The 71,472-nt window shown below is 37.9% G+C and overlaps 3 protein-coding genes across 7 annotated transcripts in view; all 3 read left to right on the top strand.

Annotated features, from left to right (window-relative positions):
• The window catches only part of RASA2 (RAS p21 protein activator 2), a 46,089-nt gene extending 33,016 nt beyond the window's left edge, over positions 1 to 13,073 (top strand). The window contains exons 13-24 of the mRNA XM_021395027.1: positions 9 to 83; positions 1,497 to 1,620; positions 2,876 to 2,982; positions 4,204 to 4,290; positions 4,372 to 4,449; positions 4,866 to 4,939; positions 5,894 to 6,000; positions 6,776 to 6,858; positions 7,731 to 7,939; positions 8,439 to 8,542; positions 9,557 to 9,746; positions 10,679 to 13,073. Of these exons, the coding sequence (XP_021250702.1) occupies positions 9 to 83; positions 1,497 to 1,620; positions 2,876 to 2,982; positions 4,204 to 4,290; positions 4,372 to 4,449; positions 4,866 to 4,939; positions 5,894 to 6,000; positions 6,776 to 6,858; positions 7,731 to 7,939; positions 8,439 to 8,542; positions 9,557 to 9,746; positions 10,679 to 10,709 (1,269 nt within the window). The 3' untranslated portion in view covers positions 10,710 to 13,073. The remainder of the gene's footprint in view (positions 1 to 8; positions 84 to 1,496; positions 1,621 to 2,875; positions 2,983 to 4,203; positions 4,291 to 4,371; positions 4,450 to 4,865; positions 4,940 to 5,893; positions 6,001 to 6,775; positions 6,859 to 7,730; positions 7,940 to 8,438; positions 8,543 to 9,556; positions 9,747 to 10,678) is intronic.
• Positions 19,892 to 25,799, top strand: RNF7 (ring finger protein 7). 2 transcript variants are annotated; one of them, XM_021394493.1, is made up of 3 exons: positions 19,892 to 20,083; positions 23,037 to 23,084; positions 24,497 to 25,799. In XM_021394493.1, the coding sequence occupies exons 1-3, from the start codon at positions 19,906 to 19,908 to the stop codon at positions 24,613 to 24,615; spliced, it is 345 nt and encodes a 114-aa protein (XP_021250168.1). In that variant the 5' UTR covers positions 19,892 to 19,905; the 3' UTR covers positions 24,616 to 25,799. The 2 variants fall into 2 exon arrangements, with proteins under 2 accessions (XP_021250168.1, XP_021250169.1); XM_021394494.1 differs by having other exon boundaries at positions 19,892 to 20,076; positions 24,497 to 24,553.
• GRK7 (G protein-coupled receptor kinase 7) lies at positions 24,649 to 52,988 on the top strand. Of its 4 annotated transcripts, none has more exons than XM_021394490.1 (6): positions 24,652 to 24,784; positions 28,727 to 28,760; positions 32,625 to 33,173; positions 33,916 to 34,353; positions 47,524 to 47,795; positions 51,223 to 52,988. In XM_021394490.1, exons 2-6 carry the CDS (start codon positions 28,731 to 28,733, stop codon positions 51,563 to 51,565), a joined length of 1,632 nt encoding a protein of 543 aa, XP_021250165.1. In that variant the 5' UTR covers positions 24,652 to 24,784; positions 28,727 to 28,730; the 3' UTR covers positions 51,566 to 52,988. The 4 variants fall into 4 exon arrangements, with proteins under 4 accessions (XP_021250167.1, XP_021250165.1, XP_021250166.1 ...); XM_021394489.1 differs by having other exon boundaries at positions 24,677 to 24,784; positions 31,927 to 33,173; XM_021394491.1 differs by lacking the exon at positions 32,625 to 33,173.

The following is a 71,472-nucleotide window of genomic DNA, read 5'->3' on the forward strand; positions in this document are numbered from 1 at the left end:
TGTTTCAGATATGTGAGTCCCCTAAACCCTGTGAAATAGATCCCATCAAATTAAGAGAAGGTGATAATGTAGAAACTAATATGGTGAGTTTCTTAATCTGTTTTTTCTAATTTAAGGTATCTCAAAATCCAATTTAAAAAAAAATCTTAAAAAGTAGCTCTGTGTATCTGGAACTGAGTAACTTGATCTACTTTAGGTAGCAGTGTATTTCTCTGATTCTGATGTAAATGAAGGTAAAATTGTTTTCTTATCCGTGATTAAAGCAATTTCCAAATGGATCAGTGAGGAAAAGTTAGAGGATTACATGCTTCTTCAGCAATTTATTGGGTGCTTTGATTCCTAATGTTTCATACGTTCAGTTGCTGACATATGTATTAGAACAGTACTAATTAGCTTTCATTGATATTTTGCTTGATGCTTGCCTGTTACTAGAGGATAATATTAAAAGCAAGAGCAGAATCATAGAATTGCTCAGGTTGGAAAACACCTTGAAGATCATCAAGTCCAACTGCAACCTAACCATACTACCCTAACTACTACCCTACCCACCACTAAATCATGCCCCTGAGCACCACATCCAAACAGTTTTTAAACACATTCAGGGAAGGTGACTCAACCCAGGCTCCCTGATATCCAACCTAAACCTCCCCTGGTGCAACTTGAGGCCATTTACCCTTGTCCTGTCACCTGTCACCACTGAGAAGAGACCACCCCGCTCTCACTGCAATCACCTTTCAGGAATTTGAAGAGAGCAATGAGGTTTCCCCTCAGCCTCCTCTTCCCCAGACTAAACAGCCCCAGTTCCTTTAGTCGCTCCTCATAGGGCATATATTCTCCAAGCCCTCCACCAGCCTTGTTGCCCTTCTCTGGACCTGCTCCAGCACCTCCATGTCCTTTCTGTACTGAGGCACCCCAAACTGAACATAGTACTCGAGGTGAGGTCTCACCAATGCCGAGTACAGGAGCAAGATGACTTCCCTAGTCCTGCTCACCACACCATTCCTGATACAAGCCGGGATGCCACTGGCCTTCTTGGCCACCTGGGCACACTGCTGGCTCATATTCAGCCGACTGCCCATCAGCACACCAAGGTCCCTTTCCATCATGCAGCTTTCCAGCCACTCCTCCCCAAGCCTGTAGGGTTGGCTAGGGTTGTTGTGTCCAAAGTAGCTGCCACAAACTAATCTAACATTCACTAGGGATGCGTGGGAGTTACTCTGCTACGCTGTTTTATGTTGTCAAATCATGAGAATGTCTTGAGATCTGTAGTTTTATATTGCTAGATGCTGCTTATGTGTTTTGATGTATCATTAAAAAATCTGTTAACTCTAGTAATCCCATATTAATATGGGATTAAGCTTTTTAAATTTGCACAGTACTAAAATGGAATGATTGAATAGTGAAATGATGTTTGGAAAGAAGAATTGTAGAGTTCTGTTTGTGTTCAGGGAAAAGCCATAGTTGATGGAAAAATAACATTTTCTCCATAATTACAGGAAAATCTACGCTATTATGTAGACAAAGTATTCCGTGAAATTGTGCGGTCAAGTATAAGTTGCCCTACCCTAATGTGTGATGTTTTTTATTCTTTGAGGCATCTGGCTGCTAAAAGATTTCCAAGTAAGTGTTCTTTTTAAAAAAGTAATAATAAATTTGGAAATGATATTCAGAGTGAAATGCTTATTTTCTGCAGTTATCTTATGGGCATTGTTAAAATTTTTGCCTTTTCCCAAGACTTCTGAATTTCTTATCTTACCAGTCAGGTGTTTAGTTTTTGGGTCAGATTGTATGCTGTAGTAAGCTTTGTGGTCAGCCAGCAAGAACTGTGTTCTCTGATACCGTGCATATTCTCTGATACACTGCAATATGGTAGCAAAAAAAGAAGCTACCAACAAAAGCATGAAATACTTGTGCTTTTTTTTCTAGTAATGCAGGAAGTGATTTAATTGCAAGATACTTACAATTTTGAAGAGCTGATCTTCTTATGGGTCCAGTTAAAGCTTTATTACTTTACAGGTCAAGGTTTTGTGGAAGATAGATGAAATATGTATTTATAATTATGTGACATGTATTAAAAAACTTTCTTTCACAATGATTTTAATATAAGAATAACGTGTTGAGTCTGAAATAGTCAGATACTTCAGTAAATTTAAACCTAAAATGTCATATAATAGGCTATAAATTAAGAATATATTTTTATGATCTGTGTACTTCCTCTGATTCATATTTCTCTGGAACTGGGGTTGTAAATTCCTCTGGCTAGGACAATCCTTTCAAAACAAATGACTTCCCAGAGAGATCAGATTGAAGTAGTCATTAGATTAAGAATGCGTTCCCACTATATTACTCACTAAATAGAACCAAAACATTCAAGTGTTTGGAGCCTCAAAATTATATACTACCATTGTGCAACTCAGGATTGGAGTTGGAGAGGTTCATGTGTGTTGACTACGTTTGTTTTTCGGTGTTAATGTATATGAAATTATTAGTCTTAATTTTAAATAATGTCACAGGCCTTGTGGTTAAAGCTAGCTGCTACAGTATTTTCTCTTTTGGTTAAACGTGCACGCAACCTTATCTAATCAACACAGTGTATTTATAAGTGCTTGAGATGATCTCATTGTTCCTAACTGTCGTGCTGATGAGCCAGTTCTATGATAACAGAACTTGTAAGGGAAATAAATCCTCCATTATAAGTAGAATGTTTTTTCCCATGATCACATTTCTCATTTCATGCGCTTCATTGATTTTTCTGTTCTACTTTAAGATATAAATGTCTTTTCTGACGTTATCATCTTGATGAGTTTTATGTTGACTGTCTCATTATTTCCTACTGAGCTTAGTGCATGTTACATTTCATGGTTTTTCTCTGCAGATGACCCTCATGTACAGTATTCTGCAGTGAGCAGCTTTGTGTTCCTTCGTTTCTTTGCTGTAGCCGTAGTCTCACCTCATACTTTTCATTTACGACCTCACCATCCAGTAAGTTTTGTGAAACTTTGTTCTGTTTTATTCATAACCGTCAAATCTGTTTATCTGGCAAGGCAAAAGTTACTTTCACTGAGCCTGTTACTGGGGCAGTAAAATCACTGTGTGTCTGTGGGTTGATGTTTTCAGTTTTATGCCTCACTAGAGGAACTAAGATGTTTGCAGTTCTATAAACATCAAATTTCTCAGTCTTCATAAGGCATTCTCAGGTGACGTGGAAGTGCTGCTTCATTGGAACAGCAAGATGACTGAGGGTTTTTTAAGGCATATAGCCAAACTGCATTAGTTCCTGCCATCATGGAAGTTAACAGATCTCATTTTTACTTGCAAAATAATATTTTCATTTGTTGCCTTAAACAGAGGTATTGAAGTGTCTGTAATCAATCTGTATGCTTATTCAGGGCTCCAGTAGTTGCACTGAGTTGTCAAGCTTGAAATATTCAGATTGCCAAGTAGGTGCACATTTAAAAAAAAAAAAAAGCAAACAGAAAAAATCAAGGATGGCGATATAGAAATAAGAGAAATACCATTTTATTTGCACATACAAAATATGTATGAAGCCTTTTATTTCAGAGATTATCTTTATTAGGTTATATCAATTTATATCAATCTGCTTATTGTCAAATGAATGAATTTGATGTTATTCAGTTTGTTAGAGTAAAAAAGCTTATGGGAATTTATTACTTGTATTACACAACTTAAAGGCAACAGCAAGGCCCCTCACTATGGCTGCTTTTATTATCTTGAAAATTCAAGTAGAGAGGCTGTAAGTGAGGCAAAAGCCTTACAATGTTTTAAGTTCATGTTGTATTATGAGTATTTATACTGTCTGTGCAGCACTAACTTATTGTGTTTGGTTTTGAATAGCTTAGAAACATTTTTAACAGTTGGAGGATTTGAGGGATTTGAGATGTTCCATATGGGAAAATATTTTTGCGTGCACTAGTATTAAATTCTAGTGGTAACTTTAAACAGTGTGCAGTAGCTTGAAAAATGCATGTACTCTGTCAAAAATCACATTTCAAAACAGTCATTTATTATTAGAGGACAACATAGCACATGCATTCCTTTTCTTTGGGAGAAGAAAAGTAATGAAGGCATCAGATGTACTATGTTGTATAATGTAATAGTTGGTGTTGCATATTCATTTTTAAATCAATTTTATCTGGAGTTGTTTGAAAGAATATGTAACTTAATTTTGTTTCTTTATTTTAGGATGCACAGACTTCTAGAACATTAACGCTCATATCAAAAGCCATCCAGACTTTGGGGAGTTGGGGAAGTTTGACCAAAAGCAAACTTGTAAGGCTACTACATTTCCTTCTCATTTAATAGACTACATTCTGTGAAAGCTTATTCATGTCCAAATACCTTTTCTTTTAGTCAAGTTTCAAGGAGACATTTATGTGCGAGTTTTTTAAAACATTTCAAGAAGAGAAATTCACTGAATCTGTCAAAAAGGTACCTTTCAACTATATATATTTCCTTATAGTTGATGTGTTTAATCAGTCTTATTAAAGGGCTTGTTATTGTTCAATTTTTTTAATTGCATTTCAGATATTTAAAAAAAAAAAAGCATGGCAGTAGAATACACATAACAGTTGTACATCATAAGCTAATTTAATTTGGGGGGAAACATAAAAAATAAATTCAAACAAGTCCTATTAGATCTGCTGTTCTGCAAGTAATTATAGAAATTTGGTGTATTTTATGGGCATCTCTCCTTATATTGCTCTGAGTCCCTCCAATGTATCTTCAGCTAATCTGTTAAAGTAATTGGTTTGTACTGAGTGAAGCTGTATTTATGTATTTTCAAAGTAGCTTTTGGTTGTTCTGTGTAGCTGCATAGTATCAATTTCCTGTGTGTTTTCTTTAAGTTCCTAGATGATGTTTCCTCTACTGAAAGTAAAGAACCAAGTGGTCTGAGTGAGCCAGTACATCTAAAAGAAGGGTAAAGAAAAACTAAATCTATGTTGTGTGGAAAAAGAATTGACTTGATAGTTTTCATTCATGCCAACATACTAATACTCACTAAAATGTTTTATCTACTGTAGTAATTACAACATTTATTTGTCACAATTCTTTGTTAGTTTACAGCTGTTGATGGAAACCAATTCTGCAGTCTTTTCAGTCAACTTGTAAACGCTTGTGGGGGAAAAATTAGAAGCAACTTTAAAATCTTCGTCTGTCTGCATTTTTGTTAGTTTGGTTTGTGCTTTGTTGATGGTTTATTCAGAACTGTGAAAAATTGTTTTAAAATACTATAACACATAATTACTTTGCGTGATGTTTAAGCTCAGCCAGCTAGATGTTCTTCCTTTATAGTAGGGGAAAAATTACCCTGTAATTGGAATACTTAAAAGCATTTTATAATTTACTGTTATAAATGTGAAAATCATTACTTCTCAGAAGTGAACAAGCTGTCGTTTTCTGGTGTTGATCAAGAATAGCTGAAAAAATCATCAATTTATGAGCAAAAAGAACTTGTGTTCACCTGAGAAGCAGATAAATACTAAGTAAAGATTTTTGTGTGGAGAAAAAAAAGCATCTGCATTTTAAACAAACAATAAAAATATGCTTATTAAAATGGTAAATAAAAATGATCACGTAGTTGACTGCATCTTACTCCCTTCTTGAAAAATTAGAGTTTGGGATCTGAGTAAGTGAGTATCCATGCCCCATATTCAGTGGTGTTTTTTACACTCCTAACCTGTAAATGGAACCCTTTACACGATCAACATACTGGGAGGTAATCTTGAGGACCCATTTTGAGCAAATAGATGTTTAATTACAATGTAATAGACTGTGTTACTGCATGATGAGTAATGATGTGCTCTCAAATAAATGGTTTTGAAAGCTCTCTGGAAGATTAATGTTGCATTTTCATTTGATTCTGTTGTTACAGAGAAATGTACAAAAGAGCTCAGGGAAGGACTCGCATTGGTAAAAAGAATTTCAAGAAGCGGTGGTTCTGTCTGACAAGTAGAGAATTCACCTACCACAAACAGCAAGGTTAATTATGCTTCTTTTACAGTTAGAAAATATTGAGAAAATAAAACTATCTGTTTGTATCTGATCTTGACTTCTTAAAATTCATACTTTTTCCTAAAGGACTTGATGATCTATTTCAGTTACCTTTGCTCTGTTTACCGTGTGCTCCTCAACTGAGTTGTAGAATCATGTTCGTCTTGTAGAAAGCCTCTACAGCACAGATCACGGAACTGAATTGTACACAGTTTAGATTTGAAGACCAAAATAAGTGGACAGTTCCAGTATCTTGAACCTTCAAAGGCCTATACTATGGTAGTGAGATTCTTAGCTTCTTAGGAGAGCTTGAGACCATCTGGGCAGGAAGTACTGTCAGCTCTCAATCCTTAGTTACAGCCACCCGTGATCCTGGGAATTTCCAGTTTAGTGCAGCAGTATTTATTCCTGTTCTTGCAGTAAGGAATTTATTAAACATGAATGCTGGTAACTGATAAAATGTGAGGTTAGGCATGATTTTTGTTGATTTTTTTTGTTTTGTCAGTTCCCCACCTTAGGGTTGCATATAAACTTAAGCAGATGCATCAGTGATAAATGGCAGGTATATTTTCTAATCCTTTTTGTGTCTTGCTGGGACTAAGTGAGTCTTTAAGTTCTTGCATCTTTAGAGAATAATCAATAATTCACATACTTTTTCTCAAAAGTAAAAAAAAACCATTTTGAGAACTTAATAGAATCAGTGCGCTGAGTTTACAAAATATTTTTCGTTTCACTCTTGTTATTTACTTACAAAATTTTACAGACAAGGAACCAATTTTCACTATTCCAATCAAAAACATTCTTGCAGTGGAGAAGCTTGATGAGAGCTCCTTCAACAAGAAAAATGTGAGTCAGAAGATAATTTATCTGTAATTCTTGATGTGTTCTTAAAATAACAGGTTCTAATTAGCATTATAAACTCCTAAACATTCCAGCAAAATATCTTTGTATTATAGGGGGGGGAAAAAGACTGTATTCAGCCTTTTGACTCTTCTGAATACAGAACTTAGCCTGGGGATTCAGATTTCTGTGCCAACTTTTCTGAATGATTTTATGACTTGCCCCCCTTTCTGAGTACCTAGAATGCAGGTTAAAACTACTGTGACCTTATAACAAAGCACTTATGTGTAAGGTAGTAGTAGTATGTACTGCATTATGTTCTGATGTAATAAAATGTAATATTACATAACTTGTATTTATTCCTTTTGATGAGAAATTCTACAATAATAATCTGAGACAGTTGTTCCTACAGCTTTATTCAGGACCTGTAGCACATTCTGTCCTTACATCATTCCAAAATTCTGAGGCAGTGATGAAGTACAGCTGTTACTTAGGGTGAGCATGACTAAAGGAGAGACCTCTGGGAATCTCCTGTTATTCTTAGGATATAAAGTACGAAATCTGAGGTCACATCTAAGGAGACTTGAATGAAGAGGACATTGTTGTCTTACTATTTAAGACTGTTTTGGATGAAGAAGTGGAACACAGCTGGTTTTGTGTTGGGTTCTTTGTTGTTTTTTTTTTTTAGGATTCATATATATAAAATGAGAGAGGTAGAATTCCTTTTCCCTCTCCCTTATCTCCCTTATCTCACTTATAGTCTTAATTTGGCTTTGAATTGTATGAGATTTGAAACTTATTTTGGATGTATTCAAAATAGATCAATAATTGGATTTTATTTACAGAGCAGAATTAGATTTATTGCATTCCTTCTGCAGATGTTTCAAGTACTGCATGGAGAAAAGCCACTCTATATCCAAGCGAATAACTGTGTAGAAGCTAGTGAGTGGATAGAAGCTCTCTGCCGAGTAACAAGGTGCAACCAGAAGAGACTTAGTTTTTACCACCCTTCGGCTTTTTTGAATGGGAACTGGCTTTGCTGCAAGGCTACAGTAGAGAACACAGTGGGCTGTGCGCGTTGCACTGCGTAAGTTGCTTCTCAAATGAAAATGTGTATATTTAGTAAGACCAATCACATATGACTCACCGTACAACTTGAGAATCTGTAGGCAGGGCTTTCTGTCTGCTTTAGCAAGTTACTAAGAACATGCCTTTTAGTAGCACCTGAAGTACTAGATTTACTAAAATCTATTTCATCCAGCAACCTGTGTAATGTTAAAGGCAGCCAGTTCAGCACGTAGACCAGAAGTACTGAATGATTTATTTTTCTATGCAGAATAATGTATTTTATAGCTAATTAAACTTCTGTTGACAGTTGGGTTGCCTCATGTGCTTGTACCACATTGGTCACCCTTAGAAGTTATGGTAGTGAATAGTTTTGGTACTGTGTAGTGTAGAGATCAGGGAGAAGCTGTCAGAGTGATAGGCATATTAAAAAGCCGATTGAAATTGAATCAGTTTTTATTTGCTTTCAAACCTTTAGAGAATTATTTGGATTACTCATTATCTGTTTTTTCACCTTTTAGAGATGTTCCTGCTGATACTCAAATTGAGATTGATGGAGACAGAGAGACAGAAAGAATTTACTCGCTTTTCACCGTCAACATGTCTAAACTTCAGAAGCTGGAAGGTACTCAAGTAGTAATTCAGGAGAATTATACTAATATTTTTCAACTCTAGTTCTTTAGGTCTCTAACATCTACTTGATGTCTTAAGTTTACTTGAAAATAACAGACTGGAGACAGAATATATGTAGGTAATGCCTCCTATTTATTGCCATGAAAACTACATAAGATATAAAGAGCATGATAACAATATTTAATTGAGCAAATTCTCAGCTACAAAACACTATTTTTCATCTTAGCCACTGCTGAAATGTACCACCCACCATCTCACTGTACGGACATCCACTGTTTGATCCCCATAAATGTTCAGCAAGCGCCGCTGAATGTCCGTGGATGCAGTTTTTTCTGCCTGGAGGAGAATTCAGTGACACACCTTTGCTTCATACTCGCCTCCATGTCAGATGCCATTTTGTCAGGCTGCCCCTCTGCTGCCATCTGTCACATGGCAACAAAATGTAATGGAATACTGGTGGGAAAGTTCAACTTCTACTGCCATTTCACTGTCTGCCTCTGATGTCATGGGCCAACATAATAAAGTAGGAGGCATTATTTTCAGAGCAGTTCTCATATTTTGTGAGTCTTTAGTACTGTAGTAACAGAGATTGTTCAGTCATTTCTTAGCAATAGGCATCAGATGTGCACATCATTCTAACTGAATTTGCATATTAAAAATTCTTAAGTAATCTAAACAAAGATAGCAAGTATAGTTGTTTGCTCTTCTGTCTCTGTTCTTGTTTTCCTGGCTATGAAATGAATTATATGCCACATAACTGAGTTACTAGAAAGCAATGACTTTTCTGTTAGGAGGGAGCTGGGTAATCAAGATGCAGAACCAGTGGAGAACAAGCAACAGAACCACAAATACATACAGTTGATACTGTTTTCTGTCTCAATCTGTTACATGCATAAGCTAGAGTAACACTACTTTTCAGAATTTCAGAATCCTCATTTGCATGGTAGAGTCAAATCTGTTTATTCCTAACCAAAATCTAATTGGGATTTTGTGATCATTTTTGTAGAGGCTTGTGGAAGCATAGCTGTCTATCAGGGTCCACGGAAAGAACCAGACGACTATTCTAATTTCACAATTGAAGATTCTGTGGCAACTTTTCATACGCTTAAACAGATAATAGATACAGTAGAAAAGCTGAAAGAATCACACGAAAAATACCAAAAGAAGAAATCATCCAGTGCTAAATATGGTAGTGAGTAAGTATTTTAAAGAATTTATATTAATAAAAATACTAAAATTAATAATAATAAAAAAAAGTTCAAGTAGCAATAACTAAACCGAAGTTAGTTTTATACAACCCAAAGACAAGGAGGAAAATAAGGGATGTCATTTCCTTTATTTGTAATAGTGCAGCTCTTTACCAGTTGCTAGATGGTATTTGTGCGAGAAGAATATCTTCTTTCATCTGTGTTAGTGCTGAGATTCCCATAAGCAATGAGTCTGTCACTTTCTTGCAGTTTAAAGTTTGTGTGCACTTCACATGTTAACCTGAACTGTCTGCCAACCTTCTAGTGTTCCTTAAAATGTTAAATCATCTTAGCAAATTTCAGTTAAGGAATTAAATTGTCTGACTACCTACTAGTGTTTTTTTAACATTAACTGACGCTTGATAAAAAGAATTAAGAGTTAAATTATCGGGTTCTACGCAACTAAAAATTATACTGAAAACATGTATTTCATGTATACTTTGTGTTTTAAAATCTCTTGTCATACTCACTGATAAATATGGTTTTTTAATTGAATTTCAAAAAAAATCTGTTAAATTTCATTATTGCTCCAGAGGTGATTTTTCGATTCTCCTTGATCTGAGCTTTTGTCCACAGAACTACACTGGTCAAATTTTGTGTTTTCTTCGTTGCGTCAGTAATGTTTAAATTAGCAGAAGTAAGAATGTACAGCAGTCTCATTCCCCTAGTTTAATATTGGGCTCAGGTTGTTCAGAAGAATTGACAATTGATTTACAATGCACAATCCACATACAAGTACATAAGACTTTCTGCAAATCACAAAATTCCAGAAATTATGCGAAAAATAGTTTTTCTTAATGAGTAAAAACTATATGAAAGAATTAAAAAGCAAATGTTAACCATTAAAAATATTTACGTGTAATGTTTTCTTTTTTTTCCAGAGAAAATCCAATTATTGGAAAAGTTTCTTAACCAAAACCAACAATGGCACACTTGGATAAAAAAGAAACTGGAAACATTCCCATGTTTTGTTCTTTTGTTTCATTTTGTAATTCATTATGTGCATTTTCACAAAGTATTTAAAAATGAACATAGATGCTAGTTGTGTTGACAATCTATTTAATATTTAATAGAAAGCTAGCTACTTGGAAATCTGGTCTTTAAAGTTTATTCTCATTTTGCTGAAGAACTTGAAGTTCCAGGTTCTGAAAGTAACAAATGTGAATAAATCTAAGAGTTGTTTGCTGTTTTATTGGAAATAATTTTCTAAACAAATAAGCTTTTTAATGGAAGAAAATCAACATGACGTTTGTTGGTTGTATTGCATCTCTTAATGCATGTACTGCAAACTTGTATGAGTTTACCATGAGCGCCTGCCCTGCTGATAATGATCTTTAAATAGAAATCCCAAGATACTCTGTCATGGAAAAGATCTCAAGTTTCACACTCATTTGACGTTTCTTTTTTTTTTCTTATATTAGGTGTTGTCAGGACTTGGTTTAACTACAGCTGAAGTCTTACAAAATCATGCAGTATGTTGCAAATAATCTGGACAGCAGACACCAGTGTTTAGGTTTGTTGTTGTTTTTTAAGTACTAAAGAAGAAATCAGGGAACTTTCATTTTGCCTCTTGTTTACATTTGGAGTGAGTAGAATATGGGATGACATGAGACCACTATCAATTATCCTCTAGGGTACTATTTTAAGGTACATATTTTCAGATTAAGAAAAATAAATGCAGGGTAGCAATGTTTTCATAAATAAGTTTGCCTACAAATTAAAAAAAAAAAAAACTCAAATGTGACCTGATTATGGTTAAGTACCAATCAATTTACATCATCCCATGTATGATTTTATTTTTTGATTAAAAAAAAAAGCTAGGTTCAGCTCATCATTTGACTACAAATCTAGTAAATAATCTCTATTATAATCACTCAAAGCACTTTAGATATCTGGACTATCCCAGATTATTTTTAGATACTTTGTAGTATCTGCTTGTTACGATCAGTTCAATGATCAACATTGTTTTTCTTTAAACAATGCTTCAGTGAATATTTTTATATCTTTAGTTATATGAATTCTTATTTGCCAATTAACACAATTTTTAAACTGTTATTCTTGACTCTAGGAAGATTAATTTTTGCTCATTTCATCTGAGAAGTTGGGTTTCTGCTGAAAGAATTTATATGTATATAAGCAGGAAGAAGCAAAGATGGCAACTTTGCTTCGTCAGTATTAAATACAAAAATAGTATTCCAAGGAGTACCATTAATAATAACTATGTGTGGTACTTTTTATTTTTGGAGCATTTGCTGTGGGATCTTCTGTTTATTTGTTGGTGTGTTTTGTTTTACAATAATGATTTTGGCCAAATTAATTAGAAATGTGACTTACAAATAGAGTAGAAATCCACAGTGCTTGAAAACTGAAAGCTGTTTGAATTACTATATGTTTGTAATACTGTTGTAGGGAGGCCTTCTGTAATAGAAGCATGTTGGCAAGACAAGACTGAAATTTTTTTTTTTTGAATGAATGTAACTATTGTTAGAATAACTATTTGTTTTAAAACCATACAAACCATTATACAATGTCTGGGAATCAGTACTAGTATCTGCAATGCCACAATCATTCAGTCACCTCCACTGTTTTTGCCTTTTCTTAAACAATTTTGATGTATTTTAAGGGAATTTCATTTGCCAACGGTTGAAATTGAAGTAGTGGGAATCATATTAATGCCAAGAAATGTGTTTTGCCAAGGTAAATAGGGTCTATATAATTGCCATTTTAAAAGTTGCCATTAAACAAAAATTAAGTGCTTTTGTCTGTCAAAAGTTAGTTTGTGCTGTACATTGATTAACACTGTGGCAAAGTGTCTCTTCCTTGGGACCATTTTTTAAAGTTTTCAGAACCCAAATTACGGAATAATACTTGGAACTTTAAAAAAAAAATGTTTAATAATAAAGGAAATGCACTTTTTTCTTTGATGGTACTGGAATATTTAGGAAAAAGAACAAAGGCCATTGAATATTTCTGACCAGTAGGATTTAATTTCTCATTTTTATAATGTTTCAAAACACAGTAGATGTTCTAGAATTTAATTAGGTACAAGTAGGATGATTAATAATAAAAGTTGCCTTCATTTTGATTAGTCTAGAAACATGATGTTATTCAGTAATTAGTTCTGTTTGGACTGTAAATTATCATTAGTTTTAAATTGTATTATGCTGATGTATTGTTGAATGTATTTTTATTTAAATTTTATTTTCTTATCAAGACATTAAAATGTTTTGTAACATTGCTTGAGAATAACTCATAAATAAATTACAACAAACTTGAGATATACTTTGTACTTACTGTGAGGCCTGGCTTTTGAAAATGTTGACTTGAAGACTGACTAAATAGGAGTTTCCATACAAGAGTTGGTTATAACAAAATAAATATCTAGTACACAGAAGGGAAAAAAAAAACACCAAAAACTTGAGGTACCTTGCATGGTCATCTACAGGATTGCTGCATTCTAACTTAAGGTTATGGCTGGAGAGAGAAGTGCTGGTTAATAGCATAACAGTGTACATCAGAAGCTTCAGAAATGTGACAGTTCTAAAATGTTTACAACACCTAGTCTGATGTATTAAAGGATATCTAACTCTGGTGTTAGATAATAAATTTTCTTCTTCATTCCTCTTTTATTACATATCTAGTATACCAGTGTTATATATGCATCAGAACTATTCTATTTTAAATAGATTGCATATGGAAAAAAAGGCTTTTTTTTGGTCACCTACTGTTCTTCCTATGTGTATAGGCATTTTTAAAAGATAACTTTGTTGTACCATGTCTTACTGGTACATCTTGATGTTTTATTTCCTTGTACAGAGAGCTGACCTGTTGTCCTTCATTGCTGGTATGGAAGTTCTTATTAGGAGTTAGAGTACAAACTTTAAAGACATTTTGGAATATTTTTTTTTTTATTTTAAGGTAAGCTGTATTAAAGCCCAATCTTAATGGCCACTGCAATCATTTGCAGAGTTTCAGGAAGTAGAGGAAGTTACAGGTGAAGGAAATCTAGGAAGAATTTTTCCATGAACGCTCCAAACAATTTTGTAAAGATTGTGACAATTTTAACAGTGCTCTGTTCTGTTCACAGCTGATGTGAACATGACATGACATGAATTTATGCTTATTTGAGTGTAATTTAAAGAACTAAGTTTTATGGGTTTACATATGACAGACTCATTCAGCGTGTTTTTAATTCCATATACATGCTCTTTTTTTAAAGATCAGACCAGTAAGCAAAAGATCCCAGTAACAAACAAGCATAACTTCTAGCAGAATGGGGAAATCATGCAGTTTAATTAAGGAACTCATGAGCAGTTTCAAAAAGCTATTTAAGGTTTGTATGATTTATTCAGATTAGTGTTCAGTCTTAATGAAACTACTGCTGGAATGCTTTGTCAGTTACTGAGGTTCTGTAATAAAAGTTACTCTGACAGAAGATTTTTATGTACCTGCATCAAGGACTGGAACTTGATAATCAACTGCTCTACAATATCAGAATAAGGTTTAGTGAGTTTTTGCAGTATTTTGGTTTTTTTGTATTGAGGAAATGCACAAGCTCTGTAAGAATGTTTTTCTGATACTGAATTTTTTACACAATCTTCTTGAACTGCTTTTTAAATATCCTTTACATTGATTTATGTAGACGCTTTGTAATCTTGCTAGATATGATGTTCCATTTGGTTGTAATGACGAAGCTTTTAATGGTTTGAGGTCATAATTACTTTAGCTTATTTAGTATTCCAAATGCTGTGGCAGTTATGTATTTGTAGTGTAGCAAGTTTCACCAAAACAAAGACAGAAATCTTTATAAAAGCATTTTAGAAACATTATATTCCTTTTTTAATCCCATCAGACAAATTAGTTTCCTCTAAAGGTCTGTCTTTTGTTCTCTCTCATCCTCTATTTTTAGTTATTCCTCTTATGCAGGATAAAAAGACAATCATAGAACAACTCAGTTTACTGTGACTTGAATTCAGTATTCAAAGGTAAAAATTTCTTACCTGGTCCCTCTGAGATAGCACTGCAGAAGAATTTGGTTTCTCAAAAAGTGCAAGATATCCCCTGCTTTACTCCAGACTGGTGTTTGAGTGGAAAAAATGCAGTGTCAGGGAGCAAAGAGTGATGAAAAGCAGAAGGCTTCAAAGCCAGACAGAGTTGTTGATGGAGTGTTTTCCTCCTAGATGTGTGTGAGAACACTGTACTTACAGAAGGGTTACCTCAGGAGCCAGCTCTGCCCTAGACCCTGTGACATTGCTGCTAGGTGACAGAGAAAGAAGCCTTCATCAGATAAGAAGTAGTCTGCAGAGTGTAGAACTAGCGAAAGGGAAACTCCCCTACAAAAATCAAGGCATCTACAATCATACTCAGATCTGATGTTTATGCTACAATTTTTTCCGTAGACCTATGAAGTAATTTACCAAGGAAGGGTAAGTAGATACAGTTTAGTCTCTTTCCATGTTGGTGACAGCAAGGTTCTACATGTTGTATAGAAATGCAAATTAAGGAGTCCCTCTTCATAACTTCACAAGATAACATGGTTCAGAATGCAGTTCTGTTCACAAACGGCTAACTTCAATTAAAATATGTATAATTTTGTCTTCATGGTTAATTTGTTAAAATGTTAGTAAGTGGAATATGAGTTGAGATTTGAGTTTGAAAATTCACATTATACAGAGGGAATAGCAATAACTGAGCTTTACAGCAGGATAAAATAATTAGCAAACAAGGTTCTGGTGTAGAATTTGTTGGAATTTGAGTCATATGGGGCCTTTGTGTTGTTGGCCTTGAGACTCAGATTCAGCAGTTGTGGATGAGCTTAAGTGTTATATGAAGAAAGGAGATGTCTCAAGGGTTTAGACCTAATTAAGTAGTGCAGTGAAGCCAGGAGCTGTTCAGTCTTGATTTCCAGAGAGGTTCCCACACAAAGTCATCAACTATTTTTGTAAAACTTCTTAAAGATTTCCCTTCTGAATACTAGGTATTGATCCATTTCACTGAATATGAATAATATGAAGCGCTTAAGAATCTGAATTTCTGGTACTTCTTAATCTTTGAACTCTTCCTCAGACATGTGTAAAATTCATGCTTAAGCACGTATGAATGCTGCAGCATAGTTAGAAAGGCCAGAATGTTCTGTGTGTTTTTTTTTTTTAAATTCAGTTTGCTACTCTCAGTAGCAGTATTTCTGTGACTTCTTCACTCTGGTTTTCTGCCCAGTGAGACCTTCCCACTGTGAAAGTGGTATTCAATCTATTCCATGAATGCAGTATGTTTCCCAAATTCCTGTTTTTGTATCTGGATGCCTGCTTCATACTTGTGTCACAAAAACTACATATTATCATTCAAGTATGTCTTCCATTTTGGCAATTGCTTCAGGCAGCTTCAGTAAAACCTTAAGGTGGTTTTGTCACAGGTGCTCTCTTCCTATATGGCAGCCCCACTGCGTGCACTTAGTGAGGTCTTGTTTATAACCACAATAGTATAATCAGTACTGGCATTAGTGGCACTGTTGAGCATGCTGCTATTGATAGAAGGCCACAGAGAGACACAGATGATCTAGAGTTTAAGGAACAATTCTGGCAGAGAGCTATGCTTGAATTCTTTTCTTTGGCAGATGAATTAATTTGACACAGTACTTAAGAGTTCTGATATACATTATTCTATTGACAGAGCAAACAGCAAGTGTGCTAATACAGTTCAGCCTGCGAAGTAGTTGGCCAAGATACACACGTACTTACATAACTGTTCTTTGCATTATCATAAAACTGACATTTCCATAACAATTTTGTTATTAGTAAAAATAACCTCAGATTCTATGTTTCAGAGTAAGCAAGCTGCAGGGGGGGAAAAGAACTTCAAAAATGTTGTATGAGGAAAGAAGAAAGGAAAAAAACAACACAAGTCATTTTCAAACACTTCCGTTCTCAAAAGTCATAAAATCTATGAAAGACATAATTGTACTTTCTTCCAAAACAGTCTGTGCAATAATTAGAGTTTAAAAAGGTGCACAGGAGATGAAGGTGATCTTACTAGGAGAAGATAAGTATGTATGTTCAGTTGAAATGGGATTAGGACAATAAGAAGAAAGCTGTTAGGGCAGTTGTGCAAGTTTTCTCTGTTTTGACGTTGGGCATCAAACACTTGGAGCTTTCAGTGAGTGTTCTTTGACTTAGAGACGATCAGAATCTAGCACAAATGATGAATTATGCCATACCCCCACTGTAAAATTCTTACAGAAATATAATTGATTACAAACTGCATAATATAAAACACGAGTCCAAATTTTTATACCTACTTTTATGTACAACCCTATTCACAGTTGGCAAACAAGTTGTTTTTCACAATTTTATAGCTTGCTATTGTCTGTGCAGCTATAATTCTACCTGAACAATCATTCAATGAGCAAAAATGAGCATATTTAATACAACAATTTGAACTAAGCTATTTAGAACATTTTCATCAAAGTCTGAATGAAATGAAACAATGCAGTCCTCCCTGCCCTATGTGAAATAATTAAGTGTTATTTGCAGGTAAAAATGGGGCTACTTTCCTATGTGCTACCTTCGTAATGTTATCTATATGGAACAGATGAGTTCCAGAGTGTCAGGACAGTATTTCTCCAAAACTTCTTGGAATCTTGATTCCGTAAACTCTTCAGATGTTAAAATAACCAAGAAATTAATTACTAGATAGGAAACTTGTTTGCTTTCTATGAAGCAAAATCTATACAGGTACTTATATCATAATTGCTCTACAACTTGCACTGCTCAGTACAAGTACGTGTTCTTTTATTTGTAACAGTAGACAAGACAAAGTGAGTCAGGGTACAAGATGAGAAGTTACCTCCTTTCTGTTTTGGAAAAGCTACTTTTTCAAAACATTTTTCATCCTGATATTGAAAGCAGTGTGTCACCTTGGCAGTTTTGCTTGTACAAAAAGGCATCTCAGTCTTTCACAGTCTTTCTGACCAAACTCAGAGCTGTATTTCAGTTCAACTGCTACGCTTAGCAGCAAAGCTGGTTATGAGTGATGGCCTCTTGTATCAAGAAGAAAGGCAGAGAGACAAGAGAAGGGGTTTGTAATCATATTACTGACCGCGCTGGATATTCTGCTGAGCTCAGGCTGTTTTTCTATTGATACACTGACAATGCCAGAGCAGTTCCTCTGCACTTGAGCCACTCGTTTTCCTGCTTCACTCAACACCAGTTGTGCAGGAAAACCTGCTTATAGCATCATAAAATGAGAAAGTGCTGGGAATGGTTACAGGTTAATACTAGCATTGCCAAATTATTTAAATTGTTGCTGTTTTTACATTTGCCAAATATATGACCAATGTGCTACGTTCTGATGGCACCCAAATGTAATTGCATTCAGCTTCATAGTTTGCTCTTATGAGTTCTTCAAACTAAAGAGAATTACAACCAGTTTCCTTCCCATTCCTGCCAAGAAAAATTAGATGGCCAGACAGATTGTGTTAAATTAGAGGAAGGGAGAGACTACGTCAGGTTAATATTTTCCTTTTTTTTTTTTTTTTTTAAATTATTTTCAGAAACAGGTAACATTTTACATAGGAGAAATAAAATGTGCTTTGATTTCAGATGCTTCTACTTTAGGAAGATATCTTTTTGCATGGATGTTTATATATTAAATATATAAAAATGCAATGTATTATCAAAATAGAATTATGTAAATAAGAGAAGAAAATGTATATGAAAAGCACGTTAAACTTTCTGGATTGCATCTGTTCTCACTAATTTATGTTCAGGAGTGCCACGATTCTTTATATATATATACATGATGAGATACAGATAACTGAATTAAAGTTAATGATAAGTAACTACTTTCTAGACAAACTTCTACAGAGAAAAAAAGATCTTAATCTGCTTTTTAATGGTGTTTTCAGTTAAGAGATGCATCCATCCTGACTTTGAATTGATAAGCATAGAAAGAGATTTTTAAAATGAACATAACTGAGGTGATTGGAATATTTATGCCTTTATTACCCAAAGCCACATCTTTGTGGACAAGAAGTACCACATGCAAGTCTGCCAAAGCGTACCGCTCCATCTGTTAGCAGCCTTGGCCAACAGGTCACAAGATGGAACTCCAGAAGGATTTGGTGGTCATCTCCCTTTTGTGAAGGCAATCCAGTCCATTCCGGTGACAATTGGGCTTACTCAAAATTGCTTTTCATCAAATACTTTTTAATGTTTTTATTAATTTTGTACACATTATTTTTATTGCCATATAGGAGCTGAATAACAGATAAATTATTTGTTACAAGGAAAACTACATTTCTTGATGAAATATCTTGAATTGTGAAAGGGAGTTTAGAATCTGTGCCCCTCCTTGAAGATATCTAATTTTTTGACTCTACAGTCTTAATGTATACCAAATTTTATACATCGTTATTCTTGTGCCTGTATAATTAGATGTAACCCAGCTGTGACAATTGACAGCAATTGCTTTTGAAGGAAAGGTGGCATAACCAAAAAGTTAGTGTTTTGCAACTTCAAATTTGGCAGCATTTCTGCTCTGCGCAGATTTTTTTTTTAATTTAAATTGGCAATGAGAAACATTTCTCAAGTTACGAAGCAGAAATCCAGCCTAACTTTTTAAAGCTTAGCACCACAATCTGATGTAGATCCTGAAATGGACCACTACTTGTACAGAACAGTGAAGAAAAGGTCTTCTATTGGTGCTTTTCCACCAAGGTGGGGCTGTCCCTGGTCACTGCTGCGGCGTTGGACTAGATGGCCTTTAAGGGTCCCTTCCAACTCCAAGGAATCTATGATTCTATTCTATGATTTAGCTTTCAGGCACTGGACACTTGAGATCTCTGATCATAAGGCACTCATGGTATCTTCCAGGAGGAACGGTCACAGTGTGTGCAGTGAAAATACTGAGGAAGGATCTTCCTGTGGTGGTAGGGGCACGGTGCAGCCTCGGGGAAGGCTGTGCCTGGGTGTGGGAGCAGCACCATCATTCCGTCCCCTGAGCCGCGGCCTGCGGGCCCTTCCCGGGGCACTCCGCCAGGGGCTCCGGCGGCCGCCAGGTGGCGCTGTAGCCCCGCTGCCACGCGCCGCGGCCGCGTCCCCGCCCCTCCGCCATGGCCGATGTGGAGGACGGGGACGAGCCCGGCGCCCCCCACTCGCACGCGGGATCCTCGGCTTCTAAGGCGGGCGGCCCCGACAAGATGTTCTCGCTGAAGAAGTGGAACGCGGTGGCCATGTGGAGCTGGGATGTGGAGTGCGACACCTGCGCCATTTGCCGGGTGCAGGTCATGGGTAAGCGCCAGCCGGCAGGGCAGGGCCCGGCCCGCCATGGCCGCCGTCACCGCCGCGGGGCAGAGTGCCCGCCCGCGCTACCGGCGCTGCCCCGCGGCTGCCCTCCGTCGGGCGACGCGGTTTCCGGCCCAGACTGGCCGTGCCCCTCCTTCACCCTTCCTCCTCCGCGCCGGCGGCGAGAGCCGTTCCCGCTTCCCGAGGCGCCCTTCGCGCTGAGGGCCCCGGACGAGCTCGGGCCGCGGTGCGCGCTCACCTCAGGGAGGCCTCTCCCGCCCGGCGGGCCGCGCCGCTGTGTGCCGGGGCCGTCAGCCGGGGCGCGGCCCGCCCTGCGCGGTGCCGCCTGCGCGGGCTGTGTGTGGGCGGCGGGCGCGGCGCGGCTGGCGGGCGTGCCGGGGCTGCAGTACTGCCGCCTGCGCTTGCTTTGAAGCAGCGCTGTGGGCGTATAGAGAAGTGCGTTTTTGCTTATCTTAATACGACGGCTTTGGCGCTTTTCCCAAGCTCCCTAGTTTCTACCGCAGTTCAGCTCACGTGAATATACTGAGAGGTTTATTTGGAAAAATAAGGGCTTGGTTTACCTGGTTTTAAAGTAGTTTTGGAGAGCAGCCTAGTCAGTGACCGGCATTAGTATTTTGTGATGTGTTTTGCTAGTATGGTATTTATTTGCGGTATTTGAAAATTCTTGAAGTTCTTCTGTTATACCTGCAGCCGTTTTTATTGCTCTTTTTTTTTTTTTTTTTTTTTTCTTCTGTTGTGCTGCTCTCTGAGGCACAGCTGCCTTGGAAGCCCCCAGCCTTCTGCAGGGCCCACGAGCATGGTTCTGCACAGCCACTCTGCTTCAGGTTCCCCGAGAAGGAGGCAGAATGTGCAGCGTAGTCATGTTCTGTATGTGTTTCTACTGAGAATGTTCAGGAGAACAGAGATGCGGACTGAAGTAAGAGGTCACGCTTTTGTGTTTGTACAGTGAGCAGAGACCGCTGTGGAAATAGGCTTAATCTTCTGTGAGTAAGCAATAATTTTAAGAATGCGTTAAGAACTGTGGCATAGTTTAAAAAAAAAAAAGTCAAACTGTTACCCAGACGTTTTGTTTAAAAATATATATATATATATATATATATATTTAATTTTTTGTTATTAGGCCACGGGACTGTTTCTCATCTGAACATAGGAGAAAAATCTGGTAACTGTTTCTGGGAACAAACCCACTGCCAGAACGTGAAACTTGATCGTTACTGACTCGGGTTCAGCAGTTCCGCACTGACCCTGCCAGAGCTGGCCTGGCTCCTGCAGAGCTGCTGCGGCACTGCCCCCTTTGGCTGCAGGCAGTGCCAGGCCTATGCTGGCTCTGCGTGTTTGAAGTCAGCGTTTTTTGATTGTGGAAGGGAGGGAAGTATTAGCTGGCCTCATTTGCTGCTGGTTTAACTCTTTGAACTGATGTGAGTGAGATTCAGTGGTCACAGAAAAGAAAGAAACAAGACTTAATGGCAGATCTTAGCTGGAACAGGCAGGATTGCGGCAGTAGTGAGTTACACTGGCTAAATTTTCTTAAGCTGACACGTTTAGAATTGCAGTGCCGGGTTGGGGACAGCTTATACTGACGTGGTTGCTGTGGTTCATGTCTTGTCCATTTGAAAGTGCAGAGCTAGGGCTGGGATAGGAAAGCTGCCTTCTGAGTGGCTGCCAGTCCACCCCAGCTGACTGTCCAGCATACTGGGTGACTCCAGATCAGTTTGCTTCTATGTACTATGGAATAGCATCTGAATATTCCCTGTAACTTGGCACCTAGTACTGTGGAAATAAAAATTAAGGGAACAGATATCAGGAAGCTTTGTTTGCCACCTTACCTTCATCTAAGTGAGGAAAGGGCAGCTGCTTCAGAGTTTCTATGCTCTTTGTTCTGTATTAGCTGAGAAAATGAGGACAGAGCAGGTGAATCTAAAATAGAGCAGCTGGCGATATCTGGGAGAAATATTCAAATTAAAATTCCTGTAGCATGCTATGTTTTTGTCTTCTAGGGAAACATGATCCAGCTGGTGACCTGCAGGTCAAGTCCAACCTGCGGGGCATTTGTTAACTGTTACCTTCTCATTGGAGGAAACCAAGATGGGTTTCAACTGCGTATGCTGCCATAGTAACTGAATGGTTTCTGTTGTGCGTAGTACGTGCCCGCATGTCTGAGGCAGTCTGTGTCAGTGCAGAAGAGAAACAAAGCTGTTCTTCTGCTCTGTATGTGTGCCACAGTACTAAGCCTGGATGATGTGACTTCTTTCTCCGTGATTGCTGAATCTGTCATCCAACCCTGTAGCCATGGACCGGAGCATATAAAGTAGATAAATATTTTTAATTAGGTGGTTTTCCACATTTGTCTCTTGAGTTATAGTATCAAATTGACCAGTGTTTAAAAACGCGTTTGTATGCATTTGTGACTCTGTGAAAATTACGTGCAAGTTTCCATTAAGTAAAGATATTGTATAAAAGGATGGTAGCAGGAGGTGGGGGTTGTGGTGAGAGATGTAGAGGCCAAAGAAATGAAAATTGTGAATGTTTTCCTTAAAAGGAGATAAAGGAGATGCTGACATCTGAAAAACAAAGTCCTGTAATTAGGGTTTGGCTGTGTGCTTGCTCTGCTCTTAATGTGCCTGAGTGCCTTGGCACAGACCTGCTGGTTGTTGTATCTGCAGAATGGAGAAGGCTTTTTTTCAGCAGAAGTTGAGAAAATACACAGCAATGGAAAATAAAATTTGTTGGGCGGTTTAGGGTTGTTCTGATCTCTTTCAGATAGATATTCCATCATCTCATGCACTGTTTGAAATTTGGGGTGGGGCTGAAGTGGACAACAAAAGAGATTTTTACCTTTTAAAGTTGGTTTTAAAGTTTAATTTTTTTCGTCAGTCAAGCATATTCTTAAGATGGAATCTTGAGCATCAGATTGAGTCTTGTTCTTGTTTACTTTTAGATGCCTGCCTTAGATGTCAAGCTGAAAACAAACAAGAAGATTGTGTTGGTATGTAGTGATTTCATTCGCTTGTTTTTCAGTTAAAGCTTCTCTCAGTAGGGTGCGTTTCCAAGTTTGAAGGGATTACTGATTTTATTAATGATCAGAATCAAACTGCTGTTTTGTTATACAGTGTGTCGTCTCTTTACATTAGTAATACTTTGCACTTTATTTTTTGAGTGCTACTAGAATTAGCGTTAAGGTCGGGCGTGCTGTAGAACAGGACGCTTTCACGTCTGCGGTGTCAACATCCACACAGCGGTGATGTTTGAGTTCTCATCCTGACTGTAACTCAGCAGAGGGTAACGCCTGCCTTTGAAGCGGGCTAAGAAATGGCTCCTCTTTCCTTCTGGGGTGCATGCCAGAAAGTGTGATGCTAGTACCCACGGAAGCATTCTATTCTCAAATAAATTTTTGACTGTATTAAAAGTGATGTTTTTCCCAGTGTTGATTCAGGCACAGTGGAGGCAATTGCTTGGTTTTTTTTTTTCAGTTTTCATTTGAAAAAGTGTAATCACTTGTTTGCTATAATGCTGTTTAATTATGAACATACTTTAAACTGCTTGCCAACATATGCAGAAGCAAATTGTGTCTCAGTTCCGATATATTTAAATTGGAAACAGTAAAAATTCTCATATTGTTTGCTTTAAACCTTTAAGTCAACTCTTAAGCTAGTGGTAAGGCCTTCCACACCCTTGTTCTTTCTGCTTTGAAGTATATTGTCTCAAAGTTAACCCGCTGTTGTTTCTGATCATTGTTTTAACCAGAACAGGAATTTCCTGTTTCAGATGCCTTAGTTGGCTTGCTAAGTGTCCTGTTTAAAATAGGAAAAAAAAACAACACATAAATTACAGCACTCCTTTGGTTGGTACTCTTATATTTCAGTAAGGAAAATGTGAGCTAATAGGGAAAAAAACAAAGCAACTAATATTTATGAGTACATGGGCAGTATGCAACCATGGGCAATTGTAGCCCATGAACAGCTTCTGATTTATTTTGCTAGAATAGCTATTTTGAGGCTATATACTGTGTCAAATGTTCTTCCTTGATTTCACACAATTTAAATGCAGCATTGCAGGTGAGAATTTGGTAATATTCTGTTGTACGATATTAAGTCAGTAGTGCACTGGTGATGTTTTGGAACGTGAAAGTCAAAATGAAGCACATACCCAGGGCAGAACTGATATTCACAGATCTGTTTCACGTGTGAGAGGATGTGTGACAGTGAACTGAGAAGTATCATCAGAATGACCACAGTCATCCAGACTCAGTGGATAAGTCAGTGATGACACATTTTGTCTTTTAAAGGTTTTGTAAGTTTATGGTGGTCTTAAACATCTGAGAAGGATAACTTGGACCTTGCAGGAAGTGTTGATCAGACGCCTGAGCATGACTGGAACATGTTCTTTCTTCTCTTTCAGTGGTTTGGGGAGAATGCAATCATTCCTTCCACAATTGCTGCATGTCCTTGTGGGTGAAACAGAATAATCGTTGTCCCCTCTGCCAGCAGGACTGGGTAGTCCAGAGAATAGGCAAATAAAGACACTGGAAGTTGTTTCTGTTGGACTTGTTGGAGTTGAGTATGTCTTATGCCATACACTCATACAGAAGAGTGGAAGCTCTCGATCGTGGCATGATGTATTCAGTTTATCTGCAACACGGAACAGTGTGGTTTTGCTGTGTGCTCTTTGCTGTACTGGGAGGCAATGGTGAGTCTTATTGCAGGTATTTCCACAACTGAAGAAAGAAAGGCACTGCATTAATGAATGTGTCTGTTATGATTTGGCTGTTAACTATATCAAGAGCTTAGAAATGTGATGGTGCGGATTGTTTGTACACCAAATACAGCTCATTTAATGTTTCTACTTAGAGCAATGAATTAATTTGAAAAGGAGACCTTAATATTAAATCTGATATGCTGTATAGTTTACTGTCTGATAAATTAATTTGGTTTTGGATAAATACATCATTTTCTAAATAATACTGTATACAAAAACACGATCAGTAAGTTTTTTAGCAAGTATTTTGTTTTTTTAATCTGAGTAGTGTGTGAACACTAGCATTCTCATGTAGGTTTTCTTTATGGCTGAAGAAAATTTGTTGCATCTCTGAAATCTACTGCTGTGTAATATTCTACATATTTTCTGCAATTGTAGTTACTCAAATTTAACCACATCTGTAGTTCTGTATTTATATTCCTTTTAAACTTCATGGACACAATTACTTTAAATCCAGAAATTTTTGATACAAGGACATGTATTGGATCTCAGTTAACTAGTGGTGTAAACCGTGTTGTTGGTTAGCTGTCTAGTATAGAAAACAAACATAAGCAGTCACTTTAATGTCCCAAGGAAAGCAGGTACCAATTAGATCTAGGAATATAATGTTAAACTTTGCTGTTATCAGAATTCATTTATAGAAATTTCTTCATTGTTACTTTATTGGATTACACGTTTGTTTTGGGATGTAAGAGAAAGCATTGTTCCACTTCTGTGGAAATCCTCAATATATCATCTTTTTGATATGATCAGACCTGTGATTTTTCCTGCACATATTTAAGTGCTTTACCCTAAGTATCTGAGGTAACTACTATTAATCTGAACATATGTTCTGTTGTTTTTTTTAAATATATGTATGTAACGGAGTTATTGAATTACTGTTTTAAGTCTGTAAGAAATTCAGACTTAATAAAATGGTTAATAAACTTGGGTGGAATTGAAGTAATATTATATGCTTATTCTTTTTACATCAAATTGAGATTAATAACATTTAAGATCAATACATTTCTTAGCAGATATGTTTCTATTTAGTGCTGTTTATTTTAAGTATATTTAAAGAGAATGATCTCCATTGTATAGATTAGTTCCAATGACAGTCTTTGATTTTTGTCATTACATTTCCATGCAGAGTTTACTGGGGTTTTGTTTAGTAGTTGTAATCTTGTTTTTAAAATGTTTTGTATGTTTTAAATACAGCTTTTGTGTCACTGTCAGTGTATCACGCTAGTTGTTACCATCTCAGATGATGTCTTTCTTAGCATTTAGATAACAGTAGTAATGAAGTGTATATAGCATTTGGGTGGTTGTGGAGTATTTTGTCTTCATCCTTTCTATTTCTGTGAAGACATTCTTCCTAAAATAATATCTTTTTAGATGTGAAAATAATTTACTACCTATTTTTGTCTGCCAGAATTTGGTCACAGGTTACGTCCCCTAAAAATCTCTTACTTTCATCTTGTCCCCCCGGAGAACTTTTTCCTTCATTTTACTTGGATTTATGGGACCATATGGATATGGACAGTAGCAAAGTAATTTTCACCTTGCTTTCTGTTCACATGTCACATACACGGTACTAATAGCTGAGAATCGTAATTGAAGAACAATCTTCCTATGTGCTGGCTCAGACAGGTGTTAACACAAATGAGATATTAGGAAAGTTACTGTTGAGATTGAAGCAGCTGCTATTTGTGGATTTTTTCCTCTAACTGGGCAAATTTAGAGAAATTTTGAGAAGTTGAAAAAGAAATAAACCCATAACTGGTACACTTGAAATGTTTGAAACGGTTTGGAATCATTGTAAAGTGTAGGTTAAAATGAACTCAGACTGCCTGGTTTCATCTTCTGCTGAAAACTGGCGCTTAGGCCTGGCTGTCCTGGGCACTCAAGATTTGAGTCTTCTTTTTTTCTCAGTTTCTTGGGGAACTCTTCCCATGTTTAATTGCTCTCATAGTGAAAAATCATCTTATATCCAGATGAATAAATACATCGCTGGTGCGGCTTCTTCCCCTTGCCTGTCATGCTGCCACAGAGCATTCTGCTGAATAGAGAACCTCCATCTTGTCTTGTTCTACTTTTTAGTAGTTAGTATTTGTTTAACGTTGGAAGTCTGAGGTTGGAGTCCTTATCCACTTCTTCCCCAGCTTTTGCTGCACGAACAAGCTGATTTGCTTCATGCTGACTGCATGCCGTCGAGTTCTTTAGCCTTTAAATCACGTTGGTGGCCTTTGCTGGACTCCCATGAGTTTTTCGTTGTCTCTCACGAATTCAAGGAACAAAAACTGGGCGGTGTTCCAGGTAGGCCATAACTTAGGTGGAAAAAGGAAGTGTATGGCCACTGGAAACGAGGGTGGGCAACGTAGGAAGACTACAGAGATGCTGTTTGCCATTGTAGGGAGAAAATTTGTGCATCCAAAGCTCAGTTAGAGTTGAAGCTGTGGGGGACAATAAGCAGAATTTTTTTAAAATACATTAACAGCAGAAGGACAAGCAGAGATAACATTGGTTCGTTACTTGATGAGAATGGTCATCTTAGAGAGATAGACAAAGCAAAGATGTTTAATGCCTTCTTTGCCTCTGTCTTCAACACAGTTCATGGGCTGTGGGACCTCAAGTGCCATGAGTTGGAGGACCATGACTGCAGCAACGATCAATTCTTAGCCAGGCCTGGACTTGTGTGGGATTTACTGTTCCACTTAGATGCATCTAAGTCTGTGGGATCCAATGGGATTCATCCCTGGGTTCTCAGAGAGCTGGCCAATGTCATCACAAGAACTCTCTGAAATATTTTTCAGCAGTCTTGGGAATTTGGAGAGGTCCCAGTTGACTGGAAGGTGGCAAATGTTTCAATTTTCAGTAAGGGCAAAGAAGAAGACCCTGGCAATTACAGACTTGTCAGTCTTACTTCAGTGCCTGGTAAAATTCTGGAGAAAATAATGCTAGAAGTTACTGAAAAACACTTGAAGGATAATGCAGTCTTTGATCACAACCAACACAGGTTCACAAGGGGTTTGTCCTGTTTAGCTGACTTAATTTCCTTTTATGACAAGATCACCCCTGTCATTGACCATGGGAAGCCAGCTGATGTTATCTTCAGTAAAGCTTTCAGTACCGTTTCTCACAGTATCCTTCTGAACAAGATGTCCAGCATAAGCCTGGACAAAAACATAGTGCTGTGGGTGAGCAATTGATGGCCTACAGATTGCACACCGTGGGGAGCGGAGGGGCAGGTGCTGGTCTCCTCCCTCTGGTGACCAGGAATAGAACCTGAGCAAACAGCAGGAAGCTGTGAAGGGGAGGTTCGGGTTGGATGTCCGGAAAAGGTTCTTCACTGAGAGGGTGTTCAGGCAGTGTAACGGGCTCCCCAGGGAAGTGGTCATGGCACTGAGCTTCCTAGAGATCAGGAAGTGTCTGGGCAACACTCATTCATATGGTCTGATCTTTGAGTGGCGCTGTGTGGAGCCAGGAGTTGGACTTAATAATCCTTATGGCTCCTTTCCAACTTGGGTACTCAATGGTTTTGATGTTGAGTAGAGATTCTGTCTTCGTCCTCCAAAACATTTTAACATAGGGAAAAGGTGTTGTTTTTCTGTTTTTCTTTGTCTTGACTCTATTATCTTCTATTGGAATGATCAAATATTCTCTGTGTATATGGTATAATGGATATTTTCCATGCAAATGGCTACTTTTACAGTATAAAAAACAGGATAGCAACAGACATTAAAAGCAGACAACTTTATGCTACTGCAGACATATCTTTTAATATATAGACCTTCTGATATCTGTGAAATTTTAGTTTTCAAAACATTACTGGTTTAAATAAGGTGCTTCATGGAGGAGTACAGGTCAGTAATTCTGTGATGTATTGCTTTTCAGTTTAATGCAGATGAATATAAACTGTCTTATTAAGGTAAGTTAACATAGATCATTGCTTAATGGGGCATTAGAATGCTCATCGTTATTATGCAGTTCAGGTGTTGTCATCCTGTTTCCTGCTGCTGCATAAATTGACTTACAATCAGTGCACAAGATTTTTTAAAATTTACTAGTCTTAAAGAGAATAATTGTAAACACTGGAATTCACTGAGTTGTTACTACTGTAGAGAACATGGGGAATGGCAACTTCATTTTCTTTGGGGCTACCAGTATTTGAATTACCTCATTGTGTACTGTTAATGTGGTGAATACATTATGTCTGTAGGTTCAGTTTTATTGTAATGTTATTTTAATTTCTAAGTAAATTTTGTCTAAACTCTTCAAGACTAACAGAGGTTGCTAAAACTTCGAAGAACTGCTGTGAAGAATACTTCAATTTTGCTGCCTTCTTCCATATCCATTGAGCAGATAATCTTACTTTATTTTGTATGACAGATATTTCAGTTTGGGGAAATAATATTTACATGCAGTTTGAGGAATTTGGATCTGTGCCTTATCCGAACTGGATACCCTAACCATTAAATAACAGATTCAGTATCTCTGGCTTCATTGATCTGTTACTATCTGTGTACAAGGCAAGAAGTTCAGCTCAGAGAGAACATATGAGAAATAAATTATAGAGTATCCTGTTGACAAGTAATTAGAGATTCACATGGAATATAGGGGAATTAATCTCTAGTCTTTGCACATTTTCTTTGCCATTTAGAGATTAGCTTAAGTCCCAGTTTTGCTGTGAGCTTTGCGCCAGATGAATCTCTGCCTGTGCAAGAAGAATTCTCTTTTGCTCCAAATCATAGCCCTGCCTGGTGCTCCCTCAGCACAGTTCTTAATAAGTACCCCTTCTTAGTCCTGATTTTATTTGCCTTGTATACATGCAGAATATGTTTTGCTTCTCACCCAAACATGCAGTTATAGGAGTTAGGTGACACTAACTTAAATAGCTATTATCAGCTAATAAATTGATACTAACATACTGTTCTCCTCTGTTTAATAAATGCTGGGTTGATTTGGACAATTTCAGCAAATCTAGCTGGAGTCTTCTCAGAAGTGACTGGAGTAACGAATATATGTACAAAGATGATATTGTTTCACTCAGATTTTTTTTGGAAGTGACCTTGTTTTACAGAAACATTGTACATTACAGTGTATATTCTATAGAAATCAAATAAGATTATAACCAGTAGAGCAGAATTATTTTTGAAGCTATAAATGTGCCTTTCTTGTGCAGATAGCATAAACATTGCGTGTTCTTGATTCACTTAGATGTGATCAGCTGCTGGTGTAGGCTGAAGTCCACCCCAGTTACTAGCCAGTCAAAATACTTGTCTAAGTTTGGACTATGGTGGCTTTTTGCTAAAAGACCCTGCTGAAGTTTAGGACCCGAAATTAAGGAGTTTTTTTTTTGTTTTTTTTTTTACCTCCTTCCTTTTTGGTTTTGAGGGTATCATAGAAATATGTTGCTGCGGACACCATTTTCAGGAGAACCACTCACTGAATTTGACATTATTTCGTTTGAGTTTTTTTCTGTCTTCCTTGCTCTGTTGCATTATTGAGCCGTTTATGTAACCTGCTCCTGCCCCATGCACACAGCAATGTGCCCAGGTGGCCAAGAAGGCGAATGGCATCCTGGTTTGTATCAGGAATGGTGTGGTGAGCAGGACTAGGGAAGTCATCCTGCCCCTGTACTCAGCATTGGTGAGGCCTCACCTCGAGTACTGTGTTCAGATTTGGGCGCCCCAGTACAGAAAGGACACTGAGGTGCTGGAGCAGGTCCAGAGAAGGGCAACAAGGCTGGGGAAGGGCTTGGAGAATATATGCCCTATGAGGAGCGACTAAAGGAACTGGGGCTGTTTAGTCTGGGGAAGAGGAGGCTGAGGGGAGACCTCATTGCTCTCTTCAAATTCCTGAAAGGTGATTGCAGTGAGAGCAGGGTGGTCTCTTCTCAGTGGTGACAGGTGACAGGACAAGGGGAAATGGCCTCAAGTTGCACCAGGGGAGGTTTAGGTTGGATATCAGGAAAAACTAATTTACGGCAAGGGTTGTCAAGCACAGGAACAGGCTCCCCAGGGAGGTGGTTGAGTCACCATCTCTGAATGTGTTTAAAAACCGTTTGGATGTGGTGCTCAGGGGCATGATTTAGTGGTGGGTAGGGTAGTAGTTAGGGTAGTGTGGTTAGGTTGCGACTGGACTTGATCTTGAAGGTGTTTTCCAACCTGAGCAATTCTGTGATTCAGTTGGCAGAATTAGACATGCTAAGCAAGCAAAGGTGTCAAATACTCTGCTTTGGAGTACACAGCTTTCTTGTACACATAGTTTGTGATGGGTGATTCTCTCAATCACAGATAGAAAAATGTATCTGTAATGTCGTTTTGTAGAGAGTAAGCATTAGTTACATGTCAAATGGATTCAGCACAGACAGAATTAAGTAGATAAAAGGAAATTTATACTTCTTCTTGCACTACTATGTGGTAGTAGAGTGACTAAAAGCAGCCAAGAAGGGCTTACCACTTTTTGTAAGGATTCTGAGAAGTGCTTGTTGTTACTCTGATGTTAAGCATCTGTGATTCAACCCTTCAACTTGCTCCAATTATGAAAGTAGAAAAAAAAAAAGAAGAGGAAACTCTCTTTGAGTAGTTTCTACCCAGTGCTACTGGAAAAATTATGGAATGGCTTCACGTGTTCCTGTAATACTTGTTTTTTGGAGGCCAAATCACAAGACTCCACAGCAGAAGAGGGCCTAACAAGTGCTATACATAATTTTTTTCTTTTGGATAAAGATGGGGCACAGACTTCCTGGTAGGCAGCCCAGTCAGTGAAGTCAGGTGGATTTTGGCTTCACTTGGTTATAATCAGCTTTGTGCCTTTGTTGATGCTGCCTCAGCCATACATTATTGCCACCTTGTCACCTTGTCATCCTGCCACTTGTCATAAGACAAGCTCAGCAGGAAAGTAAAGAGAGGCCACAGTGTCATATGGAATGTCTTGGCAAGATTTGGCCAGTCGTTTGAAGTGTGCTTTTCTTTTTTCTGTGGGTAGGAAATGAGCTCAGAACTCCATGCTGCTTCATATGTAGGGATCATTATTTTTAGAGCAGCAGCAGATCTGAGCCTCTGCATGTAATCCGCTTTCTGTTCCTTCAGATGGAGTGGCATGAGGCATCAAGGTCTGCAGGAATATCTGTGGAGCTCAGAGTTGCTGCTGTTGAGTGTAACTTGAGTTTGGAAGTGGGGGAGCTCAAAGCACTGAATGGTATGAAAATTAGAAGCTCAGAGGCTCGCAGTATTCAGTTTGTCAAGAGCAAGGGAAGCAAGAGGCTTCCCTTAACTGTGACCGGTGTGCCAATAGTTTTGGAGTGTGCTGTTTGTGTTACAAGCAGCAATCATTGCATGTTCTCAGCAGCCAGCATCTGCGTACAGAGGGGATCTTGGTACGTCTAAAGGTTATCAGGGTCCATTCTGAGAAACAGCATCTGAACTGTGTCTATTTGGTGCTGCCAGTGAGAAGGTTTGTGTAGGGTGTCATCCTTCAGCTATAGATAGCAAACGCAAGCTCCTTACAGAGAAACCTCTTACCAGTCACTTTCCACAAATGGTACGTGTACCTAAAGGTACTTAATGAAAATCCTTGAGAGGTATTTAATGCAAAAGCAGTTAGTCTCTCCAGTGCATTTCAGAAACACGCACGCACCGCTGGCAGGAAGGAGTGCAGTGCAGCCGCAGCTCGGCTCTTGGGCCAGTTACTGGTTTTGTCTAGCCAGGCTCTGCCACCCCAAGAGCTTGCCAAGATGTGTGACATGGGGGGGCTCGACAACCTGATTGCCAACACAGCCTATCTGCAGGCCAGGAAGAGTGGAGATGGAGACACCAAGGAGATGCAGAAGAGACGTAAGAGCCTCTCACTGCCGAAGATTGATCAGTGTGGAGAGGTTAGGCAGTCCATAGCTGCTGACTACGAGAGCATCTGTGAACAGCAGCCCATTGGCAAGAGATTCTTCAGAGACTTCTTAGGGACAGTTCCAGAAAATTTGGTAGCTAGGGACTTCCTGGATGAGGTGTCAAACTGGGAGTTGGCAGAGGACAACATCAAGGGCAGTACCATGGAGAATATTATCACCAACTTTCTTAAGACAGGCTCCAAAAATTATCTGTCTTTCATGAGCTCAGACTTGGTCAGTAAATGCCAGGCAGCCACTGAGAAAGACTACGAAAATGTTGTGCAGCTGGCTAGAGAGGAAACCAAACTCTTCCTTCGAGGCAAGCCCTTCCAGGACTTCCAGACTAGCCCCTTCTATGACAAATTCCTCCAGTGGAAAGTTTTTGAGAAGCAGCCAGTGACTGATAAATATTTCTATGAGTTCCGAGTGCTGGGCAAAGGTGGCTTCGGAGAGGTAAGAGCTGTACCTTTACAAAAGTGTGTCATCTCTCCTCTTTTGAGATCAGCAGGTGGGTCTGAAAGATGAACTTGGTAATGAATTTAAACGCATTCTAAAGTTTTGCAAAACTTTAGCCTCCAGGTTGTCCGTTTCTCAGAAATTAGACTTTATCTGTGCTATCATATTGACTCCAGAAGCCTGTTAATGAAGAGCTGTCCTAAAAATTTTATATTCTGCATCTGTATTAGTAAAGATGCAGGCTTCTATACAAAAGCTTATGTGACTGTCTGTACAGTTAATTATTAGTCTGTTCTTTGGCACTATTTTGGCCCGTGCTAACTGGCATAGTTCCAGATCATTCTTAGGTGCAGTTTAAGGAATATCGCAGGTCAAGTTCTGTTTCCAAAAAAATATGAATGAGATTACCTTTTCTGAGAAGGAAGAGAGATGCAAACTGTATTTACTGCTTACTATGATGATCAGAGAATGGATCCTTCTTTACTTCATTGAATCATACAGTTCTACTGTTGGAGTCCTCAGGATCTTTCCACAACTGTATACTAGTCCTGAGTAGAACAGATTGTGTGCTTGCTTTTTCCTTACTTTCTCTGCTAATACACCCTGCCATGCAAATTACCATCAGCAGCTACTAATAGGCCTCTGTGATTCCTGGGTTACTGCCTATTACTGCTCTTGATATTCTAGTCTGTATGTGTAACATTGCTTCCTTACTTTGCCATGCCCATTTTGCTTCTAGGTTTGTGCCATTCAGGTGAAAAATACTGGCAAGATGTATGCCTGCAAAAAACTAGATAAGAAAAGGTTGAAAAAGAAAAGCGGAGAGAAGATGGCACTACTGGAGAAAGAAATCCTGGAGAAGGTCAACAGCCCTTTCATAGTCACGTTAGCTTATGCCTATGAGAGCAAAACCCATCTGTGTCTTGTCATGAGCCTCATGAATGGAGGTGATCTGAAATACCACATCTACAATGTAGGACAAAGGGGTTTAGAATTGAACAGGGTCATTTTTTACTCAGCTCAGATCACCTGTGGGATTCTGCATCTTCATTCCATCAAGATCATTTACCGGGACATGAAACCGGAAAACGTCCTCCTGGATGATAACGGGAACTGCAGACTGTCTGATCTTGGATTGGCAGTGCAAGTCAAAGAGGGAAAATCCATCACTCAGAGGGTGAGTAGAAATTCATTGAACATGGGCAGTGGGAAAGGAAGCTGTTCTATTTCTAATGCGTTGAGTCCAAGACTTAATTCCCCAGGATTTGTTCCTTGTTAAGGACCTTACGTGGTCATTTCATTCTAAGAGACAGGTGGTAAGAAGATTTGGTTAATTATGTCTCTGGACGCTATATGTAGTAAAGCAACTTCTCTTACACAAAAACAGAAGAATCGAGTTCATCTGTTGTTTCTCTTAAGATAAACTCTTGAACCAATCATTTTAGAGATGCTAACGCAGCTTAAGTAATAGTGTGTAGTCTGGGATTTAACCGATGAATTGTTTGCATAGTGAACATCAGTTAAAGAGATGAATTCCGTTCTCAGTCTTTGTTCCTAAAAGATTCTAAGATCTTTCAGATTTCTTGTGAGTGGTGGTACTGATTGTATTGTGGGTGTTCGTGGTGCTGCACAATAAACAATTGTGAATCCTCCCCCTACAAATTCATTCCTGAAAAAATCAGCAGACTCAATGAGAGCTTGAAAATGTGCATGCCTGTGTGTATGTGTAGGAAGACAGAGAAAGATAACCAACTGGTTTCTACTGTGTGAATTTCTGTGCGGTACCTCAGCTGTGCCTGTGGTCACCCCAGTCCCGATGTATAGTGGTATCACAGGGTTTACACAGGAAATGAAATGAAAAAATGGTTTTTATCCTAAGGTGTCTTGAACTTAAAGATGTGTATAACGAGTGACTGTGGCTGAAGTACACTAAGAATATGGAGAAACTGAAGCAATATTATGAACTGCAGTAATTATACTTCCCAAGTGTTTAAAGTGCTGTAAAAATTCAGTAGCAGTGAGAGGACCTGCTTGTAAACTTTTCCATCACATTTGAGGTACGCACGTCTTTTCATGTTGTCACTTCATGCAGTAATTTGTACTTGGAAGGATAGATTTTCTTTTGACAATTAAAATAATGTTATAATTGTTTTTAGTTCTCAGTAAAAGATAATACAGTAACTGATGTTTTAAATAGGAGATTTTAAAATGAGGCTGCATAGTTTTAGGTATGAAAATGCAGTTTCAGTGATAGCTAGGACAGATTTCCAAGTACAGATTATGTGCAGTGGTAATGTTTTATTTATGAAGATGGCATTTTGATCAGGGAGCCCAAAGTACACTTGATCTATAAACCTTAGTATACTTTGTGAATTATAGATGCATACATTTATTATGATCAAAATATAATTTTGTCCAAGGGCAGTGTTTACTGCTTGCAAATGTGTGGGCTTTGGTAAAAGAAGAAGGAAAAAAAGTGTATTTAGAAATGTAGAACCACTTGTATTTGTTACAGCACAATCTCAAAAGCAGTAGTGGGAGAAGTAGTTGTTCCTCCTTGCTTTCCATGATGAAGTCATCAGGTTGTCCTGTTCCTGGTCGCTGGTTTTAGTAGCAGTATTCACTATTGTATGGACACTAAATTAGAGTATGAACTGCAGTGAATATACTCTGTGATTGGAAGGAATTTCTGTTAAAGGCAGCTTTGTTTTCTTTTTATTGGGAGCTTGAAATATGAGAGAGAATATGATGATTTTTTTTCATTTTGTGTTCTAATTAGGAGGACGTTAAAGTTACTACTACAAAATATGAGCTGGTTATTACTAATGTTTATAGCAGTGTTGAACACAGGAAGCTCTAGAAACATCTTTACAAAATTGAATGTATGTAACAAAATAAAAATGGTGCTGTTAATTTCTATTTATTAATTGCAGTTACGTTCTCACCCAAATAGAGGGAATTTTTATCTCCTAGCAAGCTTTTTGAGTATGGCTACCAAATCATCACTTCTTTTAAACCTTTAAGAGAATATATTTTTATGAGCACCTTAGGTTCCAAGGCAGATTTATTAATATAACAAGTTGCACCATTTTGTGGACACAATTTTATAGGGGCATATAAAGCAGACTCTGCCTGTTCCTCCCGGCCGAATCTGTGTTTTGCCAGGTTCCAGTTGAAGTGCCAAACATCGGAAGGCTGATTGCATATTTGGAGTGACACTTTGACCTGATGGGGCTAATAGCTTTCAACCACTAATCATAAGGAAAACACTACTGATCAATAACTTTTTTTTTATTTCAATTTATTCGTTTGCAAAGAATCCTTCTGTTTTGATGGGGATGTTGTAATAGCCTGGACTTCATTCATACCTCTGGCATTTAAAAGCAGTTCTGACTTTAATGCCTTGTGACCATCTTTTATGAGGTGGTTCTTCAATATACTGAAAGTACTGTTCTATTGCACGATGAGAATAAAATCTAACTCTGCCTTAACCATATTCATCAATCAATCTACTGCCTCAAAGTAGTCAGTGAATAGCACTAGTATGGTACAAAACCATGGTTTAGCACTCCAGTACAGCTGATGGTCAGGTTATTTCATCTGTTCAGATAAATTTTACTTAGCCAGCCTTACACATCTTAATGAAGAATTGTGATTATTTGTTGTAAAGAAGGGAGATTTTTTTCTTCAAAAAGTGTCTGTTGTGGTCTTCCTGTAAGATGATGCATTCAAAAACAAGTTGGTGTCTACTTCTGTCTAATGAAATTTTGAAAACTTGTTTGATCTTTTTTTTTTTTCATCACAGAAGTTTCAGTAGCATCAACATGTTTTGCTGAAAGGTTGTTTCAGGGGAAAAAATGTAATGTGCTTTCTGGGTCGTATTTTAATAGTTCACGACTGCAGAACAGTTTTCCACAGCGCAATATCTCATTACTCAGTAAAGCTGCTTTTATTATGAGACTGTATTCGTTCTGAGTATGGATATCCTATTTTAGTCTCTTAGCCTTAAAAGAAGAGACAGAATGGTGACTTTTTTTTTAAGAGCACTTTCCTCCAGATTGCTTTCTGTAGGCAAGAGCTAAAAACATGCTCAAAGTGAAGTAACTCATTTTTTTTTTTCCAACAGCCAAAAACCTTTCTCCCCCAGTGACTCAGGCTTTTCTTCCTAGGTGCTCATCTTTTCCTAACATCTCTAGTTCTTCAGTTGTTCGGTGACTCTTCCTTGTGAAAAGTAAAACTTTTACTTTTTTCCTTGTAAGCAAAGTAAAACAGAAGACTTCCATACCTTCTGTATATCATCAGGAGCCAAGTAAATGTTTATTTGATTTAATTTTCTTCTTGATTACTCTGAAAATGGGCTAGTGACCTATATTCTTTCTATATTGCCTGTAGTATTTTTGTAATAAAATTCTCCAAATGATACACTAACCAGGCGCATTTACTTGAGTAAAAACCTTGTGTGCTTTTTTTTTTATAATTTGTTTGAAGATAAAAATGAGAAAACAAAGCGAGTTTTTAGTAACTACATTTGCCTATAGCTTCCTTCCTGAATAGTCTTCTCTTCTACAAAATTGAGTTTGGAAAAAATAAATGCCAGGTCTTTTTAATACTTTTCTAAATTGAATCAGCAAAATTGGGAGATTTTGTCCGTATGTTTCTGTGTACTTGAAGAAGTCAACTGGGATTTTACAAAGATTTCAGCATCTGTCCTCTATTCAGTCTGCTGCAGTTAAGTACCTGGAGAAATTCTTTAGAAATCTTTAAGGCATACATTTAGAAGAATCCTGTTCTTAAGCCTTCTCCAGGTGTCTCATAAGCTTCCTACTGTCAGATATCTCATAAAATTAGTATACAGTTAATCAGCTGATTTCCTGAAACTGGGACTCAACCAATCCAAGTTAATATTGTAGCGGCAGCACACTATAATTCTTCACAAATTATTTGATGCAAGATGGATAAGATCAAGTGTATTTGCTTGCAGCTGACTAGATTTTCTAGGAGGCCTTGCAGAACACCCTGAAACACATTGATTGCCTAGTTTTAAATCAGATCATTTATTTAGCTGTGTACATTCGGGAGTAGACATCTGACCTAAGACACCTGCTTGATAAACATTCATCTCCATGTGTTTAACTGTAACTCAGCTGTTATGAAAATACTTAATACATCATAAATAGTGAAACAAAGCAGCGGTTTTCTGCTGTCTCTGCCTTTTTTTCATTGTTATTTGCTACATATTATGAAGTAGAATGATGTGAATAATTTCATTGTTCCTTATACACGATTGAGTAGTGTATAATATATGAATTTATTTGAGCATTTTCTTTATTCCATTCAAGATCTAAAAAAAATAAAGTATTTCCATGCTTTCTGAAAAGTCAGTATACTTCTCGTTAGTGTACAGGCCATTAAAAGGTAAATTTGCTACACATTCAAATTATCAAAAAATTCCTAGTGTCTCGTGTATAAATACATACCATCCATATATCAGCTGGAGGATCCATAAATCCCCTTTGTAAATCTTGTTAGGTGATTAGATTATCACGGGGCGCCAGTGGTAGGCTTGTTAATGAGTTGCTGTTTTAGACATTTTCAATTTTTCAGTGAAAATTTCAGTGAAACTGTAATGTTTCTGCGTTGTTTACCAGCCAAAGGTTATATTCTTTGTGCATGGAAAGGTTCCCTGAATTTTAGGTCAAGTCTTCTTATAGTTTAATGTATGACTATACTACAGAAAAACTATTTTACAGATCATTATTTAAAACTTAACGCAATTGAAGAAGTAGCGCTGGTATCCTTTAAGTATTGTCACAAAATGTACTCCATTTGGGAAATACCTGTACAGAATGCCTGTAACTATAATAAATAAAATTACCCTACTTTCAGAAGCAAAAGTTTTTAAAGAGTTTATTGGATACCCAGCCTTAGTTTTTTCCCCTCTCCTCTCAGGTATGTGCACGTACCTGTGCTGTCTACCTAGAAATGTTTATATTCACACTTACTCAGGCAAAGTTATTACTGACAGCTCTGGAAACAGGAATTCTTTGCCAGCATTAATAAAATTATTCAGGACATAAGGAAATATCATCATGACTTTTCATACAAGTGTGTCTACAATATCTATTCTAACATGTTGGTCATATAATGTATAAAGCTGGATTGTGTGATAAAATTACTCCCTTTTTATATGTTGACATTCTTTTTCTTACGTTGAAGTAGGCAACAAAGAGAAACTGAGGGCCTTTGAAGTTGGCTTTTACATAGGCGGGATGTTTAGTCTAGCTGTGTACTCGTTTGACTGCCGTACACAGGTCATCGGTGCAAATGCACTTACTCAAGGTTTTCTTGAGTCTGATCTGAGAAACAGTAATGTACATAGAGTGGATATTAAGGTGTGATTTTTTTCCATTTTGAGCAAGAACATTTCTTCAAGAGCTTGCTAAATGCTTATGACTGATTTGGAACTAGTTCTTTTTCCATAAGATGACAGCGAGGAGCCTGCATCCCTTACGCCAAGTTTCTCTGCTTGAACAGTTTGACCGAGCATGCTTTTTCTAGAGGCCTGTACAACTTTTTATCATTATACAACTTGAAATTCACTTGTGTGAGAGTCAAATGCTCCTGCCCTTACTGAAAGGATTAGCAGTATTTAATTTCCTGAGAATGTCTGTGTGAAAAATGAGCGTTTTCTTCTGCCCTCATATCTTCACTATATCCAGCTGTGGGGGGCTCGCTTCCATTTTTTTCCAGAAGTTGGTGCTTATTTGCTATTCATTTTGGAAGAGACTTTTTGCCCTTACTGGGCATGGATTTTGTACAAAGCAACTGTTGCGTGTAAGTTATGAGTACTTTGGTGCAGGTGTGTGTGAGCCAGGGAGGCTGAATACAGGAAAAAGAAATCCATATAAAATAAAACGATAAAAATATTTTTGTAGTATTCATAAAAATGCATTTATATCTTTAGAGGTTTCAGGCGTCTTCATGGTCTTCCTGTGCTATGTTTTATATATTTGAAGGACATCATAATATTTTTATAGTAAAAACATGTTTTGGTTAAAATCTTACTCAAAATGTCCTTTTGCCCTCCTGTATGTTTGTTTATTATAAGATTCTATTTCTTAGGAAAACAAAAGGAAATCTATTTAGATGTTCCTGAAACTTGCAGCTTATTTTCAGGACAGTTGAGAAATGGAGAGGAGGGTTCAGAGGTGCAAGATGAAAAATAACGAAGCGTTTCTGCAGCTGGCCTCTGATCATTATCACATTGCATTCTTATTGGATAAAGTTCTGTAAAAATTTCTTTCTTTGCACTTTGAAAAAATGGCAGCTCTCATTTGTTCAGAATTAATGACTGTTGCTATTATCTTACAGTTTCAAATCCACCATACAGCTGATGTAATTTTAAGTATCACAAATACAACTGATTATATTTATCTAGAGGGTCTTTGTTATTAAAAATTTTGATAATCACGGTTGTTATGAAGTGCATTATACTTTTTTTTTTTTCTCTGAAACATACACTTTACAGAATGGAATCTTACCGCTGTGGATACCATTGTCACCTAACAGTGAAGGGAGCAACAATGATTTTGTGAGAACTTTCTGCATCCTGCAGTTTTGGGGATGGCAGAAAGCATATTGTAGTCATCTAAAATGACAAGAATGCGGTGTGTCCCAAGCAGATAATTTTCCTGCACAAGGTGTGCCACCTGCCAGACATATCTTTCTCTCTGGGAAAAGCTATCAGGGTCTTTTTAAGACACAGCATCCAGGCACTTTGGATGACTCTTAACCTTTTTCTTCGTTCAGTTTCATCTGATGGTTAATAAATACTACAGTATGTTCCATGAAAAAGCAAGAGATAAGAATCCTTATGAAGTTTCTAAAGCTGGTAGAAAGCTTAATTAAACTCTTTGAAGATGAGAATGCTATGTAAGTGCTAAATACTACTGTTTAATTTTAGCCAATTCTTTCTAGAATGATCCAGAATCATCTAATGGTGATTTGTTTTTGTCAATAATGTGCATTTTGTTGGGTAAGAAATGCAACATTTGGCTGGTGATGTGTATCGTTAAGCTGTTCATTTGATAGCTTTGAGCAGAAGCAGTATATGAGGAACTGTAAGCTGTCGGTTGCTGAGGTGTAATGCTTCTACTCATCCTGGGCCACACGTACGATTCCACGTACTGCGAGGAGTGTTCCAGTTAACAAACATGTAATGAGATGACACCGTATTCTTGCACCGACTTGGCTATATGGGCCAAGTCTTCCTGGACTCATCATAGAGGAATTGTACCTCCGACATTAGTCTTAATCCAGAAATACTAGGTGGCTGAAATCCTGTGGATTTCAGTAACATCAGCCATTCAGGCTTTGCTGTCATTTGCGTTGCTTAATCTACAGAGGCTGTGCCAACAGTGGGAGGCTGCTACCTGGGCCTTGCAGTCACGTTCCTTTTGTCGTGCAGGCACTGAACATAACATTTCTCTTTGGTGCCCTCTCTTTGAGAAAGCCACCTACACCTTGTGCTCTATGAGCACTAATTAGAAAGAGCTTCTTAAAGTATACGGAGCTAAGTGGATGGAATTTTTCTCTCTCATTTTTAATATTGCTTATATAATATTCAACAATCATTAAAAAATAAAACCATACCCATCTCTGAAATGCAGTATTATTTCCACATTATAGATGGGGAACGATCACAAGAAATTGAAAGAGAAACAGAGCATTGCACAAAATTAGAAGGAAAATTGTGTCACAGGAATAGTAAAGAGCCCTGGTAATGGTTGTATACTAATTGTTTAGTTAGGGGGTCGGTATGAAATATTTTGCCTGTCCCGTAAGCTCAATTCCTGTGACAAATGACTGCTTCACCATCTATAAAAGCGTGTGTTTTCTGATGGCCGTTCACAAGAGAGGGATGTTAATGGGTTTGGCAGTGGTGATCTGAGGTGACGATCGTGATGTGCGTGTGGTCACACAGGGAGCCAGAGGGGAGACGCTCTTGATTCCAGAGTTACAGTGAGTGGGCTGTCCTTCCTCAAGCCATTATCCCTTTCGTTTAAATACAGCATGAAGCTGAACTGAACATGCTGTAATTGCGTCTACTTTCTCCTGCTGTGTTTGAGCACAGAGGCAGCCTCATCCTATCACAAGACTTTCTCTAACGATTTTGCAACTTACGATGAAGACTTTAATGATCACTGATGTACAAGCTTAAATTAGTAAAAAAAAAAAAAAAAAAAGTGGACTTTTTTTTTTTTACGATTTCAGGTTTTGTCCCATTTTGCTTGTAACTGTATGGTTTTTGTTAAGACAGACAAGCTTTCCCTGCTAAAATTATGTCCCTCTGTGAAAATGAAAGAAAAAACTTTGATGTTGAATTTCATGTGAATCTGTGGGATTCAAGGACTTCTAAGTTCCCATGCAGTCTTTGTCATTTGAGGGGTCTAGAGCGCAAGTCTTAGGAGGAGCGGCTGAGGGAGCTGGGATTGTTTAGTCTAGAGAAGAGGAGGCTCAGGGGAGACCTCATCGTGCTCTACAACTTCCTGAAGGGAGGTTGGGATGAGGAGGGGGTCGGCCTCTTCTCGCATACAACAAATAGGACCTGAGGAAATGGCCACAAGTTGTGCCAGGGAAGATTTAGGTTAGATAGAAGGAAAAACTTTTTCTCTCAAAGAGTGGTCAGGCACTGGAATGGCCTGCCCAGGGAGGTGATGGAGTCACTGCCCCGGCGGTGTTCAAGAGGTGTCTGGATGAGGTGCTACTATATATGATTTAGTCGATCAGTGGGTAGTAATGGCGATAGGAGGATGGTTGGACTAGATGATCTTGTAGGTCCTTTCCAACCTTGTGATTTTATGATTCTATGATTATCTTCTCCTGGTACTCTGAACATTTTTCTTTGTGTTCTTCTGAACCAGCCGCCCATCAATTATCTGAAAGTCAATGGGGTCTTTCCCTTTGCTAAGCATTAAGAATATGCTGAGGTCTTGCTCAGTGAGACTTTTCAGAGGTGCAGTTTGTGCTAATTAGATTAGATCTAATTTTCTTTTAAAAGATAGTTGCCAACTCATTTGGTCCACTGGCTTGTTACTGCATCAACATGTAGTAAGATGGGATAGAGGAACTCTCTGTGCCTAATTCTCCTCACAGTGGCTCTTGGGAGATAACTGAACACTGCAAAGTGAATGGCAGAGGAATATCAGTTATTCTCTGCATCTCTGGCCCATTAAGTTGAGGGCAGAGAAGAGTTTTCTGTGATCTGTCACTCCATTCCTGCAGGGTGTGTTCAGGCAGTGCCGAAGGAACGGAGGAACAGCTGGAGGAGAGAACAAAGCCATCAGTGGCACCCCTTGGAGGAAGGATGGACTGAGCCCCAGGAAACAGCTGATAGAGCTAAACTCAGCTTGTTTTTTTTCCCTCTGTTCAACAGTTCTTGTGCCATGGCAAACAAAGGACAGACATTCTGATTTGCTATACTGTTGGCTTTGTGATATCAATTGAGTTTGTTTTGCAGAGATCTGTGGGAAAAGCTAGAGGGATCTAAATCCCATTTCTCCCCATTTGCCTGTTTCTGTGATAATGAAAACTCCAGACAGCTCTGTTTCTTTCTTCGCTGTATTTTTAAGAAGCTGGGATAGTGATGTTGTGCAGAACACTTTTCCTTCTCGGAACAGTAACCGGAACAGGATGGAGGGGCAGGAGCTGCATTGTGCACCACGTTCTGCTGGCAGCCCAAGTACCCTCAGCTGTACTGGGAACCCAGTGCACTTAGTGCTTCTCAGGATCACATCTTGTATTGTTAAAAGATCATAATTATTTGGCCTCTTAAAAATTTATACAGAATCACATTTCACTGAAGAAACATAGTATCCTTTCAGATGACTCATTTCTGCTGTGTCTTGTCAAACCGCGCTGAAAGCAACAATTCCGCCTAACAAAATTTCTTTGCTAATGTATCCAACGACAGAACCTGGTCGTTACATTTTAGATAATTATTGAAAACTTGCCTTTTGGGTTGTTCTCGGGGTAATTGAGAGAAGTAGATCGTTTAATCCTTGTCAAAAACAAGTAAATTGAAATTTATTTAACAGAAAAATAATATTTTTGCATTTCAAACAGTATGTGCAAATAAAGCATTCTGCTCACCATAATAAAAGGCAATGTTAGATGGAGAGCAAGCAAAAAATGGCCGGTGTTACACTGACTGGTCTTGGAAAAGCTGTGTGCCTTTGCAATGGCAAATGATTCTGCCTTCTGTGGGATATTATAACATCCTTTGGCTCCTAGTGAGAGTTGTAAAGATTTACAACTCCATTCACTAGGCTGAGGTCATGCTTCCTTCATACCTGCCTAAATAAACCTTTCCTGAGTCATTGAGGCTGTCCTTCATGCTGCCACAGGATCTCTTTTCCTTGTAGGATGATAAGAGTTTTGGCATCTTGTTCCTAGTAATGATCAGTGCTGGGATTTGAGGTTGTAGCTTCCTTCCAATGCTATCTACTCTTCAAAGATACAACTAAGTCTTCGTTTAAAAGATTTATTTTCTTTCAGTTCCAGGAGTTGAATAATTTCTGTATTCCCCGTTCTGCATTTAAATACTTAGGAGTTTATCAACTTTCTCCCGAAATGAAATATTTTGCCAATGCTCTGCATTTTGGAGTAGTTGCCAAGGACTAGAATTTTAAGTTCTTTTCTTCCTTTTTTTTTTTTTTTTTTAAGTAATATGAAAAGAGTTGAGATGTGTTTCTTCCCACTTAAAGATCACTGTTCAATACTTGTGAAATGTATCTGTTTCTAGTGGGTTTTCTTTATTTTATTTTTTTGAGTTTTAGGGGTCATGAGATTATACTAGATTGCTATTTCTCAACCTGTTCTTTCGCTATTAATCCTAGGATTAATAATAATCTTCAGGATGGAGAGAGATTTATTTTAAGTTTAGGTTCGAGTTCTGATGAATGTTCATGAGAAAAACAGCTCACCTGGAATATTTTTACATACCAGAGGGACAACATTTATTTCTAGATTTCTCTTAGACTGAGTTGGATCAGCTCAATAACAGCTCAGAAGATTTCAGTGATACCAAATTTAGAATGTTGAAGTTTAATTTTTACTCACAGTCTAACCCATCCAGCATCCTGAAGGAAAGCTTCTACTAATCCATCTCTGTTTTCTATTAAATTGTTCTCATGCAGTGTTTTAGTCTGTATGCTCTTGCTTTCTCTGTTTCTAAGGATCATGTCAAATCAGTGTTCTGCATAGTGTGACTTGCTGAAGGCTGTATGTGGAAGACGCATATGGAAGAGAGTGATCTTACTTGGCACCTGTTTCTTCTGAAAAGCCAACTGGGAAAGAAAGGAGAGGCAGTGTGGGAGGGAGCTTCCCTGAGACACCTTGCTGATCACAGGGTGACATGCTGACTTTTGACTGACGGATTTATCCAGTTCCCATATGATGATGCTAACTTACAGCAAAGAGTGTCTTGTCAGAAAGTGCTGTCAGGGCACATTTTAATGATGCTGTGATTCGTCGCTTGTTCAAGGCATTAGTGCCCTAAAACCAGCTCCATCTCTGTAAAACTAAGAATGTTTATTGCTTCCCAGGAAAAGAAGCAAAAATGTTCCAGAAGCATAATCAGCATCTGTGTTTTCTAATGCACAATGAGCTGTCTCCATCCTTTTGTACCAACATTTCTCTACTGTTCTCAACCCCTCCACTCCCTTCCAAGTTTCTTGATGTTCTCTGACCAGATGGGCCAGAGTTCTGCAGGCCATATTAGAGCACTTCTCCTTTCTGTATGGCAAAGTAATGGCACATAAAAATTGAATGCTGTCAGAATATCTCTTAGTATTAACTTAGATTAATCCAATGCAAACAGTATAAATTATGTGAGGAATGATTTTGGCTGCTGTAATGGCTCAGTTGAACTTCTGTGGTTTTACTGAGGGAGGTAACAGTTCACTTTTAACCCCTTCTTTTGCTTTCAACCTGGCTGATATTTTTGTTTCCTCATCTCACTTCTATACATCAATCAAACAAAGGACTTTGCTTTATATCTCCAAAAAATGTTACTTCCTGCAGACATTATTTACTGTAGACTATATGCCATAATATGAACTGGCATGAGCTAAAGTTTATAGTGAAACATGCCTCATAAACTAAAATTCATCTGTTGAGCTATTATTCTTTTTACAAAGGTAGTTTGCCCAGTTGAGCTCTAGTTTTAGTTACACCTTTCTTTATTTTGCTTCAAAGCGAATCTCTGTCACTAACTGTGTTCTGGTGGCAGTAATGATGACCATCTTCAGTACACCTAGGGGGATTTTACACACGCATAGTATTTTAGTTTCAAATGGTAATGCTACTGAAGTTCAAATAGCTTCTGACGTAGTTATCACCATTAGCTGAATCTGGTAAATACATGAAATAAGGGATAGAATTAGATATGGCAGAGTCAGCTGAGAGAATGCTTTAACTGAAATTTCATGTCCTGAGTGATGTAACAGTGCAGCAGAGACCGTCTAGAGAGGCTCACCTCCCCTTCCATCCCAGGTAGATCAGCTTACTAAAGAGGCAGCAGGAGCTGTTTTGAATACTGGGAACTCTGTCCCCCAGCTGGGAATGTGCCAGGCCTGTGCTTAGGAGAAGGCAAACAAATTCCCCTCTCAAAGAGTGGTCACCACTTCTTTTGGAGGCTTGATTAGTCCTATTCTTTAATCAGAGAGCTTTTTCCAGTCAAGCAATATGAACTAGGTTTTTCACTTAAATGTAAGTAATTTACTAATTACAGTTATCTTCAGTTTACTTTCATACAATGGTTTTAAGAGTTTTTCTTGGCCCTTGATGGTCGTAGTTCCTTGCAGAAGACAGCAGGGAATGTGGCTTCCACCCACAGCTCAGCTGCAGGCTCCAGGAGAATGTTCTCACTGGCAACAGCCCCCTTGTTGGAGCAGAGTTGTAACCACTGAACAGAGAGGGGGCACAAAATTGTCTGATTTTTGTCCTTTTTTTTTCAAAATGATTACTAGTTGTATTTACAAGACAAAGCTAGCAACGTTCTTCAGCAGGAAAAATGTTAAGATGAAAGAAGACAGATAAAGATTAATTTTAAAAGAAACCACTTCTATGCAGAAATTGCGTAGACATATCACCTTTGAAGAATGCATTTAAAAGTTTTTCCATAGGCTGAGGTGTTTAAAGGTGTTTAAGTAGTCCATGTGCTAAAACATAGTTCCTCAGTTTCTAGATACAAACTCTTTTTTTTTTAATTATAGACTAGTCTGTTTAATTCAATGTATTTAATTCTTTACATTGTGTAATAAATCTATCTGTATGTTTGCTGTAGGCTGGGACAAATGGTTATATGGCTCCAGAAATCCTGAATGAAGAAAGTTACGGCTATCCTGTGGACTGGTTTGCTATGGGATGTAGTATTTATGAGATGATTGCTGGGCGAACGCCATTCAAGGATTTCAAAGAGAAGGTCGGAAAGGATGAGGTTAAACGAAGAACTCTGGAAGATGAGGTGAAATTTGAACATGCCAACTTCACAGAGGAAACGAAAGATATTTGCCGACTGTTTTTGGCTAAGAAACCAGAGAATCGTTTAGGAAGCAGGTATGCCTTATTTCTGAAATTTAGAAAAAAGCTATATTAATGCCACAAATAATAATATTTTACACAAAATTAGGTTAGATCTACCCTTTCTACAGAGTACTGAATTTTCTCCTTCATTTCCAGGAGGAGAGGTGTAAGTTTTTGAGGATAATATGGAAATAAGGAGTGTTGTTGCAGTACTGTAATTGTCCATCTCCACCCCAGACAACTCACAGGAGTTCTTTTCTTAGTATTTTGGGGGGTTACCCTCTGTGCAGTTCTGGGAGATGGGAGCAGCCCATCTTCTGTCCTAAAGGTAGAGGGTATTTAAGTAGATAGCTGCATCTATGCTAATCTAGAGTAAATGCGGAGTCTCTTGCAGTATCACTTACAGGAATGATGTGGGCAGAAATCCAGATCTGCAGTACAGATTTTCTGCCCTGCAGATGCCTAACTTGCAAGGCTGTGCCATTGGCTTCTTACTGAAGAGACTATTGTCTTTACTTAGTTGCTTTTAAAATATCTTGTAGAGGTTCCTGGTTTTTCTGACTCATTTCAGGAACAAATGAGAGCAAAAGAATATTGGGCACACATTTGTATGAAACAAAGTGGTTTTGGGGACTTCAGTGATGGCTTTGAGTTGATGAATAGTGATGGATTTGTCCCTGACTTAGCAATTTGGCCAAGTTAATTCAACAAGTCTGAAGCAAAATCAGCAACAAATTATTCACTTGAAGTAACCGCATTCCCTTAGCCAAACCACAGTTGTTCTCTCTGCTTAACTGTTGCATTAATTCTGAGAGTGTGAGAAATGTACAGGGATAAATAATTGCACAGGTTGTTTTTAATGTTCTGCCTTTTAAAATATTGTTACTGAGATGTGTTGTAAAAATGATTGGATATATACCATGTCTGGTCATGACAGAATAAAAGCGTTTATATACGTCTTAAATAGGGAGATACTATTCAGGACAGCTCATCCTTATGTAAAGATTAGCACTGTAATTCTAATAAGGACAATAAGACCTTGGGTTATCTACATAAGTGCCTGTTGCATAATTTAAAGCTGCTCAAGGACAGCTTTAATTTGTACACCTGACCTTTTAAAATACCTCACTTTTTTATTGAAGACTCAATGCCATTGGTAACTGAGGAGATAAAGTAACCCTTTTTCTGCACTCCAGTTCTTTGGGATTTACATCTCTGTAGCCCACGTCTTCTCACATGTACAGTGAATTTCTCTTGTTGTGGAGGAATACAAAACTGTCAGAGTTTAGATGAGCTCATTTGTTCTTTCTTCGAAGTTATATAAACATGCAGTTCACAAAGGAAGAGCTCAAATGCATCTGCTGCTAGTTGGAAGATGCCTCAGTTGGTTCCAGTAGATGGCGTTCCTGTAGCTTTATGTTTTTAAGCTTTTTATGTTTCTAGTGGTGACAGAAAATACATCAGGAAGAAAAACACCACAGCAATGCATTCTGGAGCCTTCCCCAACATCTAATACTTTTTGGTTTATGTTACAGTAGCAAAATAAAGTGAAATTTTTGTGAGTACATCTGTCTAATAGGATTGTCGGCACTGTTAGCTCTCTAGTGTCACAGGGCACTGATTAATCTGAGCAGCGGCTCTAATGCCCTACAGGCTAACAGCAAATGTAAATAAATCATATCAGGCTCGAGAGCTGCACAAATACGTGGTATTATCACTAGCTAGTTAAGCTAGAAGATGATTTTATGAGATTATGCATATGCAGAGGCCGTTATCTCTGCTGGCTTAATCCACACTTTAATAATTGTCTTCATATAGCTCGTTTGGGTTGAAAATGTCATTACGTCACTGGGCTGTGTACCAGGATGGCAGCATCTGTCGTTCTTCAAGCTGTGCCTTAGCATTTTCGTCATGGTGGTGTACAGTTCTTAGTGGCTGGTGGTGACTTTCTCAGAGGAACCAGGCAGCAGAAGCACAGAGTTATGGTTTCCTAAGGGAGCTGAAAAAGACAGCTGGCAGTTTCATCTCAGCTGTGCCTCATTATAACCAGGGCAGGCCAGAAGCACGGCAGGGAGGCCTATTAGGAAATGGCAGTAGTGTTGAGCCAGAGAAGCTGTTCTGTGATCATAGTATAAGGTCTTAAAGATTTTCTATGGTCCTGCAGATCTACTACTTCTATATGGTGCTTCTATACATTTCCAGTGATAAAAAGACTAATATTTGCATTACATTCTGTTCATAGAACATTCTTTAGAAATACATGAGGGCTTAAACTTTGCTAAGTATTTGTTTCTGTAAGGAAATGGAGAAGGACAACGGGAACAATAGCAACTATCATTTGATGAAATGAGGAAAAAATGTTTGTTTATGTTATCATTTTCAAGACCCATGAATAAAAAGCAAACAAAAACAACAAAAACAAAACAATAACATAGGTGTGAAAAACGTACAGTGATCTTCCCTGTTCCTCTTTTAACTGCAATTCTAAGTACACACTTTGTATGATTTGGTATTACATTATGGGCAAGATGCAATTCTAAAGCTGTGGGCATTGATCACACTTTGACCATACATTTGAGGCTCAGATTATTCTTAGACTTACAGGCAGGCTTGTAGGATATTCTGCAGTGAAAGAATTCACTGTGTCTGTTACAGCAAAAGTCATCCCTGAGGTCTGCAGTTACTCTTTTTAAAGTGTACCTGAATACATGTATTTACAGTGTCTGGATTTTATTCTTGGGTTCTGACGATACTTCTAAAAAAATTGTTTGTGACGGAGGTGCACATACTTTTGCTGATGCCTTAATTTATGAATCCCTTCGCTCATTTATAAGAGTAGTTCATTTCAATTAACTGGCTCACTAAAGCTACTTAACTGGGCTTTGCAGAATAATTTTTTTCATGTAAATGCATAGTTGCTTTAAATTAAGATAAGAGAACAAATATAATTTGTCAGTTTCCTGTTCAGGCTGTTTTTCATCAGTCAGTCCCTAGATGTATTAAACCAGACTACCCGGGTCTGGAATTTACTGGATATTCTTATCCTTTTAAGTCCAGAGACAACCACTGGACTTTCGTTGTTGAACAGTTAATCCAATACTTCCTCTCCTCGTCCTGCAATCTCTTCAATTCTGGTTAAAGTGTATCTTTGGATGTGGGTATCTCAGTGCACTGCCAGAAGCAGCACTGCAGTTCTTGCATGGCACCTTGCCCAGACTAATTTACCTTGAGAGGTAGAGGAATGAATAATGGAATGGGGGTGTTTTTGACTGCTTAGCTGTGCTTTCCCTGTTCAACGCAACATTGTTTGAATATGCCTGAGCTGAGTGTGATTGCATTGCATTGTGTATATATAATATATCCTTAATTTAAGATGCTTTCATGTATACAACACAGAGACTGCTGTATCTACCGGAGAGCAAAATACTGCAATAATTAACAATCTTTTGCTTTATTGCAGAAATGAAGATGATGACCCAAGAAAACATAGTTTCTTCAAAACAATAAATTTCCACAGGCTAGAGGCAAACCTTATTGACCCTCCATTTGTGCCAGATCCATCAGTTGTCTATGCCAAAGATGTTGCAGACATTGCTGATTTCTCTGAAGTACGAGGAATTGAGTTTGATGACAAAGACAAGAAGTTCTTCAAAAAATTTGCGACGGGTGCTGTCCCTATACCCTGGCAGGAAGAAATTATTGAAACTGGACTGTTTGAAGAACTGAATGATCCTAACAGAGTAGATTCTGGCGGATATGCAAATGGAGGCGAAGCTAAGTCAGGAGTTTGTTTGTTGTTGTAAATATCAGATCGTCACCAAAAAGATTAGAAAGAACCTCAGAACTTTCCATATTCTGACTCTGTTTCAGAAATTCAGTGCATCTGTTTAAGAAGAACTAATCGGTGTAATTCGACATTGACAGGCTATGTAGACCACAAGCTGTAATGACCATATTATTTTCCTTTGTCCAAGCAAAGGAGATAATACTTCTGTTTTACTGGAGACTTAATCAAGATGGAGGACCATATTTCTCTAAGGAACTTAGGATGATAGAAATTCTGAAATACAAAAAGCAATAATAGAGTGAAGAGGCATCTCCTCTGGAAAGTTACTGACTCTACCATTTTGAATACAATAATTTATTGGCTTTCTGTTTGTTTTGTTATTTCTACTAATGTTTCTTCTTTGTTCTACAGTTCTCAAGACAGACTTTTTAATTTTCAGGTAATATTAGACAGTGGAGCTCAAATCTTGTGTCAAACTTGGATGCTTATTGGTTAGCCAGTCTGTCTGTTGTTTTCTTAATTTCTGTTAGATTTTTGGTTGGTTTGATTGTCAATAAATGTAAAGGAAGGCTCTACAGGTGGCTACAAAATAGGACCATCAGGATCAAATTATTTCAAAACTGATTTTAACAGAATAAAGAGAAGAATGCACCAATTTAATTGAATAAAGCATTATTATTAAGCATATTATTTTAAGTGGTAATATCGTATACAAAGAAAATGTATTTATAAGTGAACGTCCATTCTTTTTGACAATCAATTTCAACCTTTTATTTGGTCTCCTGATAATATTTCTGTATTTTGGTGATAAATTAAACTACAAATTAACTAAACCAATTTGTAGCTGGCTCTTTACAAGAAATATATTTCAGTATAATACAAATATTAATTCAGTCACTGATTAGAATGCATATATGCAAGTTGACACCTTCATCTTCAGCAGTTCATTGATTCTTACGCAAATTTTGAGGCATCTGTTTGATTTTTAATTTTATGACAATCTACACAGAATTAATTGGAAGCATTTAAGTGAATACTTGCTAGTGTTAAAGTCTATTACTTGTGAATCACATCTTACTGTTTTCTCTGGTAAGAAGAAAATAGGTGGTAGTTTTTTCCTAACAACTTCTAAAATTGATTATGTATGTTGTTTGCTGTCATCTGTCTAGCTATAATTTCCATTAACTACAGTGAAATTGGAAACTGCTCCATTTGTTTGAGTCCCGGAGGCTGCTAATACTTTTTTCTTTGTAGAGCAAACATCCTCCTCAGCTCAACTTTATTTTATGTAGACACTGTGGCTGTTCAGGAAGAGGAGCATCAATAGATAAGCTGTCTTCTGTAATTATATCTGTTGTGCAAACATAGCTTTAATGATTATTAATAATCTAATACCTCATTCCAAATGGTGCAATAATAAAAAATTCTTTAGTATTAAATATTTTAAGTGCTTTAGTCACAGCTAAATAGTATGTTGGAAATGTGTTGTTCTTCATTTTCTGTAGAGAGGATTAAGCTGAAGAAGAATCGTTCCTTTCTTTCCTTTTAAATTTGCTTTTCCAGTGTTTTATATTTTTATTTTTCAAGTGAAAAAAATCATGCAAAAGTGTTGTTTAGCATTAGTGGATAATTCTGTTTACAGATTGTTATGAATCTCTAATTGTCTGCCTCTGGAAGGGAGACTTTCTGTCAAATAGTTTAAAACAATGTAAGCTGAATTCTGACTTGGGGTTTTAATTGAGAGGGATGATCCTGAAAGATTGTGAAAATCATAGGAGGTTGGGAGGAAAGATAGCCCCTGTGGATCTATCAGGGATTTAGCACAGTGGTTTCCAGTGATTTTCTCTTTGTTTCTGTCAATCGAAGGCTCTTACAGAGTGGTATTAAGCTAAAATACTTACTAGTTTAAGAAACTCAGGCAGAAAATTTGATTATATATATATTTTAACAACCACGGTGTTATTACAGCTGGGAGAGGCCTAATAGTGCTAGTGGCATAAAGGATCAAGCTTTTGTCCTGAACTCCTTTACTTCTCACAGCCATACAGGTGCCACTTCACATCTCTAAGGCCATAAACCAGCACTCTGAGTTGGCTGTAGTTTTTCAAGCACATAAATAACTTTTTCAATATACAGATGTTCCCATATGGAAGGAAGTTACGTATAGACAGAACCAGAATTTAATGTGATGTTAGTCATAAATCCCTTGTGATACCAGATGTTGCAGGTCTGTGGTTTTCAAAATATATTGCAGCACTGAGGTTTGTGAATTTAGGATATCATCTGGGCATAACATTTTGTTACTTAGTTTTAGAACTGTTGTAGTGTCAATAAATCCCAATAACGTGTTTATCAGTGAGATGGTGTAATGTTAAGTGTTCCATGAATCATTGGAAGAAGCACATCGGTAGTCTGATAATGCACCATTTGGCATGGTATTCCAGAGAAGAAAATGAGGTAGTTTGACATTATTGGTTTTCATTTTCTACGGTTCTCTATTTCAGAACATGGACAATTTGTATTTGCACTGTGAAGAGGTAGAACAGAACAAATGTTACAAATGTATTTCTGTTATCATTTTCAGTGCATCTTTTAAAAATTAATTTCAGCTTCTTTTAAGAACTCTGTGAAATGCATGATTCCTGTTACTGTAAAATTCTTTGTTACAGTTTCAGGAACGCAGTTACTTTTAACATCTTATTTCACCTTAGCAAACCAAAGGCAGCAATTCTGAAAGGTTTTCGCCTATGATGAACTGTCTTAGTGAAGCCAATGATAACTACTCGTGTGAGTAAATGTCAGTGTTTGTGCAATTGTGCAGGATCAGGACCTAAGTCAAAAGTATTGACCGAGTCATTTTATAATGGAAGGGTAGAGGGATGTTTACAATGGAAAATGGGGGATGAAGTTGTGGGAGGAGAATAATCTCGAGATTGTGAAATACTTCTTGTGGCAAAAGTAAATTATGTAATTTGAAATTACTTTTTTCTTCAGGCTGTCTCTTTTCTCCTTTGCCAGCTTATGGCACCACGCTCGTCTACCTCTTTTCCAGGCATATAAAATGCATTTCAAGTGTTACTCTAATCTGAAAAACTAAATCGTGAACTCTGTTAGATTAAATGCCATCCCTCAAAGACTACTGAGTACCTTAGTCACTCTGTAGTGATTGGCCTTACAGTGCTTTATAAGACAAATGGTGCTGTCTTTCCTGCCCTGTTTTACATACTACTGCTATTAGAAGTACTTCATAATTTTAACTGAAGTAGTCTGAAATGGGAGGTTCATAATAGCTTGAAATCTATTCTTATGAGAACATCTTGTACATTACCCTGAAGAAAGGCCACTAGCAAAGAAAGGATATAAAAGGAAAAGCTTTCCACCGTATCTCAAGTCCAGACTTTCTTTGCTGCCCTCCCACCAGTCTCGCTGAGTCCAAAGAGACAAAAATGAGTTTCAGTATTAACCTAATGAAGTCATTGTTCACTGAAGGACAATGAAGCTGGTGAAGGGTCTAATGCACAAGTCTTATGGGGTGTGGCTGAGGGGACTGGTTTTGTTCAATCTGGAGAAGAGGAAGCTCAAGGGAGACCTTATCGCTCTCTATATAACTCCCTGAAAGGAGGCTGTGGCGAGGTAGCCTTCTCTCAGGTAACAGCAACAGGACAAGAGGTAATGGCCTTCACTTGTGCCAGGGGAGGTTCAGGTTGGGTACAGGGGAGAAATTTTTTCTCAGAGGGAGCTGTGAGGCACTGACACAGGCTGCCCAGGGAGGTGGTGGAGTCACCGCCCCTGCAGTTGCTCAAGAACAGTGGAGATGTGGCACTGAGGGGCATGGCTCAGTGGGCATGGTGGGGGTGGGTTGATGGTTGGACTAGTTGATCTTAGTGGTCTTTTCCAACCTTACTGATTCTGTGATTCTATTCTATAAATATTATTTATCAGTGGCAGTAAAGCTCTAGCTGTGTACTCTGGCTCTGTACTTTTGGCTGTATCATCACAAAGGCTCAACTAGTCAATAAGCTCCTTGTGTTGCAGCAAGTAGTTCACTTTTCTATTCCAGTGTGAAATGGATTTAGTAACTGGAACCCGTGTGTAATTTCCAGACAATCTAGTAGTATCAGGTAAAGCAACTTTACATAAAGTATATCAATGCTACTTTGTAGAAATAAAGTGCTTCTAGTACTGTCTTGAGAACACTGTTGCTTTCATAACTTTTAGTGTTATATGTAACATTTTTCTCATCTGAATATCCAGATTTGTGATTAAGATAAGGACGCTCATCTCATTTACCTAAATGCATTACTACTTTTATTCTATAATAATCATTTATCTTTTTGTCATTAGATTTTTAGTATCAGAAGATTTAAATTTCTTTATTTATGTAATTATCAGTTGTAAAATTTTATTTTAGTTATATACGGTGTTTTTTTCTTTCTAATAGGATTTAAATTAAGATTTAAGATCTCAGCAACTATAGCTCATGGCGTGACAGAACTGCTGAAGGTCCTACCACTTCGGTTTGTTTTTGTGGAGTTTTTTTTTTTTTAGCTAAAAGAAAATCAAAGAAAGTCCAATTTTTTTCATGTGACAAATCATCAATTCTGAAATCTATAGATAAAAGAAATAACTGGCATTTTATGTTAGGAGACCTGTAACTTGTTATGGGTAAAGGTCATCCATGATCATTTCATTGTAGAGAGCACATTTTGAATGTTGCATTATGATAGCCTTAGGGAGCTTCATTAGGCATATTAAAGAATGCATGGAGAGAAATTGAAAGCAAATTCAATTATGCGTCTGATTATTTTTTTATAATTAGGCATCGCATTGTTACAGGAAATAATTTCAAGCCTAGTATCTCGTTTAAAAAATAGACAACATTATTGTTGCTTTGGGAAATTTTCTTGTTTCTCTTTTACTTTCTTAACGATCTGAACCTGAGCAAAGCTAGCGTAAGTTTCTCATCTGTTCGCCCTTTTCAGTTGCAGAAGTCTGAATAAATACTCAATGTTCACAAGGGAGGGGAAGTCTTTTAGGCATCTCTTGCTGTAAAAGGAGGAGCAAGAACACAGGGTTTCACTGCAAGTACCTGGATCCATGGTAGATGGTCAGATAAATGGTGACATCTGTATGCTGCACCATTCACATGAGTTTGTTTCCTTTACATGACACGTTATATTGTTCTTAAATTTATCACCACATCTGTGAGAAGCCACTAAATTTCAGGGAAAGTTACTTCCCAAGCTTAAATGGACAAAATGTGCCATAAAACATGGCTGTCAACAGCCTTTCAGTCTGCTCCAACAGGTGAAAGACTTTGGGGGACAAAAAGCATGGGAAAAAGAAATGAGTCTCCCTGAAAGAGCTTCTGGGTATATTAGGTTTATTCCTTTGCCTCTGACATCTTTGGAGCAGCTAAAGTGGTTAATTCCTCCCTTTGCTGTTGACCATGTGCTCGCACAATTGGTTCTAGTAGTTGTTCTAGCCTGTTTGTGGTCTTTGTGTATGCTTTTCAATGCCTGAGCTTTGTTAGTAGGCCAACTCCTTTCAAGTGTTTTGGTTTCTGATTAAAGTACGTAAACAGGGTGCTATTACAACATTTAGTACAATGGCTTATGAGGAATGAAAATTTTCATTTTTCTTCAGTGCACGAACATTGCTTGAAGCTAAACATAACTAATTAATTTTGACATGTTTTACCAGAGTTGTTCTTTGCCAAGCCTACATGTTGGCCTATATTATTCATTCAAGTTGTTCTGACAGTTATATTGTACAGAATGGAAAGATACAGCACGGCTGAACTCACACTGTACGCATATCCTAATGATGGGAGTTCCTCATGGTGAATGTTCCGGTGATTCATGTTTTTATAAAGAATGCCAAAGGGATGACTGTGGATATATCAGTTGTCATAACTTGTAGTTCAGTTAACAATAGTGGAGTAACTGTTTAAAAAAGCAGCTATTGTACAGGAACGTTTAGCTAGGTTTGCTTTGCAAGTCTTCATGCAAGCATGGCATAGGATGTGCTAGACATGTCTTGTGACTTTTGAATTGCTGGGGTAAAAGTTCCATTGCAAGTAAGAACAGATTTGTTGAAGGGTCCTGCCAGCACACATTCACACAGAAATACACACTGTTCTGACTGGAAGTTCACACATGCTGTTCTGACTGGATGCCTTTTGAACAATTATGAAAGCCAATTATGAAGGCTTTTTTGTAACTGCGCTGCTAGCCTTCAGTACTCAGTTACGCGTCCCTCTGTGGAAATACCTTGATAGAACTGCAATAAGCTAAATTGTTCCAGTCTCCTGGACTTCACAAGAAGACTCAAAGCAGAGCGTAGTCATCATAGTGGTTGTTTCTGAGGGCTTAGCCTGCTTCTCATGCCATCACTGTGCAAGTCAGATGTAATATGCAAGGATATGAAGGTGGAGAAAAATAAGATGGAAAAAAATGCCTGCTGCATTGGGTCAGTTCAGTCAAACTGTTAGGAATACCTCTCTGTATCAAATGCTTGTGTAGCTGGTATTTTTGTGATTAGAATAGAACCAGTGAGATAATGTGTGTGATAATACCAAATGAGGAGGTCCTAGAGCATTCCAGTTTGTGTACTTCTTTGTGTGAAGGAATTAAGTTCATAGTAAGAAGTCTGGGTAATTTTTGTCATTATCAGTAACAGTTACATGACATTCATCAAGAAGAATCGGCAGCTCCCATTATCAGTTTAGCTGGTTCTTCTCTCTTAAACTGGAGACATATGCCTGATTTGTAAACAAGCCCAAAAGAGTTTTGCTTCTGTTCCCAAAACATAATACCAACAGGATATTACGAACAAGAGGAAACTTTCGATTGAGCTTATACAGAAAGACATTTGACAGAACAGTTATGCGGTGAGTGGTGAGTAGGTCTGTTTTCTTCTACACTCACTATGCAAGAACTGTGAAGCTTGATTTGAAGGTTTGAAACTAGTCTTCTAGCAACGAAGTTTATATTGAGTAATACAGGGAATTTTTCTTCTGGTTGTTTCAAAGGCATCTGTTTCCTTCCTCTTCTAGAGTGATTTCTATACTATTCCCCATTAACACTGATATGTTAATGCATTTCTGGAGACAGATAAGATACTACTGTTGACCACAAAACAGTGTTGAATTTGCTTTAAAAGAATAAAAAAGAGACATTGAAAATTTAATGAGGGATCAACAATTGACTCATAGGACTGGTATCCATCCTAATATTAAGTAAAGTTTGAGAAGACCAATGTAAATAGCTTTCTACGTAGAATAACTGCAAAGATTTAAGTTTGGATGTTGGATGAAGACAGGTTTGCTGTGCTGCCAGCACCCCAGACGAGGTGTCAGCTTTGGATTTCCCATGCTAGCATACTGAAACTGAAAAATGATGGTGCTGAAATCTGGAACCCCGCATCAAACTAGTAAACTGTCAGAGCACACTTGCAAAAAGAATTGAAGTTTAAGGTATAGCATTAAAAAGTACAAACTCTCTGAGAAGCCATGAAAAGTTTGCATGATGACTAGTAATTTATACATCTAATGATACTTAGATCTGATTCTGTTTAATAAACACAACAGCAATATCATCTCTCATTTTTATTAATTCTATGTTCCTAAGTCCTGATATTTAGGAAAAATAATGCAACTTAAATGTGGGCAGCTGTTTTCCATAGCAGTACTGTTCAACTGTATCTTTTCATCCTATATGGAATAAGAAATTAGAAAATGTGCTTTGTACTAAGTGCTGCTCATGTGCTACTCAGATAACGTGATAATGATCCATTGTCTGACTCAGCCTAAGAACCAGTAGTTCATCATGCTTTTCTCTTAATATATGAGAATAATAAGGATTCTCTGTTCAATCAAGCAACAGGTAAGTATTTGATAACCAGCTTTCCTGAATTTCCTCCAGATCATTTTTCTCATTTTTGCAGCTCTATGGTGGACACATTTTTGCTTTTTCCCCATCTTTGTGTGTCAGTTCTGAATCAAAACTTTGATTCAGGTTTGAAATTATTTTGTTTTTGTTGTGACTGAAAACGTAGTGTCATCTGCCAGACAAAAAGGCCTCTTAATTCATGAACCTGTGCTAATCCAGAATCTGCTGCCCATGAGAACTAAAAATGAGGAAGTACTCTTATATTCAGCCTTACTTCAGACTCCTGTTACACCCATTCTAGACAGGGAAAGGGATAAAGAAATGGATAATCTCTTCACAAATCCATATTCTTTGTATGGAGAATAGTGGATAAAGTGTTTAAAACAAAGAAAGGAAGGAAACTTTGATTTCTTGCCAAACCTCCCAGTTGCTTACCAGGCTGGTTTGTTTTGCTGCCAACAAGCAGTTTCCTCACCTTAAGCAGCTCCTTTTCATCTGTGAAATGAACAGCAGTGAGAGAAGCAGAATGGCACCACTGTAGAGACTTGCTCTAGTTGACATAAGGACCGATTCCCTTCTGAATTTAAATACAGACCAGTGGGCACACCGCACTGCAGGTGTGGGCTATTCTCAGATGGTTCATTACCATCGTTACTTTTTTCCTCCAACTAAGTAGTTGTTTGTTTTGTGAATGTCGATCTCCCACCACACAGAAGTTACTTAATTGCTTTTGCAGTTATTTTTGAGGGGGAGGAAATTGTAATTAGTGAGTTTTATTAACAGATAACTTCCAGTTTTTGTCTGCTCTGTCCCTGAATCTCAGGTAGCTCATCTGTGGCCCTTGTTTTTACTGGATGGACCCAGGGAGAATTTGCTATTCAGAGTCCCAAGGAACAGCTGCTGCTCCAGACTATAAGCTGTTATTCCAGATTGACCATGATCTTGACATTATGTGGGAAATAAATATTTTAAAATCAATTTAAGACAGGATATAGAGGGCTTTAAATCTTCATTTGAATCAAGAATGGCAGCAAATGCATTAATTGTGTTTTGTTCCTGCAATCTTCCGGTAAGGAAAAGAAATAGACTCGTTCTGTAAAAGCTATTATTTTAAATGAACAATGAATTTTGTTTGACAATAGCAAGAAAGGAAATACTGTTTGAATCTTTTTAACAAGCTTGCAAATACAGTCAAATTTATAGTAAACCAGGAGAACAACCCTTTTTATTTTTTTCCCCTTTTGTATATCTGCAGTTAATGCTTGTACCAGCAGAAGCAATAGCTAATGAAGAAACAGTATTTCAGACTTATATCTTTGGGTCACGCAGATGATATGAAAATAGGTAGACCATTTAGAACAAAATAGTACACTTCCAACAGTAACCAAAAACTATTTAGGTAGCCTACAACCATAAAGCTACAATTAGGCCATCGGACTAATCAACCCTGCCCACTAAGTTAACTGAGTGAACGTTGTGTATTCATTCCCAGAAGCATGGTTTCCCTCCCAAGTTTTTAGTTGCCTGGAATATGATTTAAAGATTACTGCGTAGCCCTTTGTACAGTTTCCTGTTTCTTGTGAAAATATAGTTTTATCGACTCAAAGGGCTTTTATTTCATATAAAGAAGGAAAGCAATGGAGAGAAAGATGGAGGGAGAGAGATGCTTGAACAGCTTGAGAGCACAGTGTGTGTGCTTGGTAGAACTCAGTAAAAAAATGTTTTTATTGCAAGAGTCCTTGTGGTCACAGATGCTTATCTGTATAATTCTAAGTGATCCCCTATGGATTTTCTAAGGCTAATCTGCTGCTTCAAGTTGAGACAGCAGTGTTTTTGTCCTCTTTGTGCTCACTGTCAATAATTCTTAGAGCAGGGAAAAGTTCTATGAAAGAGAAGGTTTTAAAAATTATTTTTAACTCTACATTAGGAAATGTGTTCAGGATTGCACATACCTTTAAGGATAAAAGTCCCTCTTTCCTCATCTGAGCAACAGCCATGAGCTGAAGTAGAGGAAATCTTCATGTTTCCTTAGAAAAATAAGTATTATGAAAAGAGGATTTTAAAATTAATATGAATCTTAATTAGCTAATAGTGTCTAGAAACTGATTTATTATGTATGATTATTATTATAGAATGTATTATTATTATGTTTGACCCAAAAGAAGTGGAAATCATGTGTCTAGGAAGTAGCAGAGAATGTGTGTCAGGACGAGATTTTGTTGTTGTTACAAAAACAAAGTTAGAATACAAGATATTCTGGGTTTTTTGTTTTTTTTTTTTGTTTTTTTTTTTTCCAGAGTTTACAATCCTAGCATTAAAAACAGGGAAAGTTTCTGTACAGTTAAAAAACAATGGAGATCATATTTGGCAATTCAGAAGATAACTGCTGGTCAGAAACGTATCTCCTGGGTTTAGATTTTAAGTACCCCTTACTGATCTTTTCCTGCTATTAAACTGTGCTGTTGAAGAAGAAGTCAAATAATAGAGGATGTACTAAAATAGAAAAAAAAACTGTGGCTGAAGAATTATGGTTAAATTAAGTAGGAGTTAAACCTTGTCAGGAGTATATATAATCATATATCTCATGTATCATTCTTAGCTGATTGTTCTATATACATATGAATATAGATAATTATTATATGATAGATCATGTATATATTTATCACTTTTAGCTGACAGACCCCTGAGTCACCAGAATCTCCAAAGTAGACCTACTCTGTCTTTTTTTACAGTGAGCATGCTGAAAGAAACCAGAAGTTTCCCATCTCTAAAATCAGGTTGTATTTGATGCAAAATATCAAACAAGAACTTAAGAGGTCTCTACAGAGAAGAAAGCTGAGGCTCACCAATGTAGTCTGATTGAAAGGTTTACAAAAGAACCCTCCTGCTCAGTATATCTTACTGGATGAATCCGTCTACTCAGTTTTGCCTTCCACTGCAGCAAATTTCAGTGCTTCCTAATTTGTGTGTGATTTACAGTGCTCCCTTTGAAGCTTCTATAGAAACACCCTTATATCTAGGTCTGGATGTGAACCTTTTCTCTGCTGTAAGCAATCCCTTTTGTTTGTTTCAGCTTTCCTGCCTGCTGCTGCCTGCTTGCTGTTGCCTCTCTGCGTGCTCTCCCACCCACTGCACCAAAGCTGCTTCTCCAGAAAGGTCACTGCTTCTCCCTGCAGCTCCCCTGTCCTCAGAAGGCTGAAGCCAGAATGAGGGAAAAGGAAGGTAGTCTGCCACCCTGCTTCCCACTGCACTCAGATGGAATGCACACTTAGAAGCTATGTGTAAGGCTGAAAAAAAATAAATGCAGTCATTGTCCCATTGTAATTATCATTAGCCCCTATTATTATTTTGGCACCAGTATTTTAATCACAGGATAAGAAATCTGTCTACGATGTAATTAAAATGTGAAGATAATGATAAAAATAACTGAATACTCACACCTTTGTAAATAAATACCATGCAGGAGATTAAAATTATATCATTCTTTTGCAGCAAGATAATAACTTCTGCAATTTTCATAGCTGAGAATTGCTGTGAAAATAAGTTTTGTGTCTTAGTTCTACAAAAATGGCACTAATAGCAAAACCTGAATCGTGACTGACTTCCCCTAAATCTAGAATATCTGGAGTCTATGTTACAGAACATGACTTAAGAATAATTATTGGCTGTTCCCTTTGCAGCATAAAAACAGTTCATCATCTGAGTTTCCAATTTGTGGCTTATTTGTCTTCTGGTTTACTTTAAGGCTATGTTACATGTAGATCAGTGTATTTAGATAAGGTGAACCTCTCAGTAATTTTAATTCTCAAGGATTAAGTTGAGATGTTCCCCAGAAGACTGGAGACTTGCCAGTGTGACTCCCATCTACAAGAAGGGTCATAAGGAGGATCCGGGGAACCACAGGCCTGTCAGCCTGACCTCGGTGCCAGGGAAGGTTATGGAGCAGATTGTCCTGAGGGAGAACATGCGACATTTGCAGGACGATGGGGGGATCAGGCCCAGCCAGCATGGGTTTGTTAAGGGCAGGTCCTGCTTGACCAACCTGATCTCCTTCTATGATCAAGTGACCTGTCTGGTGGATGAGGGAAACGCTGTTGATGTGGTCTACCTAGGCTTCAGCAAAGCCTTTGACACTGTCTCCCACAGTATTCTCCTGGAGAAACTGGCAGCCGGTGGCTTGGACAGGTACACCCTTTGCTGGGTAAGGAGCTGGCTGGAGGGCCGGGCCCAGAGAGTGGTGGTGAATGGAGTTAAATCCAGCTGGCAACCGGTCACGAGTGATGTTTGCCAGGGGTCGGTGCTGAGGCCTGTCCTCTTCAATATCTTTATTGATGACCTGGATGAGGGCATCAAGAGCACCCTCAGTAAGTTTGCAGACGACACCAAGCTGGGAGGAAGTGTCGATCTGCCTGGGGATGGCAAGGCCCTACAGAGAGATCTGGACAGGCTGGATCTCTGGGCTGAAGCCAATGGGATGAGGTTCAACAAGACCAAGTGCCGGGTCCTGCACTTTGGCCGCAACAACCCCAGGCAACGCTAAGGCTTGGGGCAGAGTGGCTGGATGGTTGTGTGGAGGAAACGGACCTAGGGATATTGGTCAATGCTTGGCTGAGCATGAGCCAGCAGTGTGCCCAGGTGGCCAAGAAGGTGAATGGCATCCTGGCTTGTATCAGAAATAGTGTTGCCAGTAGGAGTAGGGAAGTCATTGTCCCTCTGTACTCAGCCCTGGTGAGGCCCCACCTCGAGTACTGTGTCCAGTTTTGGGCCCCTCACTGCAAGAAAGACATTGAGGCCCTGGAGCGTGTTCAGAGGAGGGTGACGAAGCTGGTGAGGGGTCTGGAGCACAGCCCTTATGAGGAGTGGCTGAGGGAGCTGGGTTTGTTCAGTCTGGAGAAGAGGAGGCTCAGGGGAGACCTTATCGCTCCCTATAACTACCTGAAGGGAGGTTGTAGTGAGCTGGGGGTCAGCCTCTTCTCTCTTGTAACTAGTGACAGGACGAGGGGGAATGGCCTCAAGTTGCGCCAGGGTACATCTAGGCTGGAGATTAGGAAATTCTACTTTTCTGAAAAGAGTGGTCAGGCACTGGAATGGGCTGCCCAGGGAGGTGGTTGAGTCACCGTCCCTGGAGGTGTTCAAGAAACGTTTAGATATAGTGTTGAGAGACATGGTTTAGTGGGGTTATTGGTGGTAGGTGGATGGTTGGACTGGATGATCTTGTATGTCTTTTCCAACCTCGCTAATTCTATGATTCTATGTTTAGTTTAATGGAAAAATTTGAAAGTATGTCTTCTTCTAAGAATGGTTTAAAATAAGAATATCAGTATACATGATAAATTATACCTGCCCCAGCTAGACTTCACTATGGGTATTGATGTAATGACTTAGGATACTAACAAAGATCTGATCTCTTTGAGATCATCTCAACCAATTTAAAATTAGCAAAGGAGAGGTAACTGTATAGGTATACTTGTATTTCACAGGGTACGTATTTAGCATTTCCTGGTGTAGTATTATTTGAACACACAGATAATGGATTTGGGAAATCTGCTGTACAGCATACATGGTGTTGAGAACATGAATTCGTTGCCTGTTGTCCTCCAAAACAAACTATGCAAATACCATTTCCTCTTCAGTGACAGCTGTGTTTTAAATAGGGTTAACACTCTTTTTTTTCAGCTATAGTTCCACAACAGGGCAGCAGCAGTGATTCCTCTCTACTATTGATCTTAATAACATTTTTCTATATGCCAGATTTCAGTAGTCCAGCTTGACACGAGTAGCAAAGGTAATAGCTTTACAGTAGCCTTAAAACTATAGCTGTGTTCAGTGCAGTAACCAACTATGCTCACTGTATATTTATATACATAAGAGCATAGCACCAGTCTTTATAGCAAGTACAACATGCAGTTCCTTCATCGGATCCATAAATTGTCCTCCACACAGGGTAAAACTGCGCTGAGATTTCTGCCAGAAATCAGAACCAAGATGACTTTGATTTATTTGTACTATGACATGATTCAAAAAAATCAATTTCTGTGTTCTCAAATGTGTTAAAAAATAGATCTTCTATATATAATCAATATGTCTTGAACTCAGTGTTATAATATGCAGTTATGTTTGCACAAATCTGTGCAGATGAGCTTTTATTATAAGTTATCTTCTATTAGAAAACAGTTCAGCAAATGAATAAAAAATGATGATATTACAAGAACCAAGTACCCATTACAGTTGCAGCTGGAGAAAATGGCAAGAAAAATGGCTGTAGAATATTTATTTTCTATTTTTAATACACAGTTTTTTTGTAGTTTTAAGATTTTATTTTCTCATAGGCTCTGTGGCTATAACAGACTGCTTTTTGACAGGCTTTTCTTTCACTTTTTCAGTGGACTAAACCGTGCTCCTCCTACTCAAAAACTATTCCTGTATGGGTGGTATCCCAGGAGGTGGCATGGGGGAACAGAATGAGGAGAATGCACAGGGATTTTATTTATATGAGCACTTAAGTGTCAAGTTTTGTTTTAATCTTAAATAGGAATCTGAAAAAAAACCTTTGTCTGAGCCACTACGTATTTAAAAATCTGTATTTTACAGTCATCTGGTAGAAACTACTGTTGTCCTTAGAGTGGAGATCAGCAAAAAGTCATGGTTTAGGTATGTTTTTCTTTTGAAGGAGTTGGAGGCAAAATGAACGTTTTTAGATTGTGTTACGGAGGCGTGTTGTATGTGCTTGTTCTAATGTGAGAGAAATTGGAAAATACAATTTAAAAATAATGTTGAACTTTATTGGTGGTACTTTTGGGAAAATCCAGTAGCTTTTACTGGGACTTTAATTTACAGGAGCTGCAGAATTAAAAGAAATGGGCGTATAGACCTCATGTAGCTTTGATCCTCTTTTATCTTATTCCTATAGTATTTGTTTACAAAGCTACATTATAGATGACAAAATGTATCTTCTGCTCCTTCAAAACTACGGGTAGTTAACATATTTGCAATTGAGTACTTTGGTTTTTATAATTTTGTTTAAAATTATTTAATAATTTCCTGTAGGATTAGTATAATCTTAGAAAAATGCTGTAAAAAGACCAAAAATAGAGTAATGATGGAGTTCCCGCACATGCAGACTGGTAAAAAATAATAAAAATTATGACTGTCATTTTCCATTTTCAAAAGTTCTCTTTTTTCCAACTTCCTCTTATGTAATCATAAAAATAGACAGATTGTGACATAAAAGTTATCTCAGTTTGTAAGTCTTGTGATTTTGTGTGGGCGTTCCATGACTACTTACTATAGGCCTACTCCCAGTGATCAAATCCATCAAAAACAGATGGGTGCAGGACACTACTGAAAAAATGCCGAACATCTTCAGTATCATTTATGGTTAATGAGAGATGAAGGTGGTTTGCATCTTAGCAAATATAGCTCTCATGGAGTGGCAGAAATATGTATGAAGAGTTAGTATACAACCCCGGATGAATACATTAGTCAAGAGCTGTTCCTATATACAACTGGTCAAATATTTTTTTGGTTCAGTTTGATGCAGCCATCACATTTATTATATGCTCTTTTGACTAGGAAATAAAATGAAACATAACCCTAAATAAGTAGGTTATAATATGTCTTAACAGTTAAAGGATTGCTTCATGGCAGTGGTTTATATAACACGGTGAACTTTCTGCTCAACAATACATAAAAGCTAGCTTGCTGTATTTTTCTAGCTGCTGTATGCTCAGGACTAATAATAGGCCTTACGAATCACAAGCATTCATTAAGTGAGCCAACAGATGTTTTGAAGAGACAATAGTTGAGATCAAGACTGTTTGAAGTGAACAAGTAAACTAAAATATTTTTTTAAATAGTGAATCTTTTAAAAATGTTACAATAACATGCTGCTAAACATTGAAGATCCTTTATTCTATGCAAAAACAGTATGTTAATTAGTGGATTAGTGAAAACATCTTTTGAGACCAAACTTAAACCCGTCTTCTTGGTTTTGAAATGGATTTGGAATGCTTGACTTTCTCATGATTGCCCCAAGGGAAAATAGGACAGTTTGTTTGTTTGTTTTCTCAGGAAGGCACAGTTTAGACATAGCATTTGGTTTTCAATGTAGAGCTGTTTTTCACTTAGTTATCCAGCTGGCTTGTTAAGGGTGCAATTAAATAAATGATTTGCTCTGGATCACTAAGTGAATCAGTGACTTGACTGGGAGAAAAAAATGGGACTGGGAAACCTGAAAATACCAGTTCCCATTGCAGAACTGTTTCTCAGTAGCACTTAAGTAAATTAGAGGGATCACTTACTGTATTTCACAGTCATCTGCACAAACCACCAGCAATGTGTAGACTAAGTTTACACTGGTAGAGAAATGTGGAAGCAGAATGAAAACTGAATGAAAAAAATTAACTCTTCATATGATAGATATCTGAACAGATGTATCAGACAAAGAACAAATGTTAAATCAAAATTTGTCTGTCAGAGATATTTGTTTTAGTAGATATCACTGTTAGGGGAAAGTTCAACTCAATAATGAATCTTTCATGTTTAGCTTTATTTTATATGAATTGCAATTCTAGGATTTTTCTCATTTACAAGTATTCAAATTGGTATGGTTTTTGTTTTTGGTTTGTTTTTTTGCTTAATTAACTTTTCCTATTTTTGGCAGCTTAAAGTTTTGTCAGTACTATCATGGAACTGTCTTGCTGGTATGATGCCACCATTTTTTTTTCCAGTAAGTTTAATTAATGCAAATGGCTTTTGCCTGTTGCGTGCATAGATTGCTGGTTGCAATAATAAGATGTCATCTTCAGTGATGACAGAAGGCAATCAGACATGCGCATGGGCTCATAATTAACATCACAAATTTTGCTGGTAGTGTTTAGTGGTAGTAAATGAATAGTGAAAATTAGCATATTCTAATTTAGTTTCAGGCGCAGGACATGAATGCACTCCAGTGAGGACAGAGGCTCCTGTAATTGATTTCAAACCTCTCCTTTCTTCCAGATCACGCCTCATTTCTTCAGGCCTCTCACTCCCTCCAGCATTATTTTTCCACCAGTTCTTCATCTTCCTAGCCTCCCCATTTCTTCAGGCTCAGTCTCCTGGCTAGGCCAGTGCTGGCTTTCTCCTTGGCTTGCTGCCTGAGTCCCCTGCTGAACTCAGGATGTGGTTCTGCCAATCTAATTGTGGGCTGCTACTGAAAGGAGTACTCTCATTCCTCTGACTGTCTCCCCTGGTCTCCCTTGTGAGCTGAGTCAGGGAAGTAAACTTGTATGATTATATGATTAATTTGTCTTTCAGGTCAGCTTTCTTAATCATTTCATGGTGTAAAATGAACAGTGCTGAAAATTACAGCCAGGATTGGACGGGTGAATGCAATAGGGAGGGAATGGACCATCTTTTTCAGCAGCACTTCACAAGTAAAGTGAGTTTTGTCATTAAACTTCATTTTCAGCTCCAGACTCCTCCTGTGCCTTTTCTGTGCTTCATCTCCTCTCTGTAGCCCCTCCTCGTTAAGCTCTTGATCTGTCCATGTCTTTTATGCTTCTGTCCCATCTGTGGACCAGCTGATGCCAGCCGTCTCACCCCACATCTTTTTCTGCCTCCGTCCTTCACTGGTCTCCTGCAGGAGACACCGTATCTTGTCAGCAGCAATGCCCGTGGTCCTTCACTCAATTACTGTTGGCAAAGTATTAGGTAAAAGTGGGAGAAAATTCGGCAATTAAGACCTTATTTGTATAGACTTCTCTCAAACTGGTTTTAAGAAGCTCTTTTATTTATCCATGAAAAAGCATCTGAAATTTAATTCTGACTGCTTGAGTTATAAAAGTGGTCAAAATTCATATCCTAGTAGATATGAAATTCCTACAAACTGAGCTTTCCTCATTTCAAGCTGTTTGTGTTAAAAATAAGCTGTGAAATAGTTTTCAACAATAGTTTGAGGGTTTTTTTCCCCTACTGTAAACAAATGCTGAATGTCTGGGCAACAGTCTCCTCTGCGTAATGCAAGTCAGCTCCCATTGACTTCAAAGGAGTTATATATGAGAGCAGAATCTTGTCTCTGTGAATAAAGGAGTTTTTTCAACAGTGAGGGGGCTCTGCACAATGAAAGCATTTTTACCAGCCCTTTCTGATTCACTGGCAAAGTACCAAACACAGGAACTGTTTCTGTAGTCTTTTTACTCTCACAATGACAGACATTTTCTTTTTCATTTTTAGTGGGAAGTCTTTTGTGTTTTTTTTTTTTCCTCGTGAAAATTTGTCTTATGTTTCTTGGTATTTTGCACAATGAAGTAGAGTATTTCTCAGTCATAGTATTTTTGAAATTGATCCTCTCTGACTTTGTCAAATACCAGTTCCAGTTTTAATTTACCTAAGGATAAAGAATCAGGCTTGGGTCTAACTTAGGGTTGCATCTCTTGCAGTTCAAACACTGGATCTAAACTGAACAGGCCCCTGTGGAAGTTACAGCAGCCATCACTTGCTGATGTTGTGTCTTGGTGTCATACACCCTAGGCACACAACTAGAAAAGTGAATGGTTTTGAAGTTACCAAGAACTGTCTGATGGACCTTTAATTACACAAAATAAATGTATTTTGTGCCCCCTGTAGTCTTCTGTACTATAGCAAGCTCAATTCCTTTTGTATTTTTATTTTCTCCCTAGACCTGTGCCTGACAATTAGAAAAAGAACTTAGCAGATATCTTTAAAAGTTTTGAATTTTTTGTGTTACTATTTTACATTTTTAATGTAATCATACATTATTCTCTTGGTAGTAGGTCAAAGTCGTCTTCTTCATGTTGTACTTTTGAAAACTTGTATTACTAATAACACTGTTACAAAGATCAGATGTCTAGATAAAACTGCCTTTCCAGAGAAATAGCAAACTGAGAACCATTCCTAGTGCTGACCGGTCTGTGAGGCAGTGAGTGTAAATAGTAAGGTTAAGAGACCCTAAACCTCACAATAACAGAATATCCATATTCAGAACAACCAGTGTTGATTGTTCATTTCTCTCTGTGTAATGCAACCAAGTATTTCAGTACCCATCTGAGTGAACGTGAGCTGTGGACAGAAGAGGCCATTGGTCTTGTATTCTGAACAGTGTCTGCAAGTAGGTGATAGTGCTTTTGACCTAGAACGGTGCACTGCGGTACAGTTTGATGTTAAGTGAAGTCTTGCTGCCTGTCTGTACACAACTGGATTTCTTCAATAGCTGAATCAAAACCTATCTTGGAAAAGGATATCTAATCTCATGTTTAAAGCCCAAGCAAAGGTGTACCCAGTATCTCTCCTGATATAAACTATGTAAATATTTAATTGCCCTCACAGTTAGGAAATGTCAACATTGGGTTTGTCTAGCTACAGTTTCCAACAAATGGATACCATTCTGCCTTTGTCAGCAAGGTTGAAAAGGTCATACTACTGAGGTCTCTTTTCCACGAATGAGCATCTATTCAAAGTAATCAAGTCCCTTGTCTTTTTTTTTTTGTTTTATTTCTTTCAGAAGCTGAATAAGCAGAAATATGTAAGCTCTGTATTGTGAAGGCTTGTTTTCTGCTACCTGGATCATTTTTCAGCACTCTTCCTCATCACTAATATTTCATTTTCCTCCTAGTATAAACATCAGAGGTGTGTGCAATTTTTTGTCATGTTTCTTCACCAATATGTGCACAGATTGCTTCTAGAAAGGAGATAGATCTGTTACACAGACCGGATTGCATTAGTTCTTTTTGCCTCAGCATTGCTTGTGCTTGGCTGAACCAGTGATTCTCCCAAGTCTTTGTCTGGGCCACTGTTTGTGCAGCCGTAGCCCACGTGTTCCTTACATGCCTGCTTGCATCTGTGTGGATGTATTGGATTTAACCATATGATTCAGATAAGTCTGTAAAAATAGCCTTTCCTCCTCATTTATTACTACACTGATCTTTCTGTCCTTTCTAAGCATTACCCCCATAAGACTTTATATAACCACCTGGGCTGTTACAGCTTTGGAATCAGCATCCTGAAGGATGCCACCAGAAATGCATCAGTT

The sequence above is a fragment of the Numida meleagris genome, chromosome 4 (genome assembly GCF_002078875.1).
Source record: "Numida meleagris isolate 19003 breed g44 Domestic line chromosome 4, NumMel1.0, whole genome shotgun sequence".
NCBI classification, from domain to species: Eukaryota; Metazoa; Chordata; class Aves; order Galliformes; family Numididae; genus Numida; species Numida meleagris.

Excerpts from the sequence above, each read along its gene's own strand:
- RNF7 (XM_021394493.1), top strand. The coding sequence starts at position 19,906 with ATGGCCGATGTGGAGGACGGGGACGAGCCCGGCGCCCCCCACTCGCAC. Across the intron at positions 20,084-23,036 it reads TTGCCGGGTGCAGGTCATGG|ATGCCTGCCTTAGATGTCAA; the intron begins GTAAGCGCCAGC and ends GTTTACTTTTAG. Across the intron at positions 23,085-24,496 it reads CAAACAAGAAGATTGTGTTG|TGGTTTGGGGAGAATGCAAT; the intron begins GTATGTAGTGAT and ends CTTCTCTTTCAG.
- GRK7 (XM_021394489.1), top strand. The coding sequence starts at position 32,571 with ATGTGTGACATGGGGGGGCTCGACAACCTGATTGCCAACACAGCCTAT. Across the intron at positions 33,174-33,915 it reads GCAAAGGTGGCTTCGGAGAG|GTTTGTGCCATTCAGGTGAA; the intron begins GTAAGAGCTGTA and ends TTTTGCTTCTAG. Across the intron at positions 34,354-47,523 it reads GAAAATCCATCACTCAGAGG|GCTGGGACAAATGGTTATAT; the intron begins GTGAGTAGAAAT and ends TGTTTGCTGTAG.